This window comes from Pleurodeles waltl, chromosome 12 (genome assembly GCF_031143425.1).
Source record: "Pleurodeles waltl isolate 20211129_DDA chromosome 12, aPleWal1.hap1.20221129, whole genome shotgun sequence".
NCBI lineage: Eukaryota > Metazoa > Chordata > Amphibia > Caudata > Salamandridae > Pleurodeles > Pleurodeles waltl.
The window spans coordinates 164,241,762-164,313,850 of NC_090451.1; the positions used below are offsets into that span (position 1 = coordinate 164,241,762).

The 72,089-nt window shown below is 46.3% G+C and overlaps 1 long non-coding RNA gene across 2 annotated transcripts; it reads left to right on the forward strand.

The window, feature by feature from the left end:
* The first annotated feature begins 17,717 nt into the window (after positions 1–17,717).
* Positions 17,718–51,452, forward strand: LOC138268222 (uncharacterized). Of its 2 annotated transcripts, XR_011199959.1 has the most exons (4): positions 17,718–17,834; positions 18,413–18,471; positions 24,959–25,208; positions 50,833–51,452. It is a non-coding gene; the product is annotated as an uncharacterized lncRNA (long non-coding RNA). The 2 variants fall into 2 exon arrangements; XR_011199958.1 differs by lacking the exon at positions 50,833–51,452 and having other exon boundaries at positions 24,959–25,260.
* Positions 51,453–72,089: the final 20,637 nt, after the last annotated feature.

The following is a 72,089-nucleotide window of genomic DNA, read 5'->3' on the forward strand; positions in this document are numbered from 1 at the left end:
CCAGGAGCCTGCACCAGCAGCTATCACGGAGTCCCCACCACCAAGCATGGGTGTGCATACATCAGAGGGTGCAGAGGATGTGCAGGAGCCTCCCACCACCACCAGCACCACCAGAGTGCATCCATCCCAGGGTGCAGGGGATGTGCAGGAGCCTCCCACCGCCAGCAGCACCACCACAGTGCATCAATCTGAGGGTGCAGGGGATGTGCAGGTTCCTCCCACCAGCACCACCACAGTGCAGCCTCCACTGCCGGCGGATGCAATATAATCCTGCCTCCATGGGCTACTGTGCAGCCTGTGCCCTCCAGAGCCAGTAGGCAAGTCATCCACTCTAGAGACTGTGGCCCTCATTACAACCCTGGCGGTCGGTGTTAAAGCAGCGGTAATACCGCCAACAGGCCGGCCGATAAAAAAATGGAATCACAACCATGGCCGAAACCGCCAACATAGACAGCCACTTTAACACTCTGACCGCCATGGCGGTAGCAACAAATACAGAGGCGGTAACTGCCAACAGAGAGGCAGAAGACAAGGTTCTGCCCACTGTATCACAAGAGGCCTATAAGCCACCTTTTCCGGGCAGTACCAATGCTATCAAAAGCACGGCGGAAACAGGACTTGGAACGGAAACCACTCGCCTCTCGACACCCTAAGAGGAACCAGGACTCCATGGAGCCCAAACTACAGGTCCTGCCCATGCTGGTCTTCCTCCTCTTGTATCAGGAGCAGGAAATACGCTGTTGACGACCACAGTGAGTACTGCACCTACAGCACAGGGTGGGGGAGGGAAAAGAGAGTGGCACACACACGCAACACGCAGCACCCCCACCCTCACCCACAACACCATACACACAAATACATGCAGCCTCATTACATATGCACTCCCTCACCCCTGGAAGAACGCAGGGACAAATGGAAATGATTGTAATGAGTGTAATCAATAAAAATCAGATAGGGCAATTTAAAAAATCAGTATATACAAATATGTACACCAACTACACAAGTCCGGATATTAATCAAATCATTGTCCGTAGATCAGTGTCCCAAAATGCATAGGTGAAGCCCACACAAGATACCTGACTCGAAACGGAGAGGACACTGCAGGGGCCTCAATGGAAAATAAACAGGCACCTTGGGGAGGGGGAGCCGGATAAACGGACGACGCCACTGCTCCACGAGGGGGCTCCATGCCAACTGATTGGTCCTGGGGAGTGCAAAGCCACAGTCTCTCAAGTCTCTCCAGTGGGTGGTTTGCCCACTGCTGTATCCTGAGGAGTGCAAAGCCACAGTCTCTCAAGTCTTTCCAGTGGGTGGTTTGCCACCTCCTGTATCCCGGGGAGTGCAAAGCCACTGTCTCTCAAGTCTTTCCAGTGGATGGTTTGCCCACTGCTGGATCCTGGGGAGTGCAAAGCCACAGTCTCTCAAGTGGATGTCCGTCTCCACTGGTTCTGGAGGGGGCTTTGTGCCCAGAGTGCTTCATCCTGCCAAGGACTGAGGTAGTGGATGTATCTCTCCACTGGTTCTGGAGGGGGCTTTGTGCCCAGAGTGCTTCGCATACAGTGTGGCAGGTCCCATTCCCTCACCTGGGTGTGTGTGCCACAAGATTGCCTGGGAACAGGTAGCATGATATGCCATGGAGGAAGAAAGACACTTCACCCTGCTGCAACTTCGCCTGCCACCTGCAGGTACAAACAGTGCTGGGAGTCATACCTTATGGACGCTGGGCAGGGTCCAGTACATCTGCTGCAGCCTTGGACGGCTGCCCACTGGGGATGATTGCCACGTCAGCTGTGGTGGCACAGTCTGAGCACGTTACGGGACTGGTGTGCAAGATCATCGTGGCCTGCTGTATGTTGCACAACCTGTCTTTGTGTCTTTGCGACGCCAAGTGCCTTTTCTGCAGGAGGATGGGCCTGATACTGGCCTTGTGGCAGCTGTGGAGCCTCTGGACAGTGAAGAAGAGGAGGCAGAAGAAGAAGATGTAGACAACCGAAACATCATCATCATCATGCAATACTTCCAGTGAGACACAGGTAAGAAGATGGAACTGCTTCCCACATCTCATACTATTGTAGGAGCTAGCATAAGTCTGCCTTTTTACCTCTGTGTATGGACCCTGACTTGTCACTTTGGCTTTCCATTTCACAGATCTGGGTCCCAAATTGTGCCCTCTGCTATGTTTACTCCTGGCCTACAGCTGTGTAACATTTGTATGTGAACAAGTACATTGACATTGCTATATTCCAGAGATTTTGCAATTACACATTTGTGAAAGTACAGACTGACTTCAGATTTTTTGGTGATTCAAGGGTGTTTATTTCTGTGCAAATAAGTGGAGGGGGTGGAAAATGGGCTGGGGTGATGGTGGAGGAATGTCCATGGCAGAGTCCAGTCTCTTGGTCTCACAGGTGCATTGTCCAATGGATCATAGGAAGTGGAGCTATGGCAGTTCAAGGTGGACAGGGTGACAAAGTGGGACAGAAGGGTGACATTCATGACGGTCTTATTTCCTGGCAGGGTTCTTGGCAATGTTCTCTGTCTTGTTCCTGGATCTCAGGGACTGTTTGCGGGGTGGTTCTCCTTCTGCAAGGGGTGGGGTGCTGGTGGCCTGTTGGTCCTGTGGCAGTGCCTCCTGTCCACTCACACCAGCGGAGGTGGAGGGCTGTTTATTATCCAGGCTAGTGTCAGGGTCCCTTTGGTGTGCCACTGTGTCCCTCATGGTGTTGACAAGGTCTGCCAGCACCTCGGCAATGGTGGCCAGGGTGCAGTTAATGGGCTTCAAGTCCTCCCTGATCCCCAGGTAGTGTTCCTCCTGCAGCCACTGGGTCTCCTGAAACTTGGCCAGTACCGTGCCCATGGTCTCTTGGGAATGGTGGTTAGCTCTCATGATGTTGGAGAGTGCCTCGTGGAGTGTCAGTTCCCTGGGCCTGTCCTCCCCCGTTGCACAGCAGTCCTCCCAGCTTTCCTGTTATCCTGTGCCTCTGTCCCCTGAACCGTGTGCCCACTGCCACTGACCCCAGGTCCTTGAATTTCTTGGGTTGGTGGGTTTGCCAGGGTTCCCTGTAGTGGTGGACACACTGCTGATTGACGTGTCCTGGGGACAGAGGGATGGGCCCCCTGGGTGGGTGCTGTGGTGGTGTTTCCTGAGGGGGAGGTTCAGTGGTGGTTTGGGACTGTGTCAGGGGAACCGACTGTCTCGAGGTCCCTGATGGGCCGGGCTGGTCATCTTGATCCAGGCATGCAGAGATGCTGTCATCACTGTGGGCCTCTTCTGTGGGGGGATTGGATATGTTTGACACCTCCCGTCCGGTGACGTTGGGTATGTGCCCTGTTGGGGTGTAAATGCATAGTTTTAGTATCTGTGTGTGCCATCTTGTGCAATGGGTGAGGTACCCTCTACTCCTGTGCTTCGATCATTGTGTTTGCCCTTTTGTGATAGTTGGTTTGGGTTCTGTGTGGGTATCTGTAGGGGACATGCTTTGGTGACAGTGGTCCATGCATAGGTGTTGCATGCACGGCCTTGGTATTGAGATGTGTGGGTTGTGATAGTGGGACATATGTGAGATGATGGTGTGATTGGAGTGAAGGTAAGGGTGGGGGTATGTGATGGCATGCAGGTGGGATGGGGGAATTTGGTAAATAAGATTTGATTTACCAGAGTCCAGTCCTCCTGCTACTCCTGCGAGGCCCTCAGGATGCAGAATTGCCAAGACTTGCTCCTCCCATGTTGTTAGTTGTGGGGGAGGAGGTGGGGGTCCACCGCAAGTCCTCTGTACAGCAATCTGGTGTCTGGATACCACTGAACGCATCTTCCCCCGTAAGTCGCTCTACCTCTTCCTGATGTCCTCCCGTGTTCTTGGATGCTGTCCCACTGCATTGACTCTGTTGACAATTCTCCGCCATAGCTCCATCTTCCTCGCATTGGAGCCGTGCTGCACCTATGATCCGAATAGCTGTGGCTCTACCCGGATGATTTCCTCCACCATGACCCTGAGCTCCTCCTCAGAAAACTTGGGGTGTCTTTGAGGTGCCATGATGTGTTGTGGGTGATGTGTGAGCTGCTGTCTGTTGTGATATTTGGGGGGATGTATTGGTGTGTGTTGTTTGAGGTGCGTGGATGTTGTATAAGTGATGGCGTTGTGTGTCTGTGGATGCTGTGTTTTCTAATCTCTCTCTCTGGCCTTCTTCAAAATTTTAGGTTGTAAGGATTTGTGGGTAATGTGGGTGGGTGTTTTATAGTGTTGTGAGTGTGTGGGTGTGGTGTGTGTATGTCTATCGGGTGTGTGTATTTCTAATTGTCCAATGGGGTTGTGTTTTGTAAGTGTGTGTGTATTTTGAGCGCGCAGGGTTTACCGCCAATGTATTTCCGCGGTTGAAAGACCGCTGCGTTGATTCATGATAGTGTGGGCGTATTCTTGTTGGTGTGACGGTGTGGGTTTTGGTATCGCCAGTTTATCACTGACCTTTGGTGTGGCGGTCTTGTGTGGGTGTCTGTATTGTGGCGGATTGCGAGATGTGGGTCACAATACCTGTAGCAGAATTCCGCCACTGCAACAGTATGTTTCTCGGTCTTCAGCACGGTGGAAAGCGGGATTTACAGCCAGGGTTGTAATGAGAGCCTGTGGCCTTGCACTCCCCAGGACCAAGCACAGGGCATGTTGCCCCCTCCAGAGCCAGTGGGAAGTCACCTACTCCAGAGACTGTTGCCTTGCACTCCCCAGGACCAAGCACAGGGCATGCTGCCCTCTCCAGAACCAGTGGCATGTCACCGACTCCAGAGACTGTGGACTTGCACTCCCCAGGACAAGGAAGAATATTTGGTTGGTATAATTCAAGTGGCCTAGCCAGCGGGACCCAGGAACAATAACGGACCCCGAGGAGAAAGTGGGAGAGGTCTCCACTTGGGCAGGTCAGATTGGCCCCCAACTGTGTCAGCGAGTGGCATTGCAGATGGGGACAGCAAGGTTTTATAGCAGGTGTGTGATAAGCAGTGAGTTAGAGTGGCAAGGTATCATCATGTGTGTGCTGTTGAAAATAGCTTAGAATCATTGCCCAGTGATTTGAGATGGGACGTCGTCGTCGGCTGTGGAATTCTTCACTGCGCCGTGCCTCCTCCTCTGACGCATGCTTTTGCTTTGGTCCCTTTTCCTGGCTCCACTGGAGATGGGGAGGCTGAATGCCAGTGTGAGGTAAATGTTCAAACACCTAACAGGAGTGCCAATGCTGTGAAGCGGGCACGCACTTAGTGACTCTTTTTAGGATGAAAAATGCCCAAGGCACAAGCTTACGATGTGTGTAGATCTGGAAGTTCTGTCACCTCTTTAAGTGTTTCATGGATTGAAGACCAGTAATGATGTAGCTCTGGGCAAGACAACAGCATGTAATAAGGGTGCTACATCAAGCACGGGGCAGCACCGACATGTAATTTGTGCTGTGGGGCAGTACCTTTTCAGGCAGGCTGGGTTCAGGTACGCCTTATGGAGGAGCTTAAATTGGATGGTTTTAAAGTGGGAGCTGCGGGAAACCTGCTTAGTGCGAGACAGTGCAATTTTCCACTCCTTATCTCATAACTCTCTGCCTATTTCCACCTCCCGTTGCCGTGTTCCAACCAGAATGAAACTTTTTTGGTCCTCATGGACTAGCACTGGAACAACCTAGGTGAAGTGACTTGCTACAATTTTGCATAGGAATCCAAAATCTGCTCCTAATGTGGCTATTCGCCAGTAGGAGCCTAGCAAGGAAGGATCCCAGGTGGGCTTCGGGACAGATACCAATAGGGATGCCCGGAGGGAGCCGGTAGAGTTCCCAGCTCAAGAGCCTCTTTACACATTGCAGCCAGGTATGGAGGCTACTTGGTTGCAAAGACAGAGTAGTACTCAAGTGACAGGCCATCAAGCCCAGGGGTTTTGTTGTGAGCTAAATCTTTAAGGGTTTGAAGGACCTCCTGTGTCATGATTGGGGTGTCTAGCACTGCCCTGGTGGCTGTAGGTATGTGTGGGGTGGTGAGAGCTGAAAGGAATTCAGATATGCCTGCTGGAGGAGTGGCTATCTTGGCCTTGTACAAGCTCGAGTAATATTCAGAGAGCTCCCGAAGTATTGCCTCTTGCGCACGGAGCATCCCTCCAGAATTATCATCGCACCAGCCAGTCCAGCAGTCACCCAACTTTGTCTCCATCCTGATTAACTTTGGCTGCATGCGCCATAAAGTTGAAGCACCTTAGGCATTCGAGCTGAGACATGAGGGATTCTCTTGCCGCTATACGTTGAAAAATAACATCAACGTGATCAACAGGAAGTCTGTACAGGCTGGAAAGGCGGGACTCAGCCTCACCTATCTCGTGCTCTAATGTCCTGCAGAAGCTCACCATTTCTTTTAAAACATATAAAAACAACAGATGATGGACGGAATGCAAAACAAATGAAACATTCACATCCAGTTGCAGATCTTGATTTAATCCTCAGGTTGTTTTTTTTTTACTTGCTATGCCATTCCAGTTTGGACCCAGCCATATACAAATCAGTATTGACCCTGCTCCTTATAGAAACAGACCAGCCCAAACTGCCAGGCCAGGTCCTTACTGGACCAGAAACAAGCATCCTGGGACCGGTTTCTGTGTCTCACCCTCCATCAGCCAGGCTAGCTTAAGGTTGGTGGAATAGAGAGCATGGGACCCACGTCTGGGCATACATTTCCCCCTTGGGGCAAGAAATGCAAAAAGAAAAGATGATGGACAGAATGCAGAACAAATCAAACATTTACCCCCAGTTGCAGGTCTGGGTATAAGCAATCACTTCTTTTGCTTGCAATGCCATTCCAGTTTGGACCCAGCCATTTGCAAATCAGTCTTGACCCTGCTCCCCATGGGAACAGTCCATACTGAACTGCCAGGCAAGGTCCCCCTTGGACCAGAAGCAAGCATCCTGAGACCGGTTCCGGGGTATCACCCCTCATCAGCCAGGCTAACTTGAATCTGGTGGAATAGTGAGCACGGTACCCACATCTGGGCAGACACTTGCCACTTGGGGTGACAAATGCAAAAAGAGCAGATGATGGACGAAATGCAGAACAAATCAAACATTCACCCCCAGTCGCAGATCTAGGTTTAATCCATCAATTTGTTTGCTTGCCATGCCATTCCAGGTTGGACCCATCCATATACATATTAGTCTTGACCCTGCTCCCCATGGGAACAGTCCAGCCCGAACTACCAGGCCAGGTTCTCCGTAGACAAGAAAAAAGCATCCTGGGACCAGTTTTGGGGTATCACCCCTCATCAGCCAGGCTAGCTTGAATCTGGTGGCATAGCAAGCACAAGACCCACATCTGGGCCTGCACTTTCCTCTTGGGGTGACAAATGCAAAAAGAACAGATGATGGACGGAATGCAGAACAAATTAAACATTCACCCCCAGTCGCAGATCTGAGTTTAATTCATTATTTGTTTGCTTGCCATGTGATTCCAGTTAGGAGCCAGCCATATGCAAATCAATCTTGACTCTGCTCGCCATGGGAACAGTCCAACCCAAACTGCTAGGCCAGGTCCTCCCTGGACCTGAAACAAGCATCCTTTGACTGGTTTTGGAGTATCACCCCTCATCAGCTAGCTTGAATCTGGTGGCATAGTGAGCACAGGACCCTTTTCTGGCCATACCCTTCCCACTTGGGGTGACAAATGCAAAAAGAAGAGATAATGGACAGAATGCAGAACAAATCAAACATTTACCCCCAGTCACAGATCTGGGTCTAATCCATCAGTTTTTTGCCTGCCATGCCTTTCCTGTTTGGACCCAGCCATTTTCACATCAGTCTTGACCCTGCTCTCCATGGGAACAGTCAAGCTGGAACTGCCTGGCCAGGTTCCCCCAAGCCAGAAAAAAAACATTCTGGGACCAGATTCGGGCTATCACCCCTCATCAGCCAGGCTAGCTTAAATCTGGTGCCATAGCAAGCACAGGACCCACGTCTGGTAATACCCTTCCCACTCTTCCCACTTTGGTCAACAAATGTAAAAAGAACAAATGATGGAGAAAAAAAATGTGTCATTTGAGGTGGCCATGTGGCTCAGGTTGGCAACATAAGGCCAGGGGCATGGACAGCAGTTGGCGGGGATATCACCACTCACCGCTGATCAGTAACTTCAAGCATACTTCCCCCTCCCCTTACAAAGGCAAACCTCAGGCAGCCACCATCCAGAGTTTGAGAAGGTCAGCCCCATGCATCAGTTCTCTCAGGGAAGAAGGGAAGGCCTGAGCATCCGAGAGGGGAGAAAGAGGCCACGCAGGGCTTCAGCGTTCAGGTACCTACTGATTTTTCGTGCCAGGAGGAAGGGCAGATTTATCACTCATGTCCCTGTTTATTACACTCTTTGAAGGGCACAAGAGGCCCAGCACCCGATATAGTGCCTGATTCGGTGCTCTTTGGGATAGAGCTGTAGGTCATCAGAAGAGGTCTAATTTAGAGAAGGAGGGACCGGGAGATTTCTGGTCCAGTGTACAATCTCCCAATAGTAGTAGTCATACAAGGGTACACTGTTCCAGAAGGGGGGGGGAACAAAAGAGATTCCAGGGGACCTAATCCAACAGGAGCAAGAACCCTCATGCATCCCAGTGGATGAATAGCTTCATCATCGGGAAAGCTCCTCGACAGGCCGGCACTGCAATGCCTGATGGGCTCCCCGAAGGGGGCTCTTGACCGTATTGCTCTTATGTTAGCTAGTGGAATCAAATCATATAGATGAGATACCTTATTCTAGGTACCTGAGCAATGTGGAGAGAAGGGAAAAATAAAATTGGTTATCCATCTGAAACACACATCAGCGATTTAATCAGTATCAATAAGATGGAGACCAAGATTAAAACCAGGGTGAGAGTCAAACTTGAGTAATTATGCTCACTTACTCTCAACAAAACAAGCACAAGAGGACTAAACCTGTTATGGTACCTCTTATCGTGGGTCTACATGTTTCGCATCTAGTGGCCCAGCCGGATCCATTGATGCTTCATCAGGACCATAAAAAAGATAACAACTTCTCCAAAACATAAGTTAGAAAGTACCCTAATGCGGGAATTGAAGAAAAAAAGCTGTCACTTACTTCAAGTACAACTGGCTATGTCAAAAAAAGGTTGCCGTAAAGAAAGAAAACCACAAATAGAAATAGTGCCCAAAATAAACTGATCAACGTGCATTCATGAAATTCAGTGATTGATGCCAAATCACATATTAATTAATTGAGCTTACCATCCCCAGATTCAAGAGTGAGCTCCTTGGGAATCATATGTCAGGAACTGGAACTGACACTGTATATATACATATAATGTTCATGAAAAATAATTTTTGGTCATGAAACAATTAATCATAGAAATACATTTATGACATTGAGAAACAGCCAGTGATTACTTGCTTAACTCATAGAGATCAATAGGTACATTCATAAAAGTCAGGAGTGCATAAACAAGAAAAGTCCTGCAATGCACAGTATGTCTGATCTTAAATACACCAAATATATGTGTCATGAAACATTAATATCAAAGTCGGATTGCAAAAACCACTTGGTTGTGTTAGAATTCATGGGAGAATGTAAATGATACCAAATAGAATCAACCTCAGCCTATGTAAAGAAGAGGATATCAGGGAGGCATGTCATAATCATCGAAAGAGTGAAACAGCCATTCTTTTAGAACCATCGGCATGAGCACGAGTTACTGTGTGGATCTCATATTGGAAAAATACTATGAAACTGATACAGAAGTGGTCCAAGTAAAAAGCTTATACATGAACTCAAAGGTAAACTCAGAAAATCTACTTAGACGACGGACAAGTGACATCAGGGAACAAAGGGGAGATAATAACCCCTGTTCTTAATAACAAGTGATGTATATATAACAATAGGAATAATGTTTTTTTTTGTTGGTTTTCAAAAAACTTTTTTATTGATAACAATACAATATGGTACAAGGTCAGTTGGGATCAAGGTCCCGGCATTTAGAAATAATTACACATCAGAGATATTAGAAAATTAGATAAGATGAAAATCATTTAAGACACTAATAAGTTGTGGTTCGTACTTCGAAAAACCTGAGGTATTGTTCTATTCTAACATGTATTAAACGAATGGGGGATAAAGGAGATGGAGATAAGGGTAGAGGGTGGATCGTATCTGCTCGGACAGGGAAACAGGGAAGTTTCACCTTGGGAAGAACTTGGCGTTGTGGTAGTGATGTGTCCCAAGGTTTCAATTTACCAGTATTGCACCACATGTAGTGGAGCTTGCGGCTCTTGTCAACCCCGTGGCCAGTTTCGGCTGCGACCGAGTATCTTTCTAACGACACGGGGGTAGAGGTCTGCAGCGAAGGTCTGATTGGGATATTGCTAAGGGATGGTTTGTAATCTCTAGTGGATTTTGGAAGGAAATGTGGGAGAATAGAAAGATAAAGGGCGAGGAAGAGAAAGAACGAGAGAAAGAGAGAGAAGGACTGGAGGAGAGGGGGAAATAGGGATAAGAAGGAGGAAAGGGAAAAAGGAAAGATTGGGGAGAGGGGAAGCGAGGGGAGAGAGAGGAGAAGAGGGCAGGAAGAAAGAGAGATGAGAGAGCGAGGGTAGGGAGAGTGAGGGGAAGGTAGAGAGGGGGGTGGGTGAGGGGAGGAGAGGGGGGAGGGGGAAGGGAGCAGGGGTGGTGGTTCAGGGTGGGGCACTATTGCCCCCTTGCAAGGAAGGGAGCCCATACCTGCATGAATGTTTGAGCTTGATCTTGTAAGTTGTAGATGATTCTTTCATGTGTGGCCGTGCTCCATTCCTCCGGAGTTGGAGGGGTCTCTGATCGCCAGTGTCGGAGTATGCATATTTTTGCAGTGGCTAGTGCTGTATGCAACAGTCTCTTGTGAGGTCTAGAGAGATCTGGTAGAGAGGTCGTATCTTGTAGAAGTATAAGGGCAGGAATGAGTGGTGACGGGAGTGACATCACTTCAGCCAGAGTGGAGCTCACAGCATCCCAGAGTGGCCGAACTGTTGGGCAGTTTACTAGGATATGCATCAAGTTACAAGATGTCTCTGGGCATCGCCAGCAGTTCGCGTGTGGGAGAAGTCCAGTCCTATGTTATTTCGCTGGGGACCAATGCCAGTCGTGTAGGACTTTAAAGAGGCAGAATTACAAGCGTGCCTCCTGGGTACCTCTATCAAGGGCCTCTAGGATAGCTTCCCAGTCGTCTGAGTCTAGGTCTTGCTGCAGTCGAGTTTGTCAATGGAAGCGCAGTTTGTCCGAGAGAGGCTGGGAGTAGAGTCGTCGAATAATTAGATCATAAAGGCCCGACATTACTCCCTGTAAGTAAGTCACTATAGGTGAAGGCAGAGACCCCCGGAGGGGGGATGTATTCCCCTGAGAAATGCAGTGTTTGAGTTGCAGATATCTCCATTCCTGATTCGGGTGGAGGTCGAACTCCTCCTGTAGCTCGGGGAAGGGTTTGAGCACATCATTGTCTAGGACCTGAGAGAGGGTAAGGATACCTGCCGGCCTCCACTGCGGCCAATTGATTACTTCGCCACCTATGCGGAGGCCGCTGTTGTGCCATAGGGGCGCTTGGGCGTTTATGAGGGGGTGGACCCCAAACAGTCGGTGGGCTCTTCGCCAGGCTGCCCTGGTCGCCTTCAAGATAGGATTCACAGTATTGGTGGATGGGAAGTCTTCCCCGTAAGGTCCTCCGAGTCCTTCATTTGCATCTAGGAGTCGTCTTTCCACTGCTATCCACAAGGGGGGGTCAGGTATATTCAATAGTGTATTAGACAGTTGGGACATGGGAGAAGTGCTCCACCAATGGGAGTCCCATGCCTCCGTGTGTACGTCAGGTCAAAAGTTTAGCTGGTGATAGCCGCGGTTGCATTGTGCCCCATATGAAAGATCTGATTAGTGCATCAATGCTTCGCAGTGTGGAAAGGGACACTTGTAAGGGGAGAAGACCCAGGATGTAGGTGAAGCGGGGCACCATCACCATTCTTACCGCTTGTACTCGGCCCCACATGGAGAGGCCCAACTGTGTCCATTTTGCAAAGTTCAGTTTCGTCCGCGTGATGAGAGGGTCAATGTTATCTGCCACCATATGTGTCAGGCCTGGGATGACAAGCACTCCTAGGTATTTAAGGCGTTTTGCGTTTCACAGGCTTCATTGAGGGCTTCGCATAGGATATCGATCGCCTCTGTCCCTACCCATTTGTAAAATTCTGCTGGGTATCCGTCCTCCCCGGGTGATTTGTGATAAGGGAGGTCAGAGATGACTTTATCTATCTCCTGCCTGCTTATTTCCCCTTCTAATAGGCTACGGCCCTCATCTGTTAGGGACGGGAGGTCAAGCTTCTCTAAGAAGGTGGCAATCTGCGCCGGGTTAGTCGTTGTTTCCAGCGTGTAGAGGTGTCTATAGAACCGGGCAAATTTGTTTGCAATTGCCTGTGGGTGAGTCCGAATGTCCCGGGGGGGAGCGGATAGCTGGGATGGGAAAGCGGCTGTTCTTTGACGGAGTTGGGCTGCTAGCAGTCGTCCTGCTTTCTCGCCCTGTTCATAATGTCTCCCTTGGAGTCTCTGTAGCGTGAATTCGGCCTGAGTTGTGTACAGCTCATTGAGGGCCATTTGGGCGCGCTCTTGATTTTGACGGCCTAGGAGGGAGGGGTGCGTTGTGTATTGTTTTGTTAGTCGGCGTATGTCGAGTTCCAGTGCCGGCTGCTGCTCTTTTCTGTCTTTGTTTGCTATCGCCGCGTCCTGCATGAGTTGTCCCCGTATCGAGGCCTTGGCGGCGGCCCACATGATTCGGCTTGAATCAACAGTGCCTAGGTTATCTTGGACTAAAGTGGTCGCGTGATCTTGCAGCTGCAACTTACCTTGGGGGGGATCGATAGCGATGGATCGCTAATCTCCAGGGTTTTCGGCCTGGAGATACCATGCCGAGGCGGATGGCTACCGTGACTGGGGAGTGGCTTGAAAGGCCTCCCTCAAGTATGTCGTCCTCAAGGGTATGGGCCATGAGGTTGTGGGATAGGAGGAAATAGTCGATCAGCGATTGGGTACCATGAACTGGCAAGAGAAAAGTAAATTCTCTGTCTGTCGGATGGGTCAGCCTCCAGTGATCAACTAAGCCATTGTCCGCGAGTACGTCGGTCTGTATGGCTCTATCTGCATTATGGCTCGTGTCTAGGGGCCCCGTCCTGTCCAGTGCTGCATCCCTAGCTAGGTTCCAATCTCCTCCTATAATGTAACGGGATGCCCCTATCTCGGTCAAAAGTCTGTTGAGCTGTAGGAAAAAGAGATGTTTAGGACCTGTTGGTGCATAGACGGATCCCACGCACAGTGTTGAATCACCGATTTTCAGTTTGGCAAATACGTATCGGCCCTCAGGATCAGTTCACGATCTGACGACCGTGAAAGGGAGGGTTTTACGTAAGAAGATTGCCACCCCGCATTTCCTTGGGACATTCTCCGTATCGGATTAGGCCAAGTTGTAACTAAACAGGATGGTACCCACCCAGTCACGCCGCAATTTATCAGATTTGAGACTGCCTAGATGTATCTCTTGTAACAGGGTGATGTCCGTCTGTTTAGAGTTCAGGTAGGATAGGATTTTTTTCCGTTTGATGAAGTGGGTGAGACCATTTAGATTCCATGAGATGACCCGAAGAGGTACTATTGGTGCTCCCATCAAGGTGGGCATCTTTGTTTCCTGTGTCAGCCCACCTGGGGGTATTGGCTCGGGGGGGATGGGATAGGCTCTATAAACTGGGGAGGATGCTGGGAAGAGAGGAGGGGAAGCAGCAGGTATATAAAACACAGAGGAGAATTGAAAGGAGAAGAAAAAGGAGGTAGTGAGTCAGTGAGGAGGAGAGAGAGTAGAGTAGAAGATAAAGAAGAAAGAACGGGACTCGGGTCCCGATGTACTCGAACTTTAACCAGCGAGTCTAAAACCTAGGTCGAGTGAGCATCGACGCCCGGCCAGCGGGCCACGCGCCGGGGGGGGCGGCGACTACGAGGCGCCCCAGTCCCTCACATAAACGTCTCCAATCGTGTCCAGGGGGGGTGTATATTTGTGGCTCGAGAGCAGGGGGGACGGCAAGTGTGGGGGGGGTAAAGTGGGGGTGGGGTCACACTGAGGACGCACATTGCTCTTATGGTGGTGTGGGTCTGGGGGCAAGGGGGGATGGCGAGGGGAGCGGGGAACAGAAAAGATACACGCCATGTGTCTGTATAGGATTTATTTTTTCTGTTCTTTGTTTCGTTTTTTTTTTTTATTATTTATTTTTCCCCTTTCTGTTTTGTTTTCTCTTGTTTTTTTGTTTGTTTTTGTTCTTCAGAGGAAGGAGGGAGAGGATAGAACTGAAGCCGCATTTTAGCTGTATCGTTTTAGCTGTATCCCGGGAAGGGGAAGGAGGGGGATACGGGGAGGGGTAGGGACAGGTGCTGCTATGGCAAGGATCTCGCCCCCTTGATTGTTCTGAAGGGTTGCGGCATGTGTATGCCCTAGATCTTAGCACCTGTAGTCTACTCTGCTTTGCACCAGCTCCCATCTCTGGACCACTTTGGCGTCTATTAGCAGGCCGGGACCCAGAGCTCATACTTAGTTCAGGACCATCGAGCCCCACCCCGGCTAGGACAATCCCATTATGTACAAAAGTATTGCGTCAATTCCCACGTTTCCCGGGGAGTATATTAAGTCGCGATTCCAGGTGGGTGCAGCGGTATGGGATGTGATTAGTGTTGCCAAACAAGCGGGAGGGGGAAAAAGGGGGGGGAAGTGGGAAAAACAGGAGCGGTCGGGAGCCATCAGAAACTATTCCACAACTCAAACAGTCTGAGGTGATCAGAGTCTACGAGGGGGTGGATCCCAACGTTACAGAGTCTTGAGGGTATACAGGAAAAAAGGATACTCATCAGTTCTCTTTAGCAAATCTCCTTCGCTGTGAAGTTCCTGCAGCGCCTTTGGCGTCTCAATGACAGTCTGTGGTTCATGATATCAATGGTCTGTAGAGAAATCATATCCGTCTTGGTTTCACATCACGGGCACCTAGGGTTTTAGAGGGGATCGGGACTTATCTCTGTCTGACAGCTGTGTGTGCATCACCACCGCCTGTAGGACTTGGCTCCTGTCATCATAGCTTTTCGTTAATCTCTCCAAGTCTCTGCCCCTGGCTTGAGGGTCTGTGGTAGATCTTCCATTGGTGTCCAGAGCGGTTTCCGGTTGGCCCATTCCCCTGGTTTGGTTCTGTGCATTTTGGAGAGATTAAGTTGCTGATTCCATGGGTTGTGTCGGGTCATGTAGACCCTCAAGGAATGTTTTCAGGTCCTCTGGGTCGTAAAAGGTGTGTGACTCTCCGTTCTTGGTGATCCACATCCTGGCTGGCTCGAAGAGGCCACATTTAACATCCAGATGATGTAGACGAGGACGGAGAGAGAGAAAGGCTTTCCTTCGATCTGCTGTTTCTTTGGAGAAGTCTGTCGAGAGGTGGATTTTGAGGGGGTCCAACCGGAGTGGGCCTTGCGTTCGGGCTATCTGTAATAGTTGGCGAGCCTGTCCGTGTCCTAGAAAACAGGCTATGATTGGGCGAGGGAGGTCTTTTCCGTTTTGTCTCTTGAGACCAAGTCTGTGCGCTCTTTGAATTCCAGAGGAGGTTCGAAAGTTGTGTCAGCTAGTTTGGGGAACGTGTCTCGCAAGTAAGAGAGAATGTCTGTACCCTCAATGCCTTCCGGGAATCCGAGCAATGCGGCTTCTGTCCTCAAGGTCGGTTAGCTTACTGTGGAGATGGAAGAGTTCCTGATCTCTATCAGTCTGTAAGGCCACTTAACTTTCCACTGCAGTTACTCGATGATCCAGTCCGGAGATTTGTGACTGGAAGCCACATAGATCGCGTCTCAGCTGTTAGGGCCGTCATGGCATTGTCCATACCTTCCAGTTTGTGACCTACTGCAGATATCTCCTGCAGTATGCGATCCATTGACACTCCTTGAGTGTCTTCAAACATGATGGCATGCGGGGGGATGAAGAGTCCGCAGTGGAGGAGTGCTTCTGTTGGCACAGGGCTTCGGAGAAGAGTAATTGGTGGGCTGACTTGCCCGATGCTTTACCCGCCGTGTTGCCTCTAGGCATTGCGGGTTTCCCCGTGCTGATGGGGGTCTGGAAGGTACCCGTCCGTGTCACAGTGAGGGCAGCCAGCATAAACGTGTGGGCAGTAAAGAGTAGAGGAGAGTGGGTGGCGGGGGGCGAGGTGGGCTCTGAGGTTGACTCTGCGATGGGCAGTGTCCCACTGGGCTGTGCCAGGACCGTGTGGGGATGTGGCTACTTGCTGCTCTCTAGCCCCCGTGTTAGTTTGGGGATCTGTGGGTCCGTGGAAAGAGAAGTTGCTTTGGTGTCAGGGTCCCCTGCTAAACTTGGCCCTCTTTACTCTCCATGCCTCATTGGTTCTGGCTCTGCTGGGATTAGCAGCGACTTTTCGCTGTTGCTGTTAGTGTAGTAGTGTTCCTTTTGGTTTTATGTTGTTTGTTTTCTTTCCTTTTTCCTTTTTTCGTTTTCTTTTCTTCTTTTTTCCTTCTCTTTCTCCCTTCTTTTGTGTGTCTCTCTTTTTATTGAATGGTGTGTTCTTCTTTTTTTTTTGTCTTCCGGTCCGCTGCCTGCAGCCCTCCTCTCCCCACTGTTCTTTTTCTCTCTCTTCCTCCCCTTGTCCCCCTCTCTCACCCCTCCGCACCCCTCCTCCTTACCGGCTCAGCTCTTGCGCCTCTGTCCTCTGTGGGGCTTCTGCCGCTCCCAGGAAGGGCTTCCTTTGTAGTGGGTGGGGTTGGGATGTGGGGGTAGCCGTCCCTGGGGCTCCGTTGGCAGGGCCTCCCGTCACCAGTTCAGCAGGGGGGAGGAAGTCGAGTCGAAGGGGAGAGGGGCTCCCTGCTCTCCGTCGCCCCCCGGGGGGGAACGGAGGAGGCACCGGGAGGTGGCTCTCCAACGTCGGGCCTCCGTATGTGTTGGGCCGCGGCGCTGTTTGTTCTCCTACTCCGGCGTCGGCCGGCCGGGAAGGAGGGAAGAGTGGGCGGTGTCCCGGCCGCTTGCCGGCTCCGGGGGCCGCGGTCGGCCACCGAAGCTCAAGTATCCGTACCTGAGGCCGCAGCTTGAGAGCCTGCTGTGGGCCTCGGTCTTGCCTCTCACGCTCCGCTCTCCATCTCCAGGGAGGGCGCGCCCCCACGTCGCAAGTGCCGGCCATCCGTCGTCACCGACCTCCACACAGGCCCCTGCTATCTTCAGGGGTCCTTTGGTGCACCTCCAGCGCCGCCGTCCCCGCCGCATGGTCCACCGATTCACGGATCTCGGCTCCTAGGCGGCCATCATGGATCGCGGCCAGACCACGCCCCAACAGGAATAATGTTAAAATAAACTCCTCCCAACATGGGGGGTTGATACCAAGTAATAGTATTCGGACATATACTATGACTTAAAGCATCCTAAAGTGTATCAGTCAAGAAGAAAGGGTGGTCCAGTAACTGTATCAGTTTCATATTATTTTTCCAATATGAGATCTGTATGAGACTTTTTTCTATAATACACTGTTTGTTATGAGCTGTATGATTAAGAGCTCTGATTATCAGCTCTTTTTGATCATTACATATTGGGAAATTGGCCCGTTTTTTGTTTTTCCTTTTTTCAGCAGCTAACGCGTAGTCCGTCTTTTATGTTTATGCCCTGGGACGCGCGTGTGAGCCGGAATGCGCACACACTTCCGGGTCCTCGCTGTGCTTATTACCTCCCTGACAAGCGCCCGTCAGTTACTATACGGAACGCTGTCAGGAGGGTAGGTTCACAGCCCATGGACACGCTGATAAAATCGTAAGTCTCTTGGTGTCGTTTTATTCTTCCTTTTTTTGCCGGTGGTCAAGGTTTACACATGCCGACCTCGGTCTTTATTATTTATTTGCTAGAGTTATTTGGTATGCCATTCACCCAACTGTATCGCTAGTATGATGGGCATTAACCCTGCATTTTTAAGGTAGATCCATATAGTAACTCGTGCTCATGCCGATGGTTCTAAAAGAATGGCTGTTTTACTCTTTTGATGATTATGACATGCCTCCCTGATATCCTCCTCTTTACACAGGCTGAGGTTGATTCTATTTGGTATCATTTACATTCTCCCATGAATTCTAACACACACAAGTGGTTTTTGCAATCCGACTTTGATATTAATGTTTCATGACACATATATTTGGTGTATTTAAGATCAGACATACTGTGCATTGCAGGACTTTTCTTGTTTACGCACTCCTGACTTTTATGAATGTACCTATTGATCTCTATGAGTTAAGCAATAATCACTGGCTGTTTCTCAATGTAATAAATGTATTTCAATGATTAATTGTTTCATGACCAAAAATTATTTTTCATGAACATTATATATATATATACAGCGTCAGTTCCAGTTCCTGACATATGATTCCCAAGGAGCTCACTCTTGAATCTGGGGATGGTAAGCTCAATTAACTAATATGTGATTTGGCATCAATCACTGAATTTCATGAATGCACGTTGATCAGTTTATTTTGGGCACTATCTCTATTTGTGTTTTTCTTTTTAAGGGCGACCTTTTTTTGACATAGCCAGTTGTACTTGAAGTAAGTGACAGCTTTCTGTTTTTCAATTCCCGCATTAGGGTACTTTCTAACTTATGTTTTGGAGAAGTTGTTATCTTTTTTTATGGTCCTGATGAAGCGTCAATGGATCCGCAGGGCCCCTAGATGCAAAACATGTAGACCCACGATAAGAGGTGCCATAACAGGTTTAGTCTTCTCGTGCTTGTTTTGTTGAGAGTAAGTGAGCATAATTACTTAAGTTTGACTCTCACCCTGGTTTTAGTCTTGGTCTCCATCTTATTGATACTGATTAAATCGATGATGTGTGTTTCAGATGGATAACCAATTTTATTTTTCCCTTCTCTCCACATTGCTCAGGTACCTAGAATAAGGTATTTCATCTATATGATTTGATTCCACTAGCTAACATAAGAGCAATACGGTCAAGAGCCCCCTTCGGTGAGCCCGACAGGCATTGCAGCGCCGGCCTGTCGAGGAGCTTTCCCGATAATGAAGCTAGTCATCCATTGGGAAGCATGAGGGTTCTTTCTCCTGTTGGATTAGGTCCCCTGGAATCTCTTTTGTTTCCCCCCCTTTTGGAACAGTGTACCCTTGTATGACTACATCAGAAGAGGTCGCCTCCACCTTGGTCCCTAGGTCGGGGGATCTCCATTCCCATCACTGTGCCACCCCTCCATGGTGGTCAACTGTGAGGCTTGTAGCTCCGCTGTCTTTCACATGCGGCCTGTCACCCAGAGGGGCTTGGGCTCCAACTCACTGTGCCCCGATCATGTAGACTACACGGCTGCCATGCAGCCCAAGGAGGCTCAGGGCCATGGGTGAAATGGAGCTATTATTGCCTATCAATGTCACTCCCCTGGCCGTACTATCCTTCATCATCTCCGGAGCCTGGTCATGTGGTGGGGAGAGTCGATGGAGCAGCCATCCACAAGGATTACTTCAGCTTGTGCAGGCTTTTGGATGAGCAAAACTAACTTCCATCTGCCATGATGATGGGCTTGGCCATGCCCCTGGTGCTGCCTTGCACGGCTTTGTAAAGAAAATGTACTGCAATGCAGTCCCTTGAGCTCCATGTCATTACACTGTATCTAGGTGGTGTTCCATAAATGGAGCATGGGTGTTTCCATGCATCCACCCGTATATTGTGGAACATTCCCAGGTTTACTACAGTTCGTAAACCTGGGAATGCTTCAAAAATCTGTGCTTTTCCCATTGAGGCATAAAGAGGAGAAATATCTTTATTTCTCCTTCCTCTGTAGAAGTTTTGTTGTGACAACACATTTGTACCAGTTAATGATTTACAAATTTTAAAGATACAAATGTTCATACCCAATGAATTAATGATGTTGCACATAAAACAATTTGATTATTTTGCTTAGAATTATAATAAATAATATGAGACATCATAATTTTAAACTGGATGCAGCTCTGGTGTTCTGCTAATCTTGCTTATTTGCCCCTTCTATTCAGTGGTCTGCTGTGAGTTTTTTCTCCCCACAGTTTATACAGAGCACAAACGTCTATGACATACATTGGCAGTTGTTTTGGAAAGCATGTAATCTGATTGAAACTTTCCACATTTTATCTAATGTGTCATCGTGAAGGATTTCTGCTGAATGTTCTGATGCAAGTGTGCAAAATAACACAATTCTATGAGGTATTGTTTGAGAAATGTTTAATATATGATGTCGTATATCTCTGGAGTGCAGTTGCTGGGAAAGCAAGTGGAAAAAGTCTCTAACCTTAAGAAACGTGTTAGTGTTAAGATGATTTTGTTTGATTTGAAGATTTTCTGATTTGCCAGTGTGATTTAACTATGATCATACCATGTTGAATATGCATTTTTGCTAATTATTCTGCCTAAATTGTATATAAAGAACCTTGGTTTGAGAAGTTTGGGGCCCCTTCTCTTTTTCCTCCTGAGACTCTGTCTGAATATTTTGAGATGTTCTTTTCTTCACTTAAAATACTACCAGTACTCCCTCGACTTTGACAGTTATGGTCAAATTTATCAATACTGACGTAACTCTGCACAACACATTGGTGCATCACAAGTTCTTGTGCTCTGTTGTGGCATTTACTTGCACAATGTGTGCCGGTATTTATGCGTACCATGGTGCAAGCACCAAATATGCATAACAAATTCAGGCATAACGCTGTCACGAATGACACACAGTGTCACAACATAAGTACTACCTATGTGATCCAAAGTTGATATGAGTGTAGTTAAGCTTTTAAACGTGCCACAAATCAGCATTGCGTTATGTAGTAGTGCTAATCGACGAGGGGTGCTTGAAAAAGTGATACAATCTACACAACAATACTTTTCAATAGAAAGAAGCATGGCAAGAGCCCCAGGGAGGCAGGAAGCTAGCAACCCTAACCCAGAATACTTGTTGTTAGAAATTGGGTCTTTGGTTGGCTGTCAAGTTACCCCCTGTCCAATCAAGGAACCTCACTCTAGTCAGGATAAGTCACACACAATCCAAATGATCCTTTGCCCACGCTCTGGTAGCTTGGCACTGGGCAGTCAGGCTTAACTTAGAAAGCAATGTGTAAAGTATTTGTGCAATAAATGATGTAATAACACAGTAGAACACCACAAAAATACACCACACAGTGTTTAGCAAAATATATAATATTTATCTGGTAAGATGCAGGTTGAAATCATTAAGATGCAATAAGTATATGTTGAGATATCACTGTAAAAATGATATAAAGTGTCTTTAGTCTCTTAAAAGTAACAAATGTCTCTTGCAAACAAAAAGTACCTGGTTTGCATTCAAAATCTCCAAAAGGAACCGCAGAGAAAGAGATGCATGAAAAACAGGGAGATGTGCGTCAATTCCTCGGGCCGCACACGGCGATGCATCATTTATTTTTCACGCAGGGAAGGCTTGGTTTCGATTTCCAGAGCTCGGACTTGGATCCTCTTTGGGTTGCAGGGTTTTTGGACGCCCTGGGGATGATGCATTGAAATCCAGCGCTGGCAGGACGATGTCACAGGGTCTGAGTCGACCCGGTTGGTGTTGCGTGGACAATTTTCCTGCACGGCAGGCGCTGCATGGATTCCTCTCAGAAAGTCCGGCTGCGTTGTTCTGGCTCAGCTGTGCATCAATCCAGTGGGCCGTGCGTCGAATTTCCGGTCGCTATCTGGCACTGCTTCGATCTTCTCCTTGCAAAGTCGGACTGCGTCATTCCAGTTGGGTGTGCAGTAAATCTTTCACTGAGATGCAGGCTGTGCATCGTTTTCTGCCGGCTATGCGTCGATTAATGCCCCAAATGGAGTTCTTCTGGCAGAGATGAAGTCTTTTTGGTCCTGAGACTTCAGGGAACAGGAGGCAAGCTCTATCCAAGCCCTTCAAGAGCACTTCTCAGCACAGCCAGAGAGCAGCAGGGCAGCAGGGCAACAGCATAACAGCAGTCCCTCTCAGATAAGCAGTCCAGGTGAGTCCTTTGGGCCGCCAGGCAATTCTTCTTAACAGATTGCAGGTTCTGGTTCAGGGATTCTTCACCAGCAGGTTTCTTGTCTAGAAGTGTCTGAGTTGGTAGGGGCAGAGGCACTGTTTAAATACCCAAATGTGCCTTTGAAGTGGGGAGACTTAAAAGAGTGGCTTAGAAGTGCACAAGGTCCCCTTTCAGTTCAATCCTGTCTGCCAGGGTCCCAGAAGGGGGTGTGGCAGTCCTTTGTGTGATGGCAGGCTACTGTTTGACATTTAAGTCTCAGGCCCTCCACCCTCCCAGCCCTGGAAGACCCATTCAAAATGTAGATGCATGCAAGTGAGGCTGAGCATCCTGTGTTTTTGGGGTTTGTCTGGGTGAATGCACAAGGGAGCTGTCAACTGAACATGGCCAGACGTGGATTGTAAGGCACGGAAGGATTTATGTGTAAAGAAATGCTTACTTTCTAAAAGTGGCATTTCTAAAATATTAATATTAAATCCAACTTCACCAGTCAGCAGGATTTTGTATTACCATTCTGGTCATACTAAATATGACCTTCCTACTCCTTTCAGATCAGCAGCTACCACTCAAACAGTATATGAGGGTAGCCCTACTGTAAGCCTATGAAAGGAGCAGGCCTCACAGCAGTGCAAAAAAACAAATGTAGGAGTTTTACACCACCAGGACATGTAAACTACACAGATTCATGTCCTGCCTTTTGTCTACACAGCACCCTGCCCAAAGGGTTACCTAGGGCCTAACTTAGGGGTGACTTGTATGTAGAAAAAGGGGAGTTTTAGGCTTGGCAAGCATTTTTAAATGCCAATTCGAATTGGCAGTGAAACTGCACACACAGGCGCTGCAGAGGTAGGTCTGAGACATTGTTAGGGGGCTACTTACGTGGGTGGCACAACCAGTGCTGCAGCCCACTAGTAGCATTACATTTACAGGTCCTAGGCACCTGTAGTGCACTTGACTAGGGTCTTACAAGTAAATGAAATAAGCCAATTGGGTATGAGCCAATGTAACCATGTTTTAAGGAGAGAGCATCTGCATTTTAGCACTGATTAGCAGTGGTAAAGTGTGCAGAGTCCAAAAGCCAGCAAAAATGAGGTCAGAAAAACAGAAGGGGGAAGGCAAAACATTTGGTGGTGACCCTGCAGAAAGGCCATTTCCAACACTTGTCAACAGCCCTGTGGAAAAAGAAGAGGAATACCAACTTCAGTGAGGATAACCAGATACTAATCAATGAAGTGACCATAAATTAACACCTCTTATTTGTCACCTCAAAAATTGACATTATCAAGGAAGATGCAATATGGAAAACTATAGTGGGCAAAATAAACTGTGTTACACAAACAAAGAGGACAATCCTGGAGTGAAAGAAGAGGTAGCATGACTACACATGTAGGACATAAGAAAAACTGTCCAGGAACCGTAAGGACCAGGAAGGACCTGATTTCCAGTTTGAGTTGGACTAATTGGAGAAGCAGGTGGCATCCCTGATCCCAACAGAGTTGGTAGCTGCAGGGGAATGTCTGGACGCTGCTTAAGTATGGGACCAGCAAGAACTAAAGGGTGAGTAAAAACAAGGGACTGTGAGGACGGAAAGGGCAGGAATGTCCCACATATTAAATCATTCATGACATAGCTGTTCTTTCCTTGAGCACTAACAACTTTTCTAGCTTGCAAAGTTTTACAGATCCATGCGTGATGTGCTCCCTCACTCCAAGTTTTTCCTTTGAATACTGGGACTTGAAATGTAATGAATTACATCATAGAACGCAAATATAAATCCCAGGAAAACAAAGTCACAAAATCGGTCGGGAGCAGCACATCATACATGGGCCTTGCAAACTTGGCAGATATGATAGTGACAATGCAGGCCTCTTCACACCATGATCCAAGTGTGTTTGTGTTTGGGCTAGGCAGGTAAAAGTGAACTGTAATGGAAAAACTGTTACTGTGGCCTTGTAGAGGGTCAACCTGTCACCCCAGAGGGTATCAAAGTACTGAGTAGGTGTCAGCTTTGTACGATCACTTGAAGAGACAGATGTACCGCATCTATCACAAATCATTATTTGATACAGCTGTCTTGATGCGCTGGTTGAGGTTGTTCTAGGTGTAGCCTGCCATGTGAGAGAACACCCTATTCCTTATCTTGCTCATATGGATGTAGGTGGTGGGGGTCAGTGCAAGTGATGCAGCGTGGACGTTCATGATTGGTTGGTGGAAGAGTAGATGGTGGGTGATCTAGATGGGTCCCTGGTAGTGAAGTGCCTTGTAGGAATGGATGATCATCTTCAACTGGCAGTGTGTCTGAATGGTCAGGCATTGTATTTTCCTGAGGTGAGGTATGATGTATGTGCTTCAAATTAGGTTGAATAATAGTTTGGCATTGGTGTGCTGGATAGTTTCCTTTTTGTGTAGCAGATGTGCAGAGATGTTGAAGAAACATCTGAGCATGAAAAATATGTGAAAGCAGCTGGAGGTGAAATCTCATGGTGAGTTTGGTGTCCAGAATGATGGACAGGTTTCTGGGGTGTTTGGAGGGTGATCAGTTTGGGCCTAGCTCTCTGGGCAACCCTGGTGAGTTTATGGTGCAGGATATCTCACTTCTATCGTGTCAGGTAGAGCAACTAACCTCACATAGACTCTGTTGTGATCGTCAATGGTATGATGTACCAACTTTTGGTGTCTCCTGAGAGTTAATGTATGAACTGGGTGTCATCAGTGTAAGTAAATATCGGTGTAAGCAAATATGTTGAGTCCCTGGGTCTGAATGCTGCTTGCAAGAGACATTTGTTCCATTTATCCCTGTGTACTTGAAACTAAACACAAATACTGTCCGAATGTAACAAAAAACTGTATGTCATATTAATCATAAATTGTTAGTGACAAATTTCTATTTGTTTCCAGTGGGTCAACAACATCTTCTAGAGGTCAGCCTGGCCATAATGCCTAACCCGTTGAGGAAACCATCTCGACCCCCCCCCCCTGACCCCCATTGATGAAGCCACCTTCCAACAGCTCCTGGACAGTATTGAACCCTTTCCTCTGGCACTGAGAATGGAAGTTGACGTTGTTGGATCTTCAGCTAAACCAACACAAGCTGGACATGGATGCTAAATTTGTATTTGCACCTACACCAATGACATCCATTGCAAGGGTATGATGAGCAATGTGTTGTTTATTAAAATAATGCCAGAGTGTGACAACAAGATACAGTTGGTTGATAAACTCACAGTGAGAAGGTTCTTGCAAAATACACAAACACATACCACCTATACATGAGATGTATGAGGCCTATGAGGCTAAAACACTGTTGCAATGATCCACATAAATGTTGTGAAGGAAAAATGGCAACAACATTAGCAAATGTGAAAAAAATCACTGCTTGCGGAAAAGATAATCAACAGTGCATAATTCTGCATGCTTGTACCAATCCTAGCCAGATTCTGATGCCCATATTTTGCAGGTATTTTCAATGTACTTGTGCTGCACAAGGAAAATCTAATATCATGAATGACGGTAACCAAGACATGCAACTGCACCTTGTGTACATTGACACATGTGTATATTGACATATGTTAAGTAATTAAATACAGGCCAAAATAGCTGACTTATGTAACTCTGCCCCAGAGAGGCCTCGCATGAGTGCATCCACACATTACATTATTTGCACATACACTTTTGCATTAGTGGTAGACCAGGGGGAGCTATATGGTCAAAAGTATTGCTGTCAGCTTTTTCTAAGTGAGCTGCATGATATGCCACGTAGTATGAAGAATATTCTAATTAGGATGGATGCTGTCCAGGTAGGTATGAATTCCTTCACAATTACAAAGCAGTCAATAATGCAGAACCCATTGCACAAGATTGTAAGTATGTCTGTGGTAGTGCTATGCAGCAATTTGTGTCTCCACACAAGCAGGTATAAGCAATCTGTTGTAAAATATCAAATCCAACACTTACCTGCCTCTTCCTATCAAACAGGGTGCTACAGTCAGGAGACTACATGTGTTGTGCTGAGTGTAAAATAAAATACTGAGGCCCCCTTACAGTTTCTAAAGTATGGAAATGGTCCCACACGTAACTCAAACGTGAGGAAGACCTAGAGTTTTCCAGAGGACTCAGGCAATGTAACATATTCCTACAATGCACTTAGGATAAATTGGACATTATTTACTCACCTAACTAATAGCACTAACCCATGACAAATAAATAATATCGTGCTAGAGAACAGTGAATAATGTACTTCAATGTAAAACCTATTAGCTAAAATGGTACTGTAGGAAGCTGGCTCTTTATATGTTATACCAAAGTTAGATATACTGTGCAAAGAGTCCGGGGGTTCCCTAACTAGTGGACAGGGCTTCGTCTAGCAATCCCAAGGTGCTCTTTTAGGGGGAGGTATGGTCGAGCAGCCCAGAGAGGGGTGTTAGAGTTCTGCAAATAAACACACAGTCAATAAATGAGACACACAACTCAATTAGAAGATCCATGCCAATTTACAAAAATAATGAGTATCTTTATATGTTTTGCACTAGAAGAAATACGATCAGGTAGTATGTTTTGCAAGAAAAATCTTTACATTTTAGAAAGGACCACCCAGTGCAATTCTTGAAGTCTGCAACGTTATTCTAATGTGGAAAAATAAACACAGCAAACAGGTATGGTACAGTGACTTACAGGACCAATCTCTTTTGACTTGAGGTAAGTATTGTGTAAGGGTCAAAGCCACACCAACAGGGCAGACCAGGTGGCAGGTGTAGTATGGCATTGGGTGCCCAATGTTAGTCAATTGGGATTGGCCTAGTTGAAAAGAGGTGACAGGTTAGGACTGGGAGTCCAGCCAGAGTGAGCGACCAAGCGGGCTCAGGTCTTGCGATGCCCGTGGCTCGTCTTCTTCTCGGTCCAGGCATCTGGATGCAGAGGGTTCTTGGACCGTCTTGGACCGTCTTGGACCATCGGGTGCCCGTCGCCAGTTGCAGTTGAAGTGGAGGGGGGCCCACAGAAACAGGCTGTAGGTATGGGCTGGGGACCAGTTCGGATGAACCAACGAGTGGGCTTAAGTCTCATGAGCCTGGAGGAGGCAGAGATACCAGAGGTCCTCTTCCCCTCAGTCTGGAGTGCCAGGGCGCAGAGGTGCCGAGGACCGTCCAGTTGCCATCACCAGAGGTGGTCACCATTGAGTGGAGGCTGCACAAACAGGCTGCAGGCATGAAGGTCACAGTGGGGAAACCCACAAAGGACTTTGTATCTGGAGACGATGAGGACCACGCTGGTACCATTGACCCACTTCCCCTCAGGATAGGGGCCACAGGTGCAGTGGTGCTCTCTGGCATTGGGTTTTGACAGTCCAGAGTCCTCTTCAGTGTTTCTGGGTGCCTGCTAAGGTGCAGGGCAGCAGCTCCAATGCTTTCTGGAGTTCCTTGTGCTGGGGTGAAGGCTGGCAGTCTCCCTTCAGCTTTTGGAAATTTCAGCAGCTGGAGGATGAGGTGTCTTTCTCACAATTATCAAAGTCAGCAGGCAGGCTGGCAAGGTTGGTGCTGAGTCCATCACTAGTCTTCAGTTCTTGCCTTCTGCGTCTCTGGAACGCCCTTCGTCTGCAGGATCTGGTTTCCTGGTGCCAATGGCTCCCTTAAATACTGAATTTAGGGATTTTTGGGGAGTGTAGGGTAGTAGCCAATGGGCTACTTACCCCTGGGGTCACTACACCCCCTATATGACCACTTCCTATGGAAAGTGGGAATAAACCCTGTCCCAAAGGTCCTAGTTCTGCCATCACCAAAATTGCAGACTTTCAAAACTTGAGTCCACATCAGGCAGCGTACCATAAGGGGTGGGTCTGACCTGAGAGGAGGGCACACCTCCCTAACAAATAATTTCCCACCTGTTCAGGTGCCCAATGGGCGCTGGGACAGGGTGGTCAGCATCCTCTCCTTTGAGGAAAGCCAGATCTACATATCAAGGGGGTAGGCTTCTTGGAATGCAGATTCGAAGGTCATCCTTTTGGGAGAATTGTGCTAACAGCCCTGCCAAAGCAGGCTTTGTTTCTGTCCAGCAGAGAGCCAAGTCTCTCACCCCAGGGGATCAGAAACATGTCTAGTTGTGACGGGCTAGTTCGAACTAATCAGCCAGCACACGGGTTGTGGTAGATTTTTCTGGGGCACATCCAAGGTGTCCTCTGGGTGCATGTATTGATAAGTCCATCACTTCCATCAGTGAGGATTTATTAATATGAGATGTGTGATACCAAGCATCCCTATTTTCAGTGAATCCATCATGTAGCTGTGGAACTCATACTGACCAGTGTCCTACACATGTATTTAAAATGGCTTCCCTGTTCTTTCTCTAGGTCTGAGAATCGACAAAGACATAGCAGGGGTATACCCCCTCCTGTAGATATGTCCTCGCATGTAATATAATGCACCCTGCCTTAGGGCCGTGATGCCTGCTGTAGGGATGACATACACATATTGCATGCAGTGTTAGGAGACATGGCAAACAGGCTGAGTGCCATGTCATGTTTTCACTTTAAGCTGCATCAAGTCATGCAGTCCGTGATGGCAGTCTGCATGTGCTGGATGAGGGCTCCCTGAGGGTGACACAATACATGCTGCAGCCCTTGGGAACCCTCTTTGGCTCCCATGCCCGTGGTACCAGAGATGCCGTTAACTAGAGACTTACAGGGGTGCCGAAGATATGGCCAACTGGGTAACAATTGTGTAGTTTTAGGGAAAGAGCTCTGCCACCAGGGAACTGGTTAACAGGAACCTCTTGCACTTGCAGTTAAAATTGCATCAGTTACCAGACAAAAAGTGGGGGTGACCATGTCAATAAGGGGCACTTTCCTACAGTTACATATCCCTAACTAACCTACACTAACTATCCAAAACAAAAGGCTATACCACCTTAGCTTACACTTAACCTATCTTAACCACTATTGAAACATCAATCCCCCATTAATACACATAGCTCAGTGCAATACAAACATCAACTACATCCTAAATATGGACTAACTACATATAGAAGACTAAACAAACATACTTAAAAGCCTACCATAAAAAAGCTACTAATATAAAAACTACTTACTTATCTAAACTTTTCCTAAACTATTCCTAAACCTACACTAAACTAACCAGAAATAAAGCTATCATTAATATATATAACAATAAAAAAAGTATTGAAAACAGAGAAGGCGAAGTCCGGAGGGAGAGTTCATATTTGTGCAGCTATTCTCTCAAGTGCCTCCTGGTACCTCTTGAAAATGTCTCCCTGTTGCTTTTGCTTCTCGTCAAACCTTTTCTCCATTTCTACTTTGTCCAGTGTTTTGCAGCTGCTGTACTACAGAGGGTCGGGGGGAGTTGTGCCTCACTGCAGAGTTGCACTTACAGATCCTCCAGCGGCAAGAGATGTCTGCTCCTCTGCAGATGTTGATGGGGCCAAAATGCATGCAGACTTGGCCTTGTAAAATGTGCAGCCCACTTTCCTGACCTCAATGGCAATTTCCTGAACACTGGCATCCTGTGCCCATCTCATGGCAAAGGTTTTTGCGGTTTCTGGTGTCACGTGAGCTAGGGAAAAAATTGTACCTGATACTAGAGCAACTGTGTACATCACTTATTACAAAAGATGACTGACATTGTAGTGCTATTTCAAGTGCCTCTCCATACCTACATCTGGTCTGGTATATTGAAATTTACAATATCCCATCATTACAAAGACTTCACAAATTACAATATGCCAAAATAACTTGGATAAGTTCAGTATAGTTGTACAAAATATCTATTTAGTCACCATATAGAACCATGCATTTCACTCATAGCAGTGTTCCACACCCATGAGAAGGATAATTCACAGTAAACTTTTGCTGTTGGTCTTGCATCATGCATGGAGGGCAAGTTTGGGCAAAACCTAAGTGAGATGTGTAAGCAATGGCAGCTAGTGTGGGTCTGCAAGTATCTACAACATAGTGCATGCTGCAGACTACCCTTATTATGTGGCAAGAAGCCATTCCATAGATGGAGAGTGGGTGTCTCACTGCATTTATAACCTTAAATTGATGGCTTCAAATATTTAGCATCAGTACTAGACATGGAAAGATGTCATAGTGCATCAAGTCCACAGATGAAACTAAACTAGAAGAAAGAATATGTTTTCACATTTCTCTTATCTCATTCTCACTGTGTGTCATTCTGCAGCATTCAAAGAAGGGCACACTCTGGAGTGTGTTTATGCAGGCGCCTGTCCTTACCTGCCCAATAACTGTTTTCCTTATAATGCACGCCCCTTGCACCATGATGTAAGGGTGCCTTGGTTGGTGCTAGGCAGGCAATAGTATGCCACCAGAAGTACCAAGGAAACACTGTGCATTCCTGCCCTTTCCCTTTCACACAGTGCAACAAGGTGGCTTGCCACAGTGCATTACATGAAAGCTTGATCTAAATGCCACATAGGTTAGATACTGCCGTTGAGACTGGCACTGCTATGCCAATATAAGGTAAATCTACAGCATATATCCTGCTGGCCAAAATTAAGCCAATGACTGTATCCGTGCCTAGAGGCCCACTGGGGTTTTATAACAATGATATTGCCACTCTGTGCTCAATAGATACATGTATTATTGAGATATGCAGGCTGCCATTCATGGCACAGCTGCTAGGCCGCATCACAAGTTCCCTTCCGTGTGGACATCTATCCTCACAATGTGCATTAGAATAACTGAGAGCAATTATGGCGAATCATACCTTGGATTGTTACATGAGCGGCCTTACAACCATGCAGCCATCCTAGGCACCGGTGTAATGGGGACTCTGCTATTCTGGCCGAATTCCGCTTACTACCATGTGGTGGAGTTTTTTCTCATGTGTGGTTCACCAAGGGTAAGTTGGCAGGCAGTAGAGAGAATTGGCATCCCCTAGAGCGACTTCTGGGCAATAGGAGGGCACCAGGAGAAATGTTCCCAATGCAGGTAGTCACAGGAAGTTGTGACTGTTCATGTGGGAAAGTTGCCATTTGAGTAGAAAGTCTACTCGACCCGCAGAAAAACCAAATTAAGCAGAAACACTCTCTGACAAACGACATGGTGCAGTCTGTGCTGATTTTTCAGGGTAGAACAAGCTCCCAGTGCTAAAAATCAGCGCAACATGCTGATTTCCGCCCACTTGGAGAACTCCACAGAATCTTGCAGAGCTTTTATGTTACTCCGTGGATGTCCATGGAGTGAAACTCTGCAAGTTCCACCAACCCCTAATGGATACCTCTGTTGAAGGTTCAGTCACTCTTGAAACAGGATTACAACAGATTTACCTTAGGTAAGTGGTAATACTGAGGGAATGTTTAGATGTCATACAAATGAATCACACCTATGCAACAACACATGCTGAGATGTCAATTGTACCTTTTCATGGGTTCTTTCAAGATACAACTAAGGTTGGAATATATCTGGCATAATTCCAGCACCGATCTGTTGTACATGATTACAATGTGATAGTTAACCTGGTAACACTGTCATGAATGCTTGTGCAAAGTGTTGTTAGGCATGACACACAAGTTCTATCACAGCTATACCATACCCATACTGTCACAGGTATTCCATGCCCATATTTGAAGTGGAGTACTGGAGAAACATTGCCCACACCTATGTTGGCACTACATTCACAAGAACATGACTCCTTTTTTCTTCACTATCTGTTGGCACATGTGATGTTCCGCAGCTGTGCTGGGCTGCATGAAGATTTGCTAGGTGTGTCCCTTGGTACATACATTCTAACCTTGCCACACAGACATACCTAATACTTAGTGCAGTGTGGATAATGATCTGTATTGTGACTCCAGTCTTAGGGGGTGATAGAGCCACATATTATTTTGTGTTTGCGGGACACATGAGTGAGGCAAAAAAGCAATAAATGACTGATCTAATTACCTTTACAAGCCCACACCTTCTTTACTGCTGGTATTTTCTAAACGGTAACCCTCATTTGGACAAGGGGCTTCTTTACATTACTTAGAGTCAAGAATGGTAGCTCCCTGTAAAGCAACATAGCATTTATGCCAGGTGTGCTGCTTTGTGTAACATTTTGATACATCTGTCACCTGGAGTCACCCTGTTTTGCCTTGGGTGTTAGAAGGCCTCTAAGCATTGGAAATATTTTTTGACATTGATATGTACCTTGACAAATGTATTTACATTACTACATGCAGATGGTACATTGATATATAACTATGGGGTCTGCAATCTCCACTACCAGCCGGTTCAGCACATCTGCTTCCCAGGCAATGACGTCCACCCAACTATGGTTAATTTGAGAGATGGTGTGATCCTCATGGGCCACCTTGACCATGTACCACTACACCCACTACCACCGATCCTTGCAATCTTGATCTCTGTACTCCTTGCTCACCTTTCCTCCTGCAACCAGTATCAGTTGCAGGAAGTGCTTTACCGGCCAGATGAGACAGCCTACTTCCCTCTCTGTAAAGTTCTTCCCTGTCCTTTTCCCAGACATGGTCACAGTGGAATAAGCCTTATATATCCTTACCCCAATAAACAAAAAATGACACTCACTTAAACCTATACCTAATTAACTATAACCCCAAAATGGCAAACACCCAACAATACAAATACAATAAGAATTACAAAAAAGAACACTTAGGCACAAAGACTTTACAAGATATGATAAACAGGGACAGAGCAGACATAAACAACACCAGAAATAGCCAAAAACTCCTCCAAATTTCCACAGAATTCTACAAAACCACCAGCACCAACCAACAGACTAACAGAAAGTTAATGTAACATTTACACTTCCTACTTCCTAGTGTGCAGCCACAACCATTGCATAATTTCTTGGGTGTGCCAGGTAGGTTCTCGATATTTGCCTCGATTTTACGGACGTGTTGCTACACAAATGTACATTGTGTGATGCACTGCACAGTTGCACTTATGCAGAAACATTAAGGGCCATGCAATGGCCGTGAATCATTGGTTTCCACCTACACAACAGAGGAAATGCGCCACTTCTGACCCATACAACAGAGGTGATGTGCCGGCTCCAACCCTTGCAACAGAGACTGTGCACCAATTCTGACCAACGCAACAGAGATGATGCAATGGTTTGAAAAAGATACTTGGCTTCTGCTGGGGCAAACACCTTAGGCCCACTCCCAAGGGTCCATGACCGGGGTGGCACCACTTGGTAGGGTAGATTGACAAATGGTAGAGTCCATGTGCAGAAGCAGGGTGGTTGGAAGTCATTTATGTCCCTGATGCTTCATATCAGGAGGCCAGCCAACTAGGCCTTAGAGTCACTCTGGGTTCAAGGGATGCATGTGCAGTCCTACTCACCCACGCAGGGGAACAGCAGACAGCAGGGCAGCACAGCAAGACAGGACTCCAAAGCATAACAACATCCATGAGAGTTACCAGGGCACACACCTGGTTGTCAGCCATAGTTATATGTGCATTACAAGGTTGATTCTGGGCCCTCTGCCACACTCTTTTTGATTCCCTTTTCAGCCCAGTCCCTCTCTTCCTGAGATGTGTCCAGGCCCCTTCCTTGTGATCTATCAATCAGCTATAAAACACTTAGGAAGGTACAGAGACAGCCTGGTTCTCCCATCCGCTGTGTATGCCTCACAGAGCTTGCAACTTTGCTGGACTATCAAACTCATACTGGTAGGTTCCTCTACTCCTCATGTTTTCCCCAGGGAGCCATGGCATTACCCACCTAGGAACCTGCTAGAAATGGGGGCTTTGGTTGGCAGTCAGGTTACCCCCTGTCCAAGCAAGGACCCTCACTCTAGTCAGGGTAAGTCACACACAATCCAAATTATCCTGTGCCCACCCTCTGATAGCTTGGCACTGAACAGTCAGGCTTAACTTAGAAGGCAATGTGTAAAGTATTTGTGCAATAAATCATACACTAACACAATATAGCACCACAAAAATACACCACAGTGTTTGGAAAATATATAATATTTATCTGTATATTTGCAAGTCAAAATGATAAAAGATGCAATAAGAAAATGTAAAGTTATCACTGGAAAGTGATATAAAGTGTCTTAAGTCTTTTAAAAGCAAACAAAGGTGGTCATTACAGCCCTGGCGGTCGGTGTTAGAGCGGCGGTAAGAAAACCAACAGGCCGGCGGTAAAAAATTTACAATTACAACCGTGGCGGAAAACACCAACAAAGACAGCCACTTTAGCACTCCAACCGCCACGGTGGTACAAACAAACAGCGCAGCGGTCACTGCCAACAGACTGCCGGGAGACAATGTACCGCCCACACTATTATGACAGGCCAATCCGCCACCTTTTCGGGGCGGATTCACCGCAGATAAAAACACGGCGGAAACAGGAATCCAGAAGGAAAAACGCTCACCTCTTCACACCCCACGAGGAACTAGGACACCATGGATCCGGAACTCCAAATTCTACCTGCAATAGTCTTCCTGCTCCTCTACCAGGAGCACGAACGCCGGCGGCAAAGACCACAGTGAGTACTGCACCTACGACACAGGGAAGGGAGGAGGGAAAAAACAGGGACACGCAACACGCAACACCCCCACCCTCACCCACCACAACACACACACTAATGCATATCAATACATCACAGTTACATCCCCAAGCCCCCCGGAAGAATGCAAAGACAATAGAAAATGAGTCTAGCCATTGTAATATATTAAAAGCAAGTAGGCAGAAACATATATATATACACCATGTACAAAATATATACCAAGCATAGTAGTCCAGGTAGTGCTCTAATAAAGTCTGTGTAACACTGGGACCACACGGTATGGGCGAGGCCCACACAAGATCCCCGACCATGACGGAGAGAACACTGCAGGGGCATCAGAGAGCAACTAAACAGGCACCTCAGGGGGAGGGTAATGGGGGGCACCTTAGCCGATGCCAAATCCATGAGGGGGCCACATGCCCACTGTTCAATCCTGGGGAGTGCAAAGCCACAGTCTCACAAGTCTCTCCAGTGGGTGGTTTGCCCACTGTTCAACCCTGGGGAGTGCAAAGCCACAGTCTCACAAGTCTCTCCAGTGGGTGGTTTTCCCACTGTTCAATCCTGGGGAGTGCAAAGCCACAGTCTCACAAGTCGTTACAGTGGGTGGTTTGCCCACTGTTCAATCCTGGGGAGTGCAAACCCACAGTCTCACAAGTGGATGACAGTCTCCACTGCTTCTGGAGGGGGCCTTGTGCCCAGAGTGCTTCATCCTGCTAAGGGCAGAGGTAGTGGATGACAGTCTCCACTGGTTCTGGAGGGGCATGGTGTCCAGAGTGCATCATTCACCCTGTGACGGACTCAGTTGCGTCCGTGCCCTTGCCGCTCATGGGCCAGCGGTGCTTGAGACGGCGGTGCCCTATGCGGCGGTGCCCTGTTCAGCGGTGCTTGAGACGGCGGTGCCCTGTTCAGCAGTGCTTGAGACGGCGGTGCGCTGTTCAGTGGTGCTTGAGACGGAGGTACCCTGTTCAGCGGTGCTTGAGACGGAGGTGGCCTGTTCAGCGGTGCTTGAGACGGCGGTGCCCTGTTCAGTGGTGCTTTAGATGGCGGTGCCCTGTGCAGCGGTGCTTGAGGTGGCGTTCTCCATTGCAGGGACTCAGCTGCTGGCGGTCCTTCATGGCCCAGCGGGGCTTTTGCTGGTGGCCTCCTGGGCAGGTGGGCTTGTGCTGGCGGGCCCTTTCCTGGGTAGCTGGGCTTGTGCTGGCGGTCCTGTCCTGGGCAGCTGGTCTTGTGCTGGCGGTGGCTCCTGGGCAGGTGGGCTTGTGCTGGCGGGCCTGTCTTGGGCAGCTGGGCTTGTGTTGGTGGTCCTGTCCTGGGCAGCTGGGCTTGTGCCGGCGGTCCTGTCCTGGGCAGCTGGGCTTGTGCTGGCGGTCCTGTCCTGTCCTGGGGAGCTGGGTTTTTGTTGGCGGTGGCCTCCTGGGCAGCTGGGCTGGTGCTGGAGGTGGCTTTCTGGGCAGCGGGGATGATGGCGGTCTTCTCCGCCGTACTGCTCTTCACAGACTTTTCTGGTTTCTTGTGGCCCTTCCCCACCTTGGAGAGTGTCACAGCTGAGTCCACACTCCCACCGGGACCCCTAGGAGAGGCTTTGGTGGCTGGAGTCTTCCCCCTCTCCCGCCGGGCACTGGCCAACTTCTAATGCTTCACAGGAGGGGGACTGTCTGTGCTGTGGCTCTGTGCCACACTGGTTGCCCTGGTGGCCGGTGCACTCCAGATTCCGGTGACTACAGGCACCACTGGTCCCGGAGATGTTGTGGCTGAGGTGCTAGTTCAGGACCTAGAGACATACGGGGTGGGGGAAGTGTGGGAAAGAGTTCAAGGTTGGACAGGAAAAGTTTTTTTGACAGACTGAGATGGGTAGCTGGAGGGGGTTTGGGAGTGGAGGAAGAGGTGGTGGTTGTAGGAGGTGTTCGTTTGCTGACTTTGGGTGAAGGTGCATGCGCTGGAGGCTGTCGTGAGGTGGATGGCTGTTGGGTGGGTGTGTGCCTGCGTTTGTGTATCTTTGGAGGGGGGCGTCACAGACACACTGGGAGAGGACACAGGGGACGTGTGAATGGTAGTGGGGGTGGTGACTGCAGGTGAGCGGGGTTTGTTGGTGGGTGTGCTGGAGAGGGACGTAGTGGCTGTAGAGGTAGTGCATGCAGCTGTGAGTGTAGACGAGACTGGGAGGGAGGAGGGAGACGAGGAGGAGGGGGACACAGTGGAGGCAGTGGATGTTGGTGTGTCTGCATGTGTGTGATGCTTGCGTGAGTGCCTGTGGGATGTGTGGTGCTTATGTTTGCCTGAGCTTCCCTTGTGTGTTGAGGTGTGTTCATGCTGGTCTGTAGGTGTGCTTGGGATAGGCTGAGGTACAGGGGATTGGGTCGGGGTGGAGGAAGTTGGAGGGGGGAGGCTGGACACAGGGACAATGGCTGCCATCAGTGCTGAGGCCAGAGCCTGAAAAGCTCACGGAAGGGCCGTCTGACCCGAATGAATGCCCTCCAGGAATGTATTGGTTTGTTGCAACTGCCTTTCTACACCCTGGATGGCATTCAAAATGGTAGACTGCCCAACAGTGAAGGACCTGAGGAGGTCAATGGCCTCCTCACTGAGGGCAGCAGGGGTGACTGGGGCAGGGCCTGAGGTGCCTGGGGCGCAGGTGATGCCCACCCTCCCGGGTGAGCGGGCATGGGGTGAAGGCTGAGGGGCTGCTGGGAGGGTGGTGCTGCTGTACCTGTAGATGGGGGGTCACAGATGTTGCCGCCACCACAAGGGAGCTCCCATCAGATGACGAGTCCATGTCACTGGTCTCAGCTCCTGTCCCCGCCTTGGAGCTCCCCTCGCCCTCCGTCCCACTGGTTAAGTCCGAGTCCGTAGTGTGGCCCTCGATGGCCATGTGGGATGCAGCCCCCTGGTGCTCCGGTGCCACTGCTCCTCCGCCTGATGATGCTAATGCACACAAGAACAGGGAGACCTCAAAAAGGGGGGGACGACAGAAGAAAGACATGTTGAGTGCATGCATTACCGCTACTGTTGGCGGACACGACAGACATAGAAGCCCCCTGCACTACGCCGCGCTCTTGGGATCCATTGTTCAATTCCTGGGAAATGCCCTACAAGGCTATGGACAACATCTGCACACATAGATGACACAGGGGCATGACTAGGTGTACTTGGCACTCTACAGAGGTGAGGTGGGGTGCCACATGGTCTGTCTTACGGAGGGACCTTGCGTACGGAACTCGCCATGGCCTAGGGAAACCCACAGCCCACCTCCCCCACCCAGACCCCTCCACTGCGCGCAAAGTCAGCAGAAAGAGAGTGTACTCACCCCCTTGAGTCTGCTGTGATGCCCTCAAGCACCCATCGAACTCCGGGTAGGCCACCACCAAGATATTGAACATCAGGGGGGTCATGGTGCGACGGGCACCCCTCTCACGTTGGGAGGCCATCCCCAGCTGAACCTCTGCCGTCTTCTTGCTCCAGCGGCGAATGTCCTCCCATTTTTACCAGCAGTGGGTGCTCCATCTGTGGTAGACCCCCAAGGTCCGGACGTCCTTGGCGATGGCACGCCAAATATGTTTTTTCTGGTGGGCGCTGACCTACATGAAATGTACAGGGGGAAGAGTAAGTTATTACCAACTGCACCGTCAAAGTGATTGGCCCAAATCACTGTCCTTGCCATGTGGCACATGCATTCACTGTCGTTTCATGCACGCCGCACTCTCCCCCCTTCCTTCTTACATCTAGCCCTCTCCACACAGGCATAACCCATACAGCATGCTCCCAGTGTACTTACCTGTTTGTCTGGAGGACTGTAGAGTAGCGTGTACTGGGGGAGGACCCCATCCACAAGTTTCTCCAACTCCTCCGATGTCAAGGCAGAGGCCTTTTCCCCAGACTCTCGAGCCATTGTCTCTTCCAGACCGAGGTCACAGCAGCACTTGCATTGTAGGTCCTCTCCTGTCGAAGATCAGGTATCGAGTGATTGAACAGATATAAAATGGCGGTCACGTCCGTGGCGGTGCATACTGTCACCGCCGGAGTACATCGTCATTGGCTCCTGGGACCCATAGGGTCCAATGCTAACCAATGCAGCATTGCGCCGCGGTCTTTGACCGCCTACCGCGACGGTGTACAACGCCAGCGCAGGTACCTCACATCCCATTGTCCCACTTTAGAGGTCAGGCAGCCGCCATTTCAGGGGCCCACATAGATTAATTTTCAACTGTGTCACACATACCTAGGCCTAGACTCAACACACATACAGGCCACCTTTTGTGTATGAATGGTGTTCTGTGTAAACTGTGGGTATGTACCGCTGAGTTGTTTGACTCTGTGCTCGCTGTTGTCCTTCATAGGCACCGTCTGCTGGAACATGTGAAGAGATGGCGCCATCCTCCGGTGTACCGACCGTTGGTGGACCTGTCGACAATGGAGGAGCGACGTGTGATTATCACATACAGGCTTGACCGTGCCACAATCCAGGAACTGTGTACCTAGTTGGAGCCAGACCTGATGTTAGCAATCCACCATCCCACAGGAATCCCCCTCAAGTGCTGGTGATGTCAGTGCTCCATTTCCTTGCAAGTGGGTCATTTCAAACAACAGTGGCCATAGCATCAGGGATGTCCCAGCCTATGTTTTCCAACGTGTTGTCCAGCCCTTCTGAAACACATGCGGAGCTACATCGTTTTCCCTCAGGTGGAGGATTTGCCTACGGTGAAAGGTGATTTCTATGCCCTGGGACATATCCCCAACATCATAGGTGCCATTGATGGGCCCCATGTGGCTTTGGTCCCCCCCACAGGAGTGAACAGGTGTACAGAACAGGAAGAGTTATCATTCAATGAATGTACAGATGGTATAATTGGCCAACCAGTACATCTCCCATGTGAATGCCATGTTCCCTGGCTCAGTGCATGACGCCCACATCCTGCGGAATAACAGCATCCCTTATGTGATGGGGCAACTCCAGAAGCACCGTGTGTGGCTATTAGGTGAGCACCTGGGAGCAAGACAGTGGGAATGGTTGTCTGGGTCTGGGGATATCCCTACAGGTTAGTTCGTGTCTAACAGTTGTCCCTCTCCATTTGCAGGTGACTCTGGTTACCCCAACCTGTCATGGCTACTGACCCCAGTGAGGAATCCCAGGACAAGGGCAGAGGAACGTTATAATGAGGCCCATGGGCAAACTAGGAGGGTGATCGAGTGGACCTTCGGCCTCCTGAAGGCCAGGTTCCGGTGCCTCCATATGACAGGTGGATCCCTATTCTACTCACCAAAGAAGGTGTGCCAGATCATCGTGGCCTGCTGTATGCTTCACAACTTGGCTTTGCGACGACAGGTGCCTTTTCTGCAGAAGGATGGTCGAGATGGCGGTGTTGTGGCAGCTGTGGAGCCTGTGGACAGTGAAGACGAGGAAGCAGAGGAAGAAGACATGAACAAGAGGGACTCAGTGATCCAGCAATATTTCCAGTGAGACACAGGTAAGAGTACAGACCTGCCTACTACATGTGCTTTAACACTACTACCTCTCTACTGTCTTTCCTTTTCACCCAGTGTGTTGGCACTGAGTTGTCACTTTCCCTTACGATTTCACAGATTTGGGTCCCACTGTGTGACATCTGCTTAGATTCCTCATGGACTAGAGCTGTGTGACATTAGTAAGTTGACATTACAATTGTAAGAGCATTTTGTCACTGTAATTGCTAATACACTATTTCAAAATCCCACACAGACTCCAGATTGTTTTGTGCTTTAAGTCTGTTTATTTAAGTGCTCAATATTGGAGGAGGTAGTAAAATGGTGTGGGGGGATGGCGGAGGAATGTCCATGGCAGAGTCCAGTCTATTAGTCTCACAGGTGCATTGCCCATATGGGCATAGGAAGTGGAGCTGGGGCAGTTTAAGTATGGACAGGTGACAAAGTGGGACAGTAGGATGACAATCAGGGTGGTCTCATTTCTTGGCGGGGGTCTTGGCATCGTGCTCTGTCTTTGTCCTGGATCTCAGGGACAATTTGCAGGGTGGTTCTCCCTCTGCAGGGGGTGGGGTGCTGGTGTGGTGGTCCTGTGGTGGAGTGTCATGTCCACTAGCGCCGGCGGAGGTGGTGAGCAGTTCATCGTCCATGCTAGTGTCAGGGGCCCCTTGTAGTGCCACAGTGTCCCTCCTGGTGTGCACGAGTTCCTTCAGAACCCCTACGATGGTGCCCAGGGTGGAGCTAATGGTTCTGAGTTCCTCCCTGAAGCCCATATACTGTTCCTCCTGCAGGCGCTGGGTCTCCTGAAACTTGGCCAGTACTGTTGCCATCGTCTCCTGAGAGTGGTGGTAGGCTCCCATGATGGTGGAGAGGGCCTCATGGAGAGTGGGTTCCCTTGGCCTGTCCGCCCCCTGTCGCACAGCAGCCCTCCCAGTTCCCCTGTGTTCCTGGGTCTCCGTCCCCTGGACCGTATGCCCAATGCCACTGCCCCCAGGTCCCTGTTGTTGTTGGGGTGGTGGGTTAGCCTGGGTTCTCTGTAGTGTTGGACACACTGCTGATTGGCGTGTCCTGGGAACGGAGGTATGGGCCCGCTGGGTGGGTGCTGTGCTGGTGTTTCCAGAGGTGGGAAGGTCTGTAGTGGCCTGTGACTGTGTCAGGGGAACTGACTGTCCAGAGGTCCCCGATGGTCCGGGCTGGTCATCTAGATCCAGTTGGACAGAGGTGCTGTCATCACTGTGGGCCTCTTCCGTTGGTGGTGTGGACATGTGTGGACCCTCCTGTCCGGTGACGTTGGGCTGGGGTCCTGCAGGGGTATAAAAGGATGGTTATTACATCTGTGTGTGCCATGGTGAGCAATGGGTGGATGACCGTATACCCCAGTGCTTGCATTCCTGTGTGGGACCTTGTGTGATGATGGTTTAGTGGGTTGTATGGGTATGTGCAGTGGCCATGCTTTGGTGATGATTGTCCATGCTTTGTTGTTGCATGCAGGGCTTAGTGTTAGGATGTGTGGTTTGTGATGTAGGGACATTTGTGAGGAGTTAGAGTTATGGTAGTGAGGGTGAGGGTGGGGGTATGTGCTGGCATGCAGGTAGGGTGGGGGATGTAATAGTTAAGCTTTGACTTACCAGAGTCCATTCCTCCACCTACTCCTGCGAGGCCCTCAGGATGCAGAATCGCCAAGACCTGCTCCTCCCATGTTGTTAGTTGTGGGGTAGAAGGTGGGGGTCTGCCGCCAGCCGCTGAACCGCCAGGTGGTGTCTTGAGACCACGGAACACACCTTCCCCCGTAGGACGTTCCACCTCTTCCTGATGTCCTCCCGATTTCTTGGGTGCTGTCCCACTGCATTGACCCTTTCCACGATTCTTCACCATAGCTCCATCTTCCTTGCAATGAAGGTGTGCTGCACCTATGATCCAAATAGCTGTGGCTCTACCCGGACGATTTCCTCCACCATGACCCTGCGCTCCTCCTCCGAGAACCTGGGGTGTCTTTGCCGTGCCATGGGGTGATGTAGGTGATGTGTGGGGTGGAGTGGGTGGGGATAAGTGTGCTGATATGTAGTGGTGTGTTGTGTGAGGTGCGTGGAAGTTCTGTGGGTGATGGTGTTGTGTGTCTGTGGATGCAGTTGTTCTTGCTGGTGCTGTCTCTCTCTGTCCTTCTTTCGGAATTTTTGGTAGTAGGGGTTTGTGGGTGATGTGGGTGTGTGTCTTATATTGTATTGGGTGTGTGGGAGTGGTGTGTGTATGTGTATCAGGTGTGTGTATTTGGAACTGTCCAATGTGGCTGTGTTTTGTAAATGTGTGTGTATTTTGAGCGCGGCGGTGTGTACAGCCAGTGGAATACCGCAGTTTAAAGACCGCCACGTGGATTCATGAGTCGTGATAGTGTGGGTGTATTTCTGTTGGCGTGACGGTGGAGGTTTTGTTATCTCCGGTTTATCACTGACCTTTGGTGTGGCAGACTTGTGTGGGTGTCTGAATTTTGGCGGATTCCGAACTGTGGGTCATAATAGCTGTGGGGAATTCCGCAGCCGCGGTGGTGTGTTGGTTGTCTTCTGCACGGCGGTAAGCGGCTTTTAATGCCAATGTTGTAATGAGGGCCAAAGTCTCTTTCAAGCACAAAGTACCTGGTTTGAGTTAAAAATCTCCACAAAGGGCCGCAGAGGAGGAGATGCTTGGAAAATGGTGTGTGTGTCGGTTTCGGCCCTTCACACACGGACTTGCGTCGTTATTTTCCACATGGGGAAGATGTTGCACCGATTTCCGGCATGCGGATGGGTCTCCTCTTTGGGATTGGGGGTTTTCAGACGCCCCGGGGTCTGTGCGTGGAATCCGAGGCTTGTTGACCAGATCTGCATCGTTCCGGTGGGCGATGCAGGGAAATTTCTCCCTCACGGCAGGCGTTGCGTCGATTTCCCCTCTGGAAGTCAGGCGGGGTTGTCCCAGGTGGGCCGTGCATCGAAGTTCCAGTCGCACTGCAGGCACCGGGTCGATCTTTTCCTTGCAAAGTCGAGCGGCGGCGTCCTGGATCGGCGAGCGGTGAATTTTTCACTGTGGAACAAGCTGTGCGTCTAATTTTTCACCGCACAAGGAGTCCAGTTGCAAGAGAGACGTCTTTTTGGTCCTGAGACTTCAGGGAACAGAAGGCAAGCTCTATCCAAGCCCTTGGAGAGCACTTCTGTAGCAAAGCAAGAAAGCAGCAAGACAGCAGGGTAACTGCAAGGCAGCAGTCCTCTGTAGAAAGCAGTCAGGTGAGTCTTTAGACAGCCAGGCAGTTCTTCTTGTCAGGGTGCAGGTTCTGGTTTAGGTTTCTTCTCCAGGAAGTGTCTCAGGTGGTAGGGCAGAGGCCCTATTGTTATACCCAAATGTGCCTTTGAAGTGGGGGAGACTTCAAAGAGTGGCTTAGAAGTGCACCAGGTCCCCTTTCAGTTCAATCCTGTCTGCCAGGGTCCCAGTAGGGGTTGTGGCAGTCCTTTGTGTCAGAGCAGGCCCTCCACCATCCCTGCCCAGCCCAGGAAGACCCATTCAAAATGCAGATGTATGCGAGTGAGGCTGAGTATCCTGTGTTTGGGGTGTGTCTGAGTGAATGCACAAGGAGCTGTCAACTAAACCCAGCCAGACGTGGATTGTAAGGCACAGAAAGATTTAAGTGCAGAGAAATGCTCACTTTTTAAAAGTGGCATTTCTAAAATAGTAATATTAAATCCAACTTCACCAGTCAGCAGGATTTTGTATTACCATTCTGGCCACACTAAATATGACCTTCCTACTCCTTTCAGATCAGCAGCTACCACTTCAACAATGTTTGAGGGCAGCCCCAATGCTAGCCTATGAAGGGAGCAAGCCTCACAGTAGTGTAAAAATGAATTTAGGTGTTTTACACTACCAGGACATGTAAACTACACAGGTACATGTCCTGCCTTTTACCCACACAGCACCCTGCTCTTGGGGTTAGCTAGGGCACACATTAGGGGTGATTTATATGTAAAAAAGGGGAGTTTTAGGCTTGGCAAGTACTTTTAAATGCCATGTCGAAGTGACAGTGAAACAGCACACACAGGCCTTGCAATGGCAGGTCTGAGACAAGGTAAAGGGGCTACTAAAGTGGGTGGCACAACCAGTGCTGCAGGGCCACTAGTAGCCTTTAATCTACAGGCCCTGGGCACATATAGTGCACTCTACTAGGGACTTATAAGTAAATCAAATAGTCCAATTTGGTGTGATCCAAGGTTACCAAGTTTAAAAGGAGAGAGCATATGCACTTTAGCACTGATTAGCAGTGGTAAAGTGCGCAGAGTCTAAAAACCAGCAAAAACAGTGTCCAACAAGTGGAGGGAGGCAGGCAAAAAGTTAGGGGTGACCACCCTAAGGCTGTCATGTTTAACAGAACCCAAGGACCTCGATGTTATGCAACAGTGCAGAAATGTCTGCACTCAGTGAACAGTCACAGCACATTCAGTGCCAAGTACAGTAATCCAAATGTATCATGCTACAATCAGCACACTCACACTCAACACACACTGTTCAGTACTACACTCCATTTGTACTGTAGTACAGTTTGTCACTTTAAACACAGACTACCAGCACACATACATTCACCATGTGCACACTGTTCACCCATTTCAACCTTTGTGTAGTGTATGTCTCACAGAGGCACATGCATTCAGTAAATGATTTACTCACACACATACTTCCAGATCAAGCTGATGTTGAGCAGGGGTGAGATGAAGACACTGCAGCAGAAGTTTTAAAAGAGGTGACTGAGCCCAAAGGCCTCACCACAGTGACTTAGGGTAGAATTGTCATGTTCACTACTACTGATCGCTAGATGGTATGTGGCTACCACCATGCTTGCTCTGTTTTACAGCAGGCAAAGGCAGTAGCATAAAAAACAATGAGGGTTGCTTTTTGGGTGCACCTCCTGGTCCATCAAGACTGCAATCCATGACACAGGTCTATGTCATGCACACATGCATAGTCCCTATTCTCCATTAAACCATATTTCCAATTTTTGTTTATGTGCACATACATTTTTTGTTCTCACATTATGACATACATGCTTCACACATTACACATCTCTGTATTCCTGAAATGATGTGGTGCTTGGCAAACATCTCCATTGTCTTACTTGGTACACATTGGTACTACAGCAGTTTAGTATGTTTTGGTACAGGACTTGGAGCTCCATATATTGCTCTGCAAAGTATAGTAAATGTGTACCGTATCAAGTGTTGGCAAATGTAGACCAAACATCAATCAGTCCTGGGAAGGTGTCACATGTATGTTTATGTGGATCCACACACATGCATGAATCCCAGTTTCACAAATGTCATTTTGACATCTACACATGAGCATAGGCATTAGGGCATGACAGATGTCTCCCATGACCAGTGATGGTATCTGCTTCAAAACTTGTTTGGGGGTAGGCAGAACTTGCGGGGTTAATGAAAAGTCTACGAGATTCTGCAAAGTTCCACAAACATGCGGAAATTGGCATGTCATGCTGATCACATTGATTTTAACACCAGGACCTTGTTCCACTCTGAAAAATCAGCACAAATCGCACCACACAGCACACCAGAGGGCAATGCTGCTTGTGTTGAGTTAGCTACAGCTCAAGTAGATTTTCCACTCAAGCTGCACCTTTCTAACCATTACCGGTCGAAACAGCGTGCAACCATTTGCGGTGGGAAAAACTCACCTGGTGCTTGCATGGTAGTCGATGTCTACAACAAACATCAACTTAGAGATTGTCTCAGGGACTGACTTAATGGGAGAATTGCGATCCAACATACACTGAGGGCCACATTGAACACACTTTCATGCAGCAGAAAATAGCAAGACAGCGTGCTGTGCTGCACTGAATTGCTTAAGAGAAAGAGGACAGGAACGCCACATATCTTTCTAGATATGGGGCAATCTTACCTTCTCCATTTCATGCAGTGCACTGCATCACATTGACCATTGACTTGCTACATTGTTTTGTTCTTAGATTGAGATATGCTAACTTGTTTTTCAGTAGCTCAAAATTCAAGATTCATACAAGTTGAGGCCTACATCTAGTTAAAAAGATATGAATGACAATATGGGTATCTTGACAGACATACAAATGCCACACAACGAATGAGTTCAAAAATGTGAATTATGTGATGACAGTTTCACACAATTTCAGTCATCACTAACATCAATTTAATAACGTTAATCAAAATAAATAGCCACTATTTGGGCCAGCCTCTGACAAATGGCCATTGTGTGCACTATTTCTCCCTCAGAGGCTTCATACTCTTACTGGTCAGGTGATTTTGCATCTTCTTAGTACTATGGGACATTTGTTCTTAAACAGATATTGTGTAGTGTTGCACAGACTATGGTGATTTTACTCATGTTGGGTGAATTGAGTAGTCTGCTGTCGGATTTGTCCAGGCACCTGAAGTGAGACTTTGGCACCGAAACATACACTCTTCCTCATTGTGGGATTTTGACAGAGCTGCATTGTATTTATTCTGCCTATCCATCTGGGGATTTGTGAATGGAGTCATCAGCCATGGCTGAAAACCATAGTCCTGGTCACCTGGAAAGAGAAAACATGACAAGTCAATAATTGTATTATTTGTGACTTCTACATAACTACCTATATGTCATATGTATACAGGCAATATCAAATACATTTCATTTTATTTAACACTTATATTTCTTAGGTATGATTGGTTTTCACATGTTTGTTAGCAAATGTTGGTAAATACATAAAGGATACAACACTTCAACATGAGGATTATTGTGTTTACACAGAAGATTAGCATGAAAGATTAGTTAATGTGCCCCTCACTACCAAGACTTATGGGTTACAAGGCACAATTAGAGGTGATATATTTAATTAGGAGTGTGCAACCATTACGTAATTTGCATTGTTATAATTGTGCAAAATTTCAGAAAAATTAAACAAGATTGTGTTTAATTACATAAAATGTAAAACAAGGAACTGGTGCTATATTTTATCACAAAAGGGCCTGTATTACTTAAGGGGCTGATTTTCTCTATTCGTGCCATAGTGCACTTGAAACTGGTGCGCCAGCTGCAACTAGGGAAAATGCACCCTATTATGAAGAATGCTCTGCCACCAGGCCAGCCATGAACTTGTGCTGCCCCCATGGCTCCACATTCAAGTGAAATATGGAGCAGCTGTTTAAAAGCTGCCACATGTTTCACAGTGTAGGCTACAACTTGCCCACACTTTCAAGAGGAACTAGAGAGCCCCTTGTAGGTGGGTGCAGAGAGGGACTGCACTCACCTACAGGGTAATGTCAAGGGGGTCCATGGGACCCCCTTTCATCCCTTGAGAGGGGTGCCCGTCTGAGTCTCACCAACACTGGGCCACCTTTTTGTGGCATACTTTCAGCGGTCTCCTTGTCTTCGCGCCTGTGCTGGTAATACCGCACGGATGCAGGGTCAAAATGATTCCCTCATTTGCATAAGGTCACTCCCCCACTCCAATGAGTGCACACCCTCTCACTGTAGCACAGGCTCTACTTGTGCAGCTGAGCTATCAGTATTGCAGAAAGGGCCTCACAAGTTATGTTGTAACAAAGTGTCCAGAGGGTACACAAAGCTATTGCACATGCCTGTTGGACACTACCGGGCACCTTTCTGTAATACAGACCAATGTATCCTTGTTTCCAGTTTGGATGTGAGAACTCATTTTGGGGTTAAAAAAGCACAAAGATACATAAGTGCCTCATGGAGCAGCCCCTCACACTTTGGTTGTTTGCACTGTTCTAGTGATCTTGTGCTAAATTTGTGCAGCAAATGGCTTGTAATTACACAGCATGGCATTATAGCATAAGTTCAGGAATTTTGCATAACAAGCATAGTGTGAAATTATCAAAATTATGGGAGCTCACCCTAGTATACTGGAAATTCTCCATGGGCCTACATTTCAGTAAATAAACTTAGTTTTTTTTACAACTCAGAGCTCTTTCTTCTGACGTTTTAATATTGGAGTACAGGCCACAATGCTGAACCTGGAGACATATTTTTCCATTCAAACATATGAGTAGTGTATATGAACACCGCAGCCCAAATGTGACATTTAACATTTATGTCACTGCTATACTTCCTGCGCCTATCAAGGCCATTCTGAACAATTAAATAAGTCAGCTGGGTATAAACAATGTTTCAAAAACAGAGCGCCAACACTGTGAGACTGAATGGGAGTGTCGCAGTGCCTATAGTAAATATACTAGCAGAAAGTAGTTCTACAGTGGTGATGGAACTGGATATACTCTTGCCACTGAGCAACAGCTGACTCTAACAATATGGAGAAACAGTAAAATTATAAAAAGTGTAAACATCATCAAATCCTTTGCTTTTGTTTTGTGGGATTCGAACCTTTCTCAGGATGTACCAAGCTTAAATTGCCTGCCAAGGAGCTCTCATCCCACTTCCATGGTGTGTCAGCAAATTAGTTTATTTTACTGTTATTTGCCACTTCGCACACTCACAAGCAAACAGGAGTGCGCATGTCATTGTTTTTTTACTCATAGGCAGATTGCCCTTTTTATGAAGTCCATTTGTGGTTAGAAAATGCTTAGGAAACTGGGCTCAAACCCCCCCTCACTCTGCCTTCATACAGTCTGTCATTGTTATGTGCTGAATCCCGATGATGCCTTGAGCACACATGCACATTTTGATTCGTTCACAAAGTGTATGTTCTCCTTGTGTATGTGTTACATAATGGAGTATTTGCCTAAGATCGTGTGTGTTTTTTCCAAAATAAGAAAGTTGCTAGTTGAATTCTATTGTTTAAACTTTAAAAAATACAAGAACGATAAGTTTCTGTTCTTTTGTAAAAATCCTCTTGTTCAATTGTGTTATACTCACATTTGACAAAGAAAAATTGCTTGACTCATCAATAGCACATCAAAAACCCATCAACATAAGTTGTTTAATTGCTCTCTTAATGTTTCAACCCATTAACCTAAGCTGTTATGAACATTTGCAAGCAGCCGTGAATGTACCAGTGTTTAACTTCTGTAAAGGATAAATGATTGTACATTATCTTTTATGGAGCCGGAGACCCTGTGTACAATTCCATACAATGCATTAACAGTACATTTCAATATGGCCACAGTTTAGTACAATGTAAAGAACAGCTGTTAAAATTGAGAAGATAAATTGTGCATTGACTCCAGTTTATGAGTCACGGCTAAAATAATTGGTATTAAATAGTCCACTCTAACGCAAGGGTTATCCTTTGTTTAAAAAATATAGACATTAAGGGGCTGCAATTGAGACCTATTTATCACTCGTTTGTATAAATTATCTTACAGATGTTCCTCAATTCATTACAATATCTCTATTCTGCCACAATTAATTTTGCCAAATCGTCTTAATCATACGTGGATGAAAAAAATCACACTTTTATGACACTGATTGAAATTAAAGGGTCGATTCACTTGTGTGCTTTGATATTTACTAATCATTTTGAAGACAACATTTTCCATCTCTCCTTGGTTACTTTAAGTCTCAAGTTGGATGCCTTGTCATGGTCTAAAGTGACTTCATTGAATATTAAATTCAAAAAGTTCAATGCTATCTCATGGAATTCTCAGCTTTAGAAAAAGTCCTAAATGTTCCGAAGGCGCTTTGTGAGCATTTTGCTGGTTCACATTTGATTTTACTGAGCTGTATATTACGATGGAGTTCAGTTATTAGATCATATTAGAGAAGTATGTATATTAAAACATGGAAACTCAGAAACAATTGCAGAATAACTACTTTTTAGGATTATCTTTATTTGGGGTAATATAACCCATTCACAAGTAGCAGACCATTTTGAGCTTCAAAAATAGGAACAAGAGTGATGCAATATTATAACATGCCTTCTCCCATTCAGATGCGTGCCCACTGAGAATGGGAAGTGTTTGCTTGCAAAGTTTATACCAGATTTTACCTGATGTAATATGTGCGAGCAAAAATAATCAAGCAGAAGTATTACCACACCATATTCAGCACAAAATCTCATTTGTTCAGGCATCGTGGTCTGGAGAACAGTTGTAAGCACTGTTCCAGTCTGTGGGAGATGATTTTCCTTTTGAGTCTTCATGATACTTCATGTCTTGCGAGCTCTTGTGAGAAGATGTCTCTTTTTTTGTGGTATTTTTGTGGTATCCCCCATTTGTTTGCTGAGTAGTATTAGTGGTTTTTAGACTCTGCACGCTGGGGCACTGGCGTTCAGTGCCCAGTGTATGTGCTTCAACCCCTAAAATATTAGGCTAATTCCTTTACTTACCTTCTTTACAAGGCAACAGTATATGTACAGAAGATACACTATTCTATAGAAAAGTAAAATATCACCTGTGGAATGCAGTCCCTATTGTGCCATCTACAAGTATGACAAAGAAAAACATGGCTTCCGACCTCATATTGTAGCCTGACTGCTACAGTGTAAAACCTGCAATGTGGCTTGTTAAAATAACCCTTTTTAACAGGTAAAACCTCCCTTTTAAATATAAGTAAATCTCCCCTGTGTAAGATGTGTAGTCCATAAGGAGCAGTGCATGTTCTTTCTTCAAGGAAAGCTTCTTTGAAGATAGGTATCCCACTTTCCACTTTTTTTAACCAAATATTGATTGGTCATTGGTCTTGCCATGAGCCGTAGGTGACAGCTAGCATGCGCATAGTAGTTGTTGATACAGGGTTCTTGAATTATGGGTTTTTGGTTTGTATTGATCGAGTGGAGAGCACCCCTATTTCTTCTTTACTCTCACAGTGCCTTTATTTGTGGGTGACATTACATTTGACCCTGTTTACAGATAAAGAGGTTGGACCCCTTTCCATTTGAAATCCAAGGACAGAAGGATCTCCAAGTATCATAAGGCTGATCTCCTGGGTGAATCCAGGAACAATAAAAACTTCTGCAGAGGACATTCCTATGAAGAATCCCACGGACCAGTGGCAAGTGGATCTGGACTGGACCTTCCTGTTTCCCTGTTTCCCTGAGTCTGATACCCTGAAACTCTCTTTGTGCTCCTCCTGAGTGCTTGGAGCCTTGGAAGTGTATTCATGTGGATGTTTGGGTACCAAAAAGTGTGGGAACTTTCTCACAACTTTTACTCCACAGCTTCAAAGAGAACAGCAAACAGTTTCATGCCATCAGTTTGAATTTCAGGTTTGGCCCACATGGAAGAGTTTTCCTCAGAAAAATGGCAAAGTCCATGTTCAGATTGGGACCTAAGAAACGTTTCTGAACTTCCCTTCTTTCAGGTCCTAGCGGCGCCAATTTACTTGGTCTATCTGACCCACACTTCATTTTTGCCGGCCACAAACGGAGCCTAGATCCCAATCTATCTTGACCATTGACTTATATTGGTGCTTTAACTTTTTTTGGCAATTTGTCCACTTACATCTCTAAAAATGTCTATCTCAAGTTCACCTTATTGTTTTTTTTTTCATTTGGTGTCATTTTACTAATTAAACTTTTATCTATTTTAGTAACTGGAATTTCATTTTGTTGTGTTTTCACTTTTTAGTTGTTTTTGAACTTCTAACTCCTTCACAAATTGTAGTTCAGATAAGCCAGACTGCTCCGAGCCATAGCTACCAGGAGTTTATCTCATGTTTAAATTATTGACACCTTTGACTGAACCTAATAAGTTAGTGAATTTATTAATTATGGTGGACACCGATGTGCCTCAATTAAAAAACACTTTCTCAAATCTTTCCAGAAATCAATCCTGATTCTTTTTTTACTGGATAAAGACTGAGACTCTCATCATAAAGTAGCTGGACTTTGGTGAATGGTGCCCATGGGGGTTAGGGGAGGGAGTAAAATGTTCAATTCTGTTTTGTATCCCAGCACACATATCCAGCAATAATGAGGCTTGTTCCCAGATTGGTGACTAAACACTCATGCCTGGCAATTGCTGGTTCTTTTACTGTAGCTTTTTCCTGGATCCATGGACAAATGCTCTGACAGTTTCCCCATGCTCAGAACAAGTGGATGATATCAGTAGAAAGGCCGGCCGAACACTGCAAGTTAGGGCTGGGCTTGGGGGTGTTCTATGCTCCCTATGTGGTGCTTCACAGGATTATCTGTGTTATAGCCTGCAGTCCATTCTCTTGTAGTTGCAACAGTGTCACTGGGTGTGGATCCGCACCTGGTAAAACCAGGCACGGGGTCTCTGAACCTGAAATTATCAAGTTTGAAACACCAGGCTACTTATAAAGACCCAGGGCAAACTCCCCCTAGAGTTTACACTTCATGATGAAAGACCCAAAAAAATGCACAGTATTTGGATTTTTAACCAATTGCAATTATCCATCTGAACCTTTCAATGTAGAAGGGAAATATTTACAAAAATAATCCATGAATCATGCAAATAATCAATGTTCACCTTTTCTACTGGTGTGATATGACCTCTGGGCTCCAGATAACAAATCATATATACTTCACAATTTGTGACACATTTAAGGTATTGCAATGAATACATCAGGAAAGCCTGAATGAACAGCCCTAAACTAATCACAGTGAAATGAGAACAAATTTAGTTATAGCAATAACAAAGAATGTACAGACCAGGGAAGGCAGAGGTGGTTCATACAAAATATAGCCAATGTTTTGGAAAAGTCCTTTGGATAAACAAGGGCTGAACAGTACACATCCACTATGGGTACAGTCGGTAGCTGTGGAGGGACTATATATAAATTACTGCAGATAATGTGTAGGGTAGTGACACTCGCTTCTATCTGTCTCCCATCTATCTGATTTGTACTGTTCTATATAATATTCTACAGTGCATTTAGGCATTCATTATAAGATCACTGGTGTTACTGATTTAAACCAGTGTTACAACCACAGTCATTAGCCGTCCAGCTGTTGTCCCACAATGTGGAATAGAATTCAGGCCTTTAATTACCAGACTGTAGGAAATTGGGTTGCTGGATGAGTGGGGTGAAACCCTATTATGGGTGGTGAAAAATTCTTCTCCATCAGTGGAGTTCACAGAGTTTTGCTTACTCCACATTAAGCTTGGAGTGCAGAGTTTGGGCAAAACTCTGTCAACCGCTGTACGGCAGAGTATTTTCTCTTGCGCAGCTCACCAAAATTAAGTGGGCAAGTGCGAGTGAGAATTTGCATCCCCTAGCACAATTTTCAGGAGATAGAATGCCTCCCAGTGAGATTTCTCAACGTGGGCAGTGACAGCAGGTTGCGACCGATAGCATTCAGAAAGCTGTCGCCCGAGTAGAAAATCTACTCAAGTGGCAGAAAGAAGCAGCATCCTCTGGCACTCTGCGTGGTGCAGTTTGCACTGATTTTACAACACAGAAGAAGCTCCTGGCACTACAAATCAGTGTGAGCAGCGCAAAGTGCCCAATTTCACCCGTTCATGGAACTTCACAGAATCTCACAGAGGTTTTTTGTAACTCCACGGAATTCTGCAGAGGAAAACTCCATGAGTTCTGCCCACCCTTAAACCCTACTTCAGAAACAACCACAAACTCTGTCAGGGTTAAACACAAGTACATCCCAAATTTACCTGTGCTCAACCCATTGGTAGCCTGACACAAAGCAGTCAGGTTTAACTAAAAGGCAAGGTTTAAAAAGTGAAAGTAGAAGATAAGAAAAATCCCAGACCAATTTAGACAAATAGAGTAAAATTTATAAAAGTATATGAGACCAGAGTGACAAAAATCCAATCAGCAGTACTGGAGATATGCAATTTATAAGATTTAAGTGAAAATAGTGCCTAAAAGCACACAGGGCGGAGCATGAGTTGGATAGAGGGCCGCAGAATAATGTACCTTATATCCTGGTTGCAGGGCATTGTGAGATTCTGCATCAAGAATGTGTCACACAAAGGCATTCCTGAGGAAGCTGCAGGGCTGTGATACAAAGTCCTGTATCTTCATCGAGGATGTGGTCAATGAGGGGCTCGTGTTGTGGATGCCTGCATCATGGATTATTGCGCAGCAGTGGTTCAGAGGTAGCTGCGGGCTGCAATGTGAAGTCCTGCATCAGGGATGCATCGCATAGTGACGGTTTTGATGCGGCTGCAAATAGATGCATTGCAATGCATCGGTTCTGCTCACAGGACCAAACCTGAGTTGGCAGAACACCTTAAGGCCCAGTTCCAAGGGACTCCATAGGACTCACACCAGACAGAGCCGAGGTGATGGGTTCAAGGTGGCTGGAGCCTTTTCTGTCCCTGAGGCTCTGATCAGGAGGTCAGACAACAAGCCCTTGAAATCACTCTTGCGGTCCTTGGTTCAAGATGCAGTTCCAGCCCTTCTCACTCAGGTAGAAGGACAGCAGGGTACCAGGACAATAGGGCAACAGAGTAGCAGTAGTTCCTGCAGATCAGCACAGCAATCATTTGAGTCTTCCACAGGTACAGATGTATACTAAGGAGTTGGTTCTGATAAGCTATTATTAGTTCCTAGTATACACTTTGAAATAGGAGATGTTTTTAGAGGCTTCCACCCCCAGAGGTGCTTGGAATTTCCTGCCTACCATCCCTGGCCCCAGTTTGTTTGGGGTCACAAAAGACTAATGCCAAACTCTTTATGAGCATGCTCAGGCAGAGCCTTTGTGATGTGCAAGTATGGTAGGTGAGAGCTCCTCCCCCTCATCAAGCCAGAGATGGCCCACCCTGCCAACACATATTACCCCTTTGCCTCACTGTTCAGTAGAGGAACACAAAGACCAACTGCCAGCTACACCTAGTCTTGTGCCAGGATACAGGCTGTAGACATCAAATGGTTAGGACAAGAAAATGCCAACTTTCTGAAAGTGTCATTATCGGAATTGTGACTTAAAATACATCTTCACAATTAAAGAGGGTCATACATTACAATTCTTTGGACACCAAACTTGACTTTTCAACTTGCTCCCAATTTAAAGGTAGTACTTAAATGTAAAAATGTAACCCAATGTTATACTAAATAAGAAGTAGGCCTTCTAATATAGACAAATGAATTTAAGAGCTTTTTCACTAGCAGGACATGTAAAACTTAGAAGTACATGTTCAACTTTTTAGATATACTGTGCCCTGCCATCTGGGCAGTTTAGGGCCTACCCTAGAGGTAATGTGTATGTATTAAAAAGAAAGGTTCATGGCTCGCAAAAGGTTTGTTTTGCCAGGTTGAAATAGCAGTTTAAACTTCACACACAGGGTGCATTGGCAGGCCCGAGACATGTTTTATAAGGTCCTTATGTGGGAAGCACAATCAGTGCTGTAGGTCCAGCAGTAGCTTTTAATTTACAGGCCCTGGGTACATGTTGTACCACTTTACAAGGAACTTACAAGTAAATTAAATATGACAATTGTGTGTATGTCAAATTCACCATGTTTAAAGGCGAGGGCACAAGCATTTTAGCACTGGTTATCAGTGGTAAAGTGTGCCTAGTCCTTAAGATAGAAAAAACAATGCCAGCAAAAACAGGAGGATGAAAGGCAAAATGCTGGGGAAAAAAACATGTCAAGGATGTCAGGTCCAACACAGATGCATTACAAGTGATTCCTGAATTCTGGTCTTTTTTACAGACACATTTTCCAGCTGCTGTCAGCAGATGTAACATTTAAGAACTTAATTTTACTGGCTGTGTTTGGTGCTTAGTTCGTAAAAAAAAGTGTGCAGGTAGAATTAAACATAGATGTACCAAAAACCACTACAAGTATTCTTAAATCCACCTCGTGCCTCTTTAATCAACTACCAGATACTCCCTGTCCCTTTATTTAACCTTTTCAGGTACCTGCTTTTTGTCTTTGTGAGGGATTTTCCTTCTTCCTCAGACTTTCCCATATGTGTATTTTCCCTCTATCTCTGGGGAAATGTCTGATACAGAAAAGTAAGCGGAAGGTCCCCAAAAATAAGTGCTGATGGCCCCTACTGCAACCACCGGCTCAAATTAAGCACTTGTGCTTCTGGTAAAAATAAAAAAGGCTAGAAATTGTGCAAGGGGGTAATGCAGCAAATACCATATAGAATTATGTATCAGATTCAGGGCATGGATGTCTTAAATTACAAATACGCCATTACTGTTTCCGTACTTAGGGGGTCATTCCAACCCCTGGCGGTCGATGACCACGGAAGCACCGCCAACAGGCTGGCGGTGCTTCCCTGCCCATTCTGACCGCGGCGGTAAAGCTGCGGTCAGAAAAGGGGATCCGGCGGTTTCCCGCCAGATTTCCCCTGTCTGGGCTGAATCTCCATGGCGGCGCTGCAAGCAGCGCCGCCATGGAGATTCCGACCCCCTTCCCGCCACCCTGTTTCTGGCGGTTTTTACCGCCAGGAACAGGATGGCGGGAACGGGTGTCGTGGGGCCCCTGGGGGTCCCTGCACTACCCATGCCCCTGGCATGGGCAGTGCAGGGGCCCCCTAACAGGGTCCCAGCATGATTTTCACTGTCTGCTTAGCAGACAGTGAAAATCGCGACGGGTGCAACTGCACCCGTCGCACCCCTGCAACACCGCCGGCTCCATTCGGAGCCGGCTTCTATGTTGCAGGGCCTTTCCCGCTGGGCCGGCGGGCGCTCCTTTGGCAGGCGCCCGCCGGCCCAGCGGGAAAGCCAGAATGGCCTCCGCGGTCTTTTGACCGGGGAGCGGCCAAATGGCGGTGACTGCATGGCGGGCGGCGGTCAGAATGACCGCCTTAGTCACCAACACATGAATAAATTGATGGCGTGTTCCTTCAAGCATACTTCCAATTATTTTGTGTTCACGTGGAAACGTTGCTGGACGTCCGACACTTCCCGGCAAAATGTTATTTCCTTGCGTGGCAGGCAGAGAGGCAGGCAGTGATCTTTTCAGCAGCTTCTCTAGTGAATGAGCACACACTGGAAATTATCCACACTGAGAGATGGTCAGCTTTCACCAACTTTTCCTGTGGCCATAGAAAGCGCTTATGGAGCTCATGTGGTGAACGATTATGTGGGGTACTCCTCTTCGTATTGCATGCTGGGCCACTGACCAGAGATGCATTCAGGTATGATTGCAGTGTTTACTATATGGAGGGGTGGCAGGAGCTGTGCACTTGCACGCATTTCATAAACTATCTGGATAATGATTGGGTGCCTCATCATCTTGAGTGCCAGTTGGAAGAAAAGAAACATTGGAGAGGACCATTCATAAAATGTTAAAAAATATGTTTCTCCGTAAAAAAAAGAAAAACCTGTTGGAAATTTTTGATATGTGAATGAACACAATTTTTCCACGTACTCCTGCAGATTGCCTCCTGGAGTAGATGTAGTAATTAAGAACACTGATGGAAATTCACCACTAGTTCGCATTGTGTACCTCCGTACAGGGTTGACGAAACTTCTGGCTTTTAAAGTTCAGCTAGTGAATCTGGCACACAGGGCTTTAACCTGTCAAAATATAGAAGATATACTATGGAATCATATTTTTTTTTTGATTGGCACTATTGTAAGTCCTTCAGAGTAAATTAAAACTGTGCTTGCCCCAAACACTTTTTACTACTGAGATAGGAAAAATAGAAATCTAGAGGTGGGAGTGTGTGCCAAGAATATTGTCCCCCCTTGCTATGTGGCATTTTGTTGTCCTGCTGATGTAGTCGGTTGTATTTAGTGCTGCTGTGTGTTTGTACTGGATTATTGTAATATGTTTTGGTGTGTTGTGCTACAGTTGTTTTATGGTCCATTTTGACTGTTTTATTTTTATGTGTCCTGTTATATTTTAATTTTGTTGTAATACCTTATGTATGATATTGTGTTATTTTCTGTTGTTTACTTTAGCTATGTCTACAAAGGCCTCAAGGTTTCTAGCATATGCCTTGAAAGTTCCTTTAACAAGCAACAATTTACCTCTGTCTAAGGTGGAAATATAGCACTGCTTCAGCTTTTCAGCTCCTTGAGATACCAGTTAGCCCCAACTGTGACAGAGACTGTGGGCCTGATTCAGAAACTGCAACTAGTAGTACGTTTTTTTAGTATTACAGTAGAACTGTACTACATAGTGTTATTCACAAATTACACTATTGTAATAACTTGTACGTTTGGGTGGGTTTGCTACTTTTCTGTATTCACCAGCTGCACTTTTGTAGTAACTTACACTTTTGTAGTAAGTTGCTACCTCTATTATTTTCTACAGGAGGGTGTCGCAGTAGTAGTGGCTGACTATGGGTAGTGCTGGGCTTACTACAAAAGTGTAGTTTGTAGATACCAACAAGTAGTAAACTTACTCAAAAGTGTAAAGTTACTCAAACTTTACCATGTGTAGTATGTTACCTTTGTGAACCAGGCCCAAAGTCTTAAATTATCACTACCAGTGCTCACTTTATTTGATAGGATCTGTCTTCTGAAACCAAATGACTTGAGTAAAAAATACTAAATAGTAAGTCAATAATATTAACAATATTTCATCATTGTGAGTGTGACATGCACTATATTAATGGCTACTATGCTGCCTTACGCAACCAATGTTGATCTATGGTCTTTCAATTATAAATACATTATTTAATGAGGCATTCACAGAGGAGCTATGTGATGAGTTCTGTCTTATTTCACTGAATTTACACGTGTGTTTTTCAACTACTGATCCCACAAGGACTACAGATATGTATAACTTAAATCAACCACTAATGTCTGCTTCTTTACATAAACATCAGATTTCAGTTTCTTTCCCATTCAGCAGCAGCACTGTGTTTATGCCTACTCCTTCATCTGGCCAACTACCCTAAATGGGAATTATTTGATAATTTGAGTCCTGGTCATCTCCCTGTATTGGCCTCTTTCCATTTCTTTTCAATCAGTTCATCTTTTGAAAAACTTACGAAGCCAGCTCATACAATACAATTGAATAGGTTGCTACTTTTAAAAGAAGCATTAAGATAATTCACATAAATGCTGAAATCGACAATATGCGGCACAATCTTTTTCTATTTAGGGGGATAGGACAATTGTCTACCACATTTTTCCTAACTCAAGACGCTTTTATGGGAACTCTTGAACAAAAATTTAAGTGAGCTGTTCACCGCGTGGGAACAAGTGGGCATTAATGGGAAAATTGCACCACTTATTGAAATGGCTCGATGTGTTTCATGTGCTTGAACATATCAGGTAGCAGCTGTAAATAAATAAATAAAACGTAATATTGGCTTGTCTTTGTTCCTATTACAGATATAGTAAGTAATTTTGTAGCATAAACTCAGCTAGAGTGTAAATGGTGGAGTACATCACTTATGTGGTGATTTGAATACACTTCAAATCATGGATGTAGCTCCTAGTGGGGAGGCGTTTGGGGTGTTAAATCCGCCTATATTCTGTTGTAAATAGTTTGGTACAAGTGCCTTCAGTTGGGTAATGTGAAGTGCCTGTTGGATTTCACCTGGGATTTTTACATGCCTACAGTGACAGAACATACGCACTATCTCTTGTCTATGTTTGGAAGGCCTTAAAAATTGTTGATTAGTTAGAAAAATATTGCTTTTAAGTACCCTAACAATCCGCACTGCTCTCTTTTACCACTGCCCCCAAGCCATCCTCGTGTTCTGCTTCTCATATAATGTGTTTTAACAAGATGTCCCAGAGTGATTGTTTGGAAATCTGAAACTCACCCCTCCCCCACAATCAAACTGACCAAGCTTTGCCTCTACTTCAAATGATTCCTTTTTAATTGGAGGTTCACAACGTGCTTCACTCACAATGTGCATTGTGCATTTTAAGATGCAAAATTGTAATTGTAACTATACATTGTATTTATATACCGTTCACTACCCCCAAGGAGTTGTGGAAGCACTTATCAGTAAGTTGCATGCTACTTCGGAACCCAAGATTAGAGTAACTTAGTTATTAGTTAAGTAATATGTGCTTCATTTTTCTTGTTGATTGATTGTGGTACATTTGTTAGGTTTGTGCTCTAGAGTTCTCATGCATTTATTAGTGTTTTGGTTAACAATAGAATAATGGAAGTGGAATAGAAAAGGGAAAGGTGTGAGTTGTTATTGGGCGTGATGGACATGTGCTCCTGTTAGTTGGGCGAATCGGATAAAAAGGAGGGGAAATTTAGAAAAGGATGTTCGGGAGTTCACCGTTATTAGGATTGCAATGCGTCAGAAAGGGTGGGACAAACGCTGAAGGGAAGAGAGTTTTTTATGACTGCTAGCAGTTACACTGAATAATTGTACCGAGTGTGCTTGAAATGGTTTGCCTTTTTAGTTTTTTTTAAACTGTTTTATAGATTTCTTGTTATCTATAATGATATGCTGTTTTTACTAAATTTCTGGAATCCTTTGTGTTACATGAAATTTCTGCACTTTAATTTTTTGCCTGCTTAGGCTGTTTGAGTTTGTTTTGCGTTGTGAGTGAGGTTCTCTACTTCGCTGTTTGTTTCCCTGCGAGTGCAAGGGCAGCTATTTTTCCTCCTTGTTGGATGACAAGGGACACCATTTTGGTTTGCTTGTGCTCTAGTCACTCGAGGAGATTATGATTGCACCACATACAAGTAGGGCCAGGGCAAGGATGGATAGTAGATGTGTTCAGCAGGCACACTAAAGGCAAGCCCCTCTGCCTGTGTTCCATTTGTCGCAAGTGCCAACCATGCTCTTCCTGACAACCCCTATCTAGTACTCGGCACTACTACTCATCCCAGGAACTACTCGCTTAGTATCTAGATGCTACTTGCAAGGGTAAGGTGTGGGTGGACAAGTGCCTTGGAAATGTAGTTTGTAAATTCTGTTGGACTGTTTGCTCATTCTAGTCTCGTGCAATGGTTCGCTTGGAGAGCATCAGGACGGGCGGGTTGTGGATGTCATCACTCAGCTAGTTGAATTTCTTCCCATTTCAGCACTGTTAATTAATATTTACTCATTGCAGCTGCATGCTCCATGTACTTTCCCTCTTCTATGTGATGACTAGTCTGACGTTTTGTCCATGACTGAAACCTGGTTAACTGATACCTCTCTTCCTAAAGTTTAGGAACTTGCCTCAGGCTCTATTCTGATTGCTTTCTTATAAAATTTCATTTGGTGGTTGTCACGAAACATTCCTGGGCAGGACTCATGTTTCTGACACTTACTGGGTGTGAAATCAAATAAAGCCTGACGATTTTAGTCTAACCTGTTCAACACCCGACTCGTCTGGTAGCCCTGCGTTGGATGCAATGACAGTTAACATCTGGCTCTTCGTTGCTGCTGACAGTTTAGCTCTTCCTTTGAGTCACAAGTCTTGTTCTTTTGACCCCTCTGCCCCTAGTTTGCCAAGACTCTTGCAGTGGAAAGAAGCACCTGTAAAAGGACTAAGAGACTGTGGTGGAAATACTATTGTCCGACCATAATGAAATCTATAGAGAAGCTTTGAGGAAAGACCATTTGGCAATCATGTAAGCCGAAACACTATTTTTTGACAGAGAAATTGCTTCAGATGCTAAAGAGTCACATGAATTATTTAAAATTATCAAGAATTTTCTATCACCTGATCAAGCTTATTTGGCTATCACCAAATAATTATGAGGCATCAGTAGGCTCTGATCTTTCCCATAGCTGGTGTTCACTGCTTAGGTTTAATTCAAGCTCCCTAAAGGAATCTGAAGCTGCCATTAAGCAATTGAAGTCTGGTTCTCTGAATGACACCTGACCTACTGCTTTGTTAATTAAGGCAGCTGAGGTGGTAAATCCCTTCTTGAATAGGATCTTGAATACCCCTCTTTCTACTGCCAAGGTTCCCTCTATTTGGCAAAAAGCTAAACTGGTTCCCCATCTGAAAGAACCTTTCACAGATTCCACAATTGTAGCTAATTTTAGACCATTTCTCTTCTCCCAACATTTACCAAAAATCTTTTGAAGCTAATTAATAAGCAGTTGTCAAACTACTTGAAGACTAATAAGCTGTTGCATCCTAGCCATTCTGGATTTCGTCCTAAGTACAGCCCTTGGACAGCTTAGCTTGAAGTGTCTGAATTCATTAAGCTGACTCTGAACTAGTGAGGGAAGGTGGCATTGATCTTACTCAATCTTTCTGTGGCGTTTGACATCATGTCTCATGGTCTTCTTCGAGAACACCTTGAATCACTTGGGGTTGGTGGGCTAGCCCTTGATTGGATTAAATCATTTCTTGAGAATAGAGGACAGTAGTTCTGGCTTGCCCCTTCTTCTCTGGGCCAAAGCCTCTTTTGGTTGGAATGCCTCAGGGCTCACCCCTCAATCCTACTCTTATTAATGTTTATTTGGTTCCACTAGCTCCTCTTGTGGAATTGTATGTTTTTAAGGTGGTATCGTATGCGGATGACACCCAGCTTCTCCTCTCCTTTGAGAAGGGAATGTCTCTCTTAAGTTCTACCTTTCTGCTGTTTTCATATGGCTTTATATTAGCCATCTTGTGTAATATGGATAAAACAGAGGTCCTTCGATTTAGTGTGTTTTAAGCTGACTGGTGGCCAAAATTCTAGCCCAATAGTGCTATACCTCTGCTCCCTCCTTCGGGAGTGACTTAGAACCTTGGGGTAAGATTTGACAGCCTCTTATCTTTCTAACCTCAGGTGTTCACAGTTGTGGGAGTCACTTTGGATTGTTTTGTTTGTCAAAAGAAATTTATTTTTATTTTTATTTTTCCTGTGCCCTCTTGGAAGATTGTAGGCCATGTGTGTATTACATAGAGGCTGGAATATGCTAATGTGTTGTATTTGGGCCTCCCTAAATATCTGATTAATAGACACCAGAGTGTTCAGATCAATCAATCAATGAATCATGGGTCTGTAAAGCACAACTAATCACCCTTAGGGTCTCAAGGTGCTGAATGTAGGCGTGCTGCTCCGTCAAAGAGCCAGGTCTCAAGGTCCTTCCTGAACAGCTCCAGTGATACGGTCTGCCTGAGCTTGAGGGGCAGTGTGTTCCATGTCCGTGCTGCTTGGTAGGAGAAGGATCTTCCTCCTGCTGTACTTTTCCGGATCTTGGGGACGGCTGCAAGGGCGAGCTGGGAGGAACAGATAAATCTGTTGGGTACATTGAAGGTATTAGCGCGTCGGACCTTAATAAGTAAACTTACAAGGGGACGCGTATAGGTCGATGAACCTTTTGACTCATTCAGCATGCTCTTACCATAGTTCCAGAACTGAAATAATAATCATTACACAATAATCATTAGTCAATCAATAATCAATAATCAATGGAGTCAGTAATTGTCACACACCATGACTTTTCAGCCATGAATAACCACAACTTTAGAAAAAGTTTAGTAAGTTTATTTCCCTTATATTAACAATGCTAAAATCATGTAGATTAATCTCAAAATCCAAATCAAACACCATTAATAATATTTGTTAACCAAAAAGACGCAAGAAACATGATCTAATCAAAGCCTGAATCACAATGCGTTCTAAATCATCATCACAAATCATTAGTAAAGTCAGCTTAAATAGTACTGCATAATCCATAGAGTTCAGCAAAATAATTTGTCAACCATTTGTCTTTGCGAATTGTCAGTCCTCATGTGAATAGCCTCAACTAACCCAAATTAGCATCAGCATGTGGGGCTTTATGCAAAACAATTTAGAACACAAATTTAGGAAAAACAGCTACCTAGGAAAACTATTAAGACAGCGCAGTTGATACCTAGAAATAAAATGCTTAAAAATACAATTCAGTCACATTGTTATATATACCTATCCACGGTATGGGTCAGCAAGTGGAATCAGTCTTCGTCCTCAGGTCATCGATCGATCGGCAAAACATCCGGCTCTTAGTCAGAGAGTATGAGCCCAAAGACAGAATCTCAAATCTCTTCTTCCAAATATTGCATCACAATTCAGAATAAGGCCTGAGATCTTTCCCCTCTGTCAGATTGTTATATCAAAGTCACCCAAACTATTCCCTAATGCCCAATTGGTCAATGAATTGTACGTTATTACTCTGTCCAGTAAAATTTCTATACCAAATCTATGAATTCTAATATTTCTAATATTTAACACTTCGTACGCCGTTGATTGGTCCGCTTTACGATGTTCTCATTATCAGACTCGTCCGGTATCGAATTTGTTGCATATTCTTCTCCAGTCAATTGTTTGTGTACTGGGAAAGAACCTCTTGCACACATTACACACATCTCGATACCTTTTTAAGGACACTGTCTCCTGTTAGTCGGTTCTCATGGAAAGCTTCTGCTAAGCATTTTAACAAGACAATGAGCATTTCATAGTTAGTTCACTCTGCCAGCATTTTTATTAAACGCTAAGAAATACAGCTTCTGCATGAGGCCTGGTAAACTAGGCCAAGACACTCGCTAAGTTAAGGCCTACAATTAATACGCTGGAACATACTTCATAACCCTTAATATGACATATTACTACATTAATCCAATACATTTTCAATATTAATAATTATTTAGTACATTTTGTGAACACGTGCACATTATTTTTCTCTGCGTAATTCATTTTCTACATAAGTCATTATTCAAAATATGTAAAACACTCATTAATAATTCTAATTAAGACATCTGCTTCAGGAAAGTTGAGGCGGTGGGTGAGATATGCTGGTCCTATGTTGTGCAGTGCCTTGAAGGTATGGATCAGGAGTTTGTATGTGATGCGCTTGTTGACAGGGATCCAGTGTAGGTCTCTGAGGTGGGAGGAGATTCGGCTGTGTCGGGGATGTCCAGGATGAGTCTGGCTGTTGCATTCTGGACTCTTTGTAGTGTTGATTGAAGTTTCTTGGTAATGCTGGCATAGAGTGCGTTGCTGTAGTTCAGTTTGCTGGTGATGAGTGAGTGGGTGACTGTCTTCCTCTTGTCGGGGGGATCCATATGAAAATATTCTGCAGGAGACAGAGGGTGTGGAAGCTTGATGAGGAGACAGCGTTAACTTGGCGGGTCATCGATAGAGAGTAGTCCAGGGTGATGCCCAGGTTGTGCGCATGGTTAGTGGGGGGACAGGGGTGTTACCCAGAGGAATGTAGGATGGAACAACGAATGCTGGAACCACTCATGCTTGAACAACGCGGTTGGAACAACGACTGCTTTGTTACCACAAATGCCTTTACCACGCATGCCTTTACAATGATTTTTCGTTGTAAAATCATGCCTAGTAAAGCCATGTGTGGGAACGACATGCATGGTTCTAGCATGCGACCTCACCACCTGCCCAAATACTAAAACTACCCAGACCCCCACCCCTAAAACAAAACAACCCTGGATACCTCCCACCCACCCTGAACCCTACACCCTTCTCTGACCTCCCCACACCCACCCTAAACACAACTGACCCCCAACCCCACCCTTAAATACAAAACTACCCCGAGCCCGCAACCCGAAAAAAAACAACTACCCCGATCCCCACCCCCAAAACCCAAACTACCCCGACCCCAAACCCCACCCCTAAAAACAAAAGTACCCTGATCCCTCCACCCCACCCCTAAAAACCTAACTACCCCGATCCCCCACCCCCAAAAACCAAACTACCCCAATCCCCCATCCCAATCCCCAAAGACCAAACTACCCCAACCCCCCACCCCTGCCCCTAAAAACCTAACTACCCCGATCCCCCACCCGCAAAACACAAACTACCCTGATCTCCCCACCCCCAAAAACCAAACTACCCCAACCCCCACCTCCCCAAAAACCTAACTACCCCGACCTTCCCACCCCCAAAAACCAAACTACCCGACCCCAGAAACCAAACTACCCCACCTCCAAAAACAAAAGTACCCCGACCCCTCCACCCCAATAACCTAACTAACCCAATCACCCCACCCCAACCCCCAAAAAACAAACTACCCTGACCCCACCAACCCCAAAAACCTAACTACCCTGATCTCCCACTCCCAAAAACCAAACTACCCTTCCCCACCCCCAAAAACAAAAGTACCCCGACCCCCCACCCTGAAACAAAACTACCCGACCCCCCACCCCACCCCTAAAAATAGAAATACCCAGATCCTCCACCCCACCAGTAAAAACAGAACTACCCCGATCCCCCAACCCTAAAAAAATAAACTACCCCGACACCCCACCCCTAAAAACTACCCCAACCCTGCCCTAGCACCACTTACCTGACCTTGTCCTCTCCCGATGCACTCACCCTTTTTCTCTGCCTTAACCACGCATGTGTGTTGTTTAGCACATGCATGATCAAGTCAGAGAAAAAGGGAGTCGTTAATGCAAGTGTGGTTCCACTTGCGTTCACAATGTAATCTTTGTTCTGGACGTTTCCCTACCAAGAGCAGTGGGCCACCATGAGTCGTTCCAGGCAGAAGGGGTGGAGCCGATCACGAGGATCTCTGTCTTGTCCGAGTTGAGCTTGATCAGTGAACTGGCTGCCTGTGAAGAACAAAATCCTTTACCAAGCATTGTTCTTGCCCATAAATCCTTTTTCTGGTGGGCCCTCAGTGTTTGCAAACCAGACTACAACACTGTTAACTGGCAAGAGTGTTGCCCCCTTTGTGAGCTTCACTTGCTGTGACTCCGTGCATGAGGCAGACCAAAAGGGATGGCCATTACTTCTCTTCCCTGGCTGCTCCAGCTTGGAATCAGCATCCACTTGAGCTTCATTCAGTGACTTTGGAGTCTATCTTTAGGAACAAGCTTAAAACTTGGATGTTTGCTTTTGGCATAATTGTTTTCCTCTATGCTATTAGCACTACATCTGTGAAGAGGTTCATAAATGATGCACACCATTGGTTCTGCCAGCAACCATGGTAAATACTGAAGAAGAACAAGAATGATGAGGGGAAATGCTGAGGAGCCTCTAGGAATAAAGCGAGCGCCGTTGCCCTACACAAATAATTAGTTTACCTGAAATGGGTGAAAGAAGTGGACTATAGCAAGCAAAGAAGGAATAATCGTGTCATGTGGAATGGATAAGTCTTCAAGAAACCTTATAAAGAGGAGATGCTTGTTCCGCTAGTGGGATCATAAAACACAGAAGGTGCCGTACGTCAGGGGTAGAAAGCGCTATATAAATGCAATCACAATATTTGTGTTGGCTAAATAGAAATAATATTAACAACTTAAAGTTAACATAGGGGAGGGGGCTTCACCTTCCAACATGCCTGAATAGTCTATGAAAATGTATGTTAAAAGATGGCACCGCCCTTGTGATGCAAAAATGTGCAACTGGCGACTAGGATTCACTGGGATCATAGTTTGTTGTATCCCACAGTGAATGGCAGTATTTACACCACTTACAATATATGTGCTTACTCTTAAAAGTAGTGCTTCTCTTAACTAGTCTTTCTCGTGGAGCAAATGACGCCCTGATACTTGGACATTTTCACTTTTCAGTACTGCAAGAACTGGTTTAAAATGAATAAACCTGGGTATTGTTGTCCTTGGGCTGTGTGATATTCAACGATGGTCGTCCCTTCAAGATCAAATACATCTTCACACCACTGTTGTAACGAAACTTGTTGAGGGGCACCTGCAAAGTACCTGTAGGGGCGCCTATCCCCTGAACCCAGTCAGGGGCCTGCCACCCAGTTCACTGTGCTGGAGCCATCAAAATCCCCAACCCCCACGGGTGCCTTTGTTACGCCACTGCCTCACACCATCCAATTAGAGGTAACATTAGAGTCGCAGTTTACACTTCGTGCTGGAAAGCTTTATCTTGGTATCTCAGCCCGGTGCTTACTCAGCCCAGGCTTGCCTTGCTTGGAGGCTCAGTCCAAACACTGCCGTCCCACACCCCGCTCTTTTTGTCACTTTCTTCTGCACACAAACACCACTCGCTTTTTCCTGCAGACACACACTTTTTCCTTTTCTCCCAAGCACAACTCTTCTTCACACACACATTCACATAGGCTTCTTATTCACAGAACTCCCTTGCACCTCTTAGCTACCTTTAATTTATGCATCTCTTCCACTCAGCTGTCTCACAAAACCATCTCTCACCTAGAGCTCTTACACACACAAATCTCGCAGTTGCCTCACAAACATGCCTTAGAACTTTGCCACTATTTTCTGTATCAACTCATACCCAGCTCTCCATATGCCTAACATACACACAACTCTCCCAATCATGCATCTATTCTATGACCTATGCAGAAACACATCTGTAACACACAGCTCACACGCATCGATCTGCATTCTCACACACGTACACACGAAGACAACCCCTCACACATTTCATAAACCTCTCACACAAAACTCACACTTTTTCCTTCACACATCTGTCTTGCGTCTCTCACAGTTGTCTCGTATAGACATCTGTCAGAATTCTCAAACGTCAGTCTCTCACAGCTGTTTTACATATGTATCTCAAAATATTAGTGAGCTCAGTCTGGGAAGTTCTCTTGCGTAGGTCTTATTTTTTTTTTAAAGAAATTCAAATATCACTTTTACGATGTTCACACATAAAGAACGCTTTATAGGAACTCGTACATTTCACTCGCACACACACACACACACACACACATCTCTCCCATGCATCCCAGAAACAGCTGTCTCAAAGGCACATCACACACACAACTCTCACAAAGTTCGATGTAACAGATTTGTGTCGCAGTTCACAGATTTAACCTTTGTCTCACACAGGTCACTCAATCTCTCACAAAGCTCCCTCACAAATACCCCCCTCTCACTCACATGCATTGTTTTCATACAGGTTTCTCTCACAGGTGCTTCTCAAACATTAGCTCGCTAACACCCTACGCATAGTTGTCATACAGATGTGTCTCTACAAAAACACACAAGGATCACACACCCTCAATGGGTTTCACATATGTACAAGCCCCTTCCTCTATCATAAACTTGTTATCTCACATCTCTGTGTCTGACCCACAAAATCTCTGCCACTCATACGAGTTGCTGACACAAATGACTCTGGCACCTGACCTTTTCGGTATTAAGACATTGAGGGCTCCTTGAGATCCCCTGAATTGGGAAAGCCCAGTTGTGCCTCAGAGATAGTGACGGTGGGGACGCATGAGGGGAGCAGGGGCTGTCAATCTTCTGCATGTTACATACCTTGTGGTCTCCCTGTGGCTGGAGCAGCCAATTCAGCTGCTATACCTTCCTTGGTATAAACAGACGTGTGGCCTGCCTGCCTCCACACACTCTCCACACTCTTCATTGCTTCACCTGTCATCCAGACCGTAATATTGATGCTCCCTCTTGTACTATCATCCTTTCATTCTCTGACCTCACTCATTCCCTTCAGGGTGCTGCTGCATTCTTCCAGGCACAGGACTTTATGGTAGTGCAGTGGGCTCTGCCTGGATCATAAGCAGGGGTGGACACATGTCAACTCTGCCACGCAGCATTAGGCAGAGTTTTTTTCTGAACTCCGTGCTCCAAGTGGTGTGGCAAAACTCCACAAACTCTGCTGGCGGAGCAGAGTTTACTGCCCCTCCTAAATAATATTTGATGCCAAGTAGTACAGCAACTAAAATTGCTGCTCTGTCTTGAGTCAAAGGGAGAGAGGAAAAAATCCCATATCCAATAAGATATGGCATATTTTATCTGTACCCTGGGTGCTAGGCACTTTTGTCTGTTATGTGCCAAAGCACACACTGTTAATCCTCAGTGCAATGGTGTGTTCTTTCCATAACGCATGGGTTTTGTATTGGAAAGGGATCCTTCCAGCACAAAACTATCCTATAATCATTTTCTTACTTGGTATGTGTGCTGTATATACCTCACACATGCAAATTTGGAATGATAAAGAGAAATGAAAACATCTGCCCTTGTTAGGCCTGCCTCAAGAAGGCATATGGTTTTGACACAAATTCCTGTATAAGAATGTCAGCAGATAGTGATTGAAGTCAATACCCTTGGGTGTTTGCAAAGTAGTGCATAGCCCAACTTAGCTTTACTTTGAGATGCTTTCCAAAGAAAATTCTGGTTTGCGTTGGAAAGCATACCCCACCCCAATGATTTGTGCTGGGTTTTTGTCACAAAAGTGACACAAAACTGGTGCAAGATGTTAGCATATATGTGCCTAAGTGTTTTGCCTTGGATCAGACAATAGTTGGTCACATACTGAATCTGCCATTAAAAACAATGCGGTCAAATTCCAAGGTCAACCATTTATGCAGTAGACCACATCTCCTCCATTGGCAAATGCATATTATCTTTGTCTTTGTGCCTGCATCCATAATATTGTGCAGGTGCAAAGAGAAAGGCATAGCCTCATTTTCATCGTGTTCGCCCTGTATGAATGAGATGTCTCTTTGGGATCACAATGGCACAACTGATATTACAAATAAGACTGTACAAGCGCCTGTATACCTTTCTGTAAAATCAAAGTGCCCCAGGGGAGCAAGAATCAGGAAAAGATGCTTGTTCCACCCCCACTGGATGCTAAGTGTAATAAGGGTTTTGCAGTAAAAACTAATAGTTCACTTGCTGCGTTTCGTTGCGAGAAAGATTAGTAAATCTGAGCCCAGATGAGTAGGTCAAGGTTTATATGCCTGCATGGTTCCTGCAGGTAATGAATTATGTCAATAGCATATGAAAGCTGAATAGAAAGAATATTTAAAATCTTTAAGAGCAGTATGCAAAGGGGAAAATGCAAAAAAAGAAAAACAGTGCCAGCAGAACTGGAAACCCATCGTAAATCAGCGGATATCCTTTTTCATCACACTCATTGTTCACCATCCTCATTTACTGGTAGAAGAACTACCCAGATTTGTACTAAGGATCTGAAGTTGACCCTGTCTTTAGGAACCCCTTGCTGGTGGCCATGAGCCAGAGAGCCTGAGGTCCCATCCTATTGAGAGGGGCTCTTCTATGCTTCATGACGGCTGTGACAGGCACAGTAGCTGCAAACGGGAAATATCAACAGTAGCTTGCAAGCAGTGGCACATACTTCCCAGCACTTGAAGGCTATTGCTATTTTGTTTTTCAGAAAAATAAAAACAATTTAATGGTTTGTATCTGGAAACTATGAAGAATACTAGAGGACGTCCATGAAAAAACGGCCTACTTGGCATAACATTTTTGCCAAAAGTACTCCAACCGACCCAACATAGATGACTAAATGTGTGGCTGGAGCAGTAAATTAACTCCTCATTCCTATCAGTTAAACGCCTCCAAACCAACATGTATTTGCTCTCAGTCAAAAACTTCTCTACCCCAGCTCACTCTTTACTTACCTCTTTCAGCCCTGTGAAGTTAATTTATATCAGGCTGTTTCAGCAGTTAAACCAGCTTCAATTGCATTAACATTGAGCACATTTCGTATTAAAAACAAATTACTATTTTCATTTTGTGAGAACGGGTCAAACTTGTGCTGCCCTGGAAACAGTCAGTGAGGTAAAACCTTCCCAAATCTACCTATGAACTGAGGTGCCATATTTATGAAATCACGCTGTGCTGCGTGATAGGGAAAGGACAGGAATGTGCCATACTTAACAGTGTGCATTCATGTCTTTCCCCTGCCTAGCGACAATGCAGGCACCCTTGCATCATGGTGCAAAGGTGCCTGCACTGCAGACAGAATTGTTTTTGTGCAAACAATATTGAGAGGCATTTTCCTCTTTCGGTGTGAGCTGCAGAATACAACACACATAGAAAGAGGAACTAAATAGGAAAAATAAAGCTGTTTCTCGTTACACCTCACCTGAGGAGGCACAAGATGTTGATGCATTCCCAGGTCTACCAGAAATGGCAAATCTGCGAAAGTGCCAAAATCTATGGGTGGATACGTGGGGGTGCCCACACTTCTCCCCTGGAAGGCCTTCCCAGGGCAGAGTAGCACAATGTAGCGGTTTGTGCTACATTGCGTTACTCTAGATGTTTCAAGCCAGGCAAGGCCAAGCAAGGTGGCCTTGCAAGGCTTGATAAATCTAACTTAAGAGTTGCATGGCTCTTGCGACACTGTGTCGTACAAAAGTGATGCAGCTCTTTGTTAACCATGCTCATATATACTCAAAGTTTCAAGTAGCAGAAAAGAGCGAAACATCAATGGCTTCGCTTGCAAACCACGCAACTATTGTGTATGTCCTTGAATATATTGTTTATTGTTTATTTTATTGACTTGCAGACCATATATCTCTGGCTTTTCCCTTGTTATTTCATTCTTGACACTCCGCTGTCTGAATCGGGGCTATTTAAAATGCATTCAATATTTTTGCTTCTCACATCTCTGCTTGGGGGATCTGCCCATTCTGTGAAAATCTGTTTTCTGAT